We start from the raw sequence: 72,089 nt of genomic DNA on the forward strand, positions 1-72,089 counted from the left end.
CCAAGGCGAGCGCCGGCTCTCCCAACGCGCGCCCAGGTCACTCTCCTGGGCACGCGATCCAGTATGCAAATGAGGGCCCGCGTCCCTAGTGGCTCCTTTTTGACAGGAGTGGTGGCTGTCAGCAGGTTTGACAGCTGACGCTCAATTTTACTGGAGTCAGTTCTCAAACCCGCTAACAGCCACGGGTTCAGAAAACAGACGCCGGCATAATTGAGCGTCTGTCTTTCAACCCGTGGGCCGCCGGCCAATTTACATTTTTTTTTTAAATTTTTTAATTTTGGGGCCTCCGACTTAATATCGCTATGATATTAAGTCGGAGGGTGTACAGAAAAGCATTTTTTTCTGCTTTTCTGTACACTTTCCCGGTGCCGGCAGAAATTAACACCAGCCTTTGGGCAGGTGCTACTTTCTGTATCGCGCGGGAATAATTAATAGGGCCATCAACATGCATTTGCATGTTGCGGGCGCTATTAGTTTCGGGGAGGGGGTTGGCCGTGCGTTTTCGAAGCGCTATTACCCCTTACTGTGTAAGGGGTAAAAATATTTCCCTGCTCTCCCAACTCCTACCTCCACCCCCTAGACCCACCCCCTAAAGTCACCGCAAAGGAGCTAGCAGGACTCGCTCATCTCTCCTGCCATCTGGACTTTCCTTGTTGCTCTGACAACAGTGCTACTTATTAGACATACACACACATACACATATTTATGTCTAGTAAGTAGCAGTATATTTTATATATATATAGTAAAGCAAAAGTGGCAAAAAACCAATATTTCCCAAAAGTAATATATACTAAACAAAAACGAAGGAACAGTATTAAGAAATATTTTTTGACAGTAATTCTAAGTGTTTATAAACATGTAACCCATAAATATTTATTATATAAATATTTGTTATTTTTATAGACAAAAAATATTACCCTAAAACATTCAATAAAACTATTTGTGACAATAACAAAGTCAACACGTGCCTATTTTCCTAAGAGATTGTGGCATTTACAAAACAAACTTGCTTCTGATGTCCTCTAATCAATGAATGAAAAATGTCTATGAATGAATCAATAAATGTCCCAGAGATTTTCTGTTAGCAGCTAGTCCTGTTATGAGAGTTCTTAGATATGTCCCAAGAGTTTTATCATTTTAAGCTCAGGTATTGCAAATGAGCTATTTGAGCTAAAAAATAATAATGTTTTCATAGAACTTGTACTGGGAATTTTACTAAGCACCACTCAAGCCAATGCTTGACCAAAGGAGATGATGATTTACTGGTGTGCTTAGGGATGTGAATCGTTTTTGAACAATTAAAATTATTGTCAGATAATTTTAGAATCGTTCTAAATCGTTAGAGTGCACGATACAATACAAATGCCCCCGATTTATCATCAGGGGCATTTGTATTGTATCGTTAAATAGGGCACGGGAATTATTTGGGGGAGGGCGGGAAAACCGGCACACCAAAACAACCCCTAAACCCACCCCGACCCTTTAAAACCAATTCCTTACCCTCCCCCACCCTCCCGAACCCCCCAAAATGTTGTTACCTGGTGGACCAGTGGGGGGGGGGGGGGGGTGTCCCGGCACGATCTCCCGCTATCGGGCCATCTGCGCCATTTTGGCTACCACTGATAAAAATGGCGCCGATGGCCCGATATAAAAAAACCCACCCCAACCCTTTACAAATTACCCCTTTGCTTCTCCCACCCTCCCGACCCCCCCAAAAACCTTTTACATGTACCCGGTGGTCTAGTGGGGGGTTCGGGAGCCATCCCTTCAATCATACCCTCGGTGCCGGTGCCGGTGCTGGAGGTTTCAAAATGGCGCCGATCGCCTTTGCCCTCACTTTGTCACAGGGAGCGGTCCCCTGTGACAAAGTGAGGGCAAAGGCTGCTAGCTTAACTATGAAATTGCTGAATCCTTCAGAAAGACCTTGAGATGTTAAAATGTCATAGACATTAGACAGTGAACAGACCTGAGGTATATTTGTATATAGTGATGCAATATCAGCTGTAGCCAAAAAACAAGGTTCCCTTCCAAAGTCTATAGTTTGTATACGTTGTATAGAATGAGCTGAATTCCAAATATATGATTTTGCTTTAGGTACTGCTGGGCATAAAAAGTGTCAATGTACTGGGATAGGGTTTCTAAGAGACCCTATTCCTGAAACTATAGGTCACCCTGTGGTACTGTAAAGGACTTGTGTAACTTAGGGACAACATAAAAATCCAGAGTACAGGGATGAGGCTCAAAAAGATAGTTATAGTCACTGGTAGTGATATATTTTTTTGTGAGCCCTTCCTGAAGGATATATTGTATTTGTCTTTGAAGGTCATGAGTAGGATCTTTGTCCAACTGGATATAAAAATTGGTGTTGGATAGTTGTAAAACGTTGTTGTTGTAAGCTTCTGAATGTAAGATCACTATTCCGCCACCTTTATCAGCTGGCCGAATAGTGATTGTAGTATCCAAATTAAATAGTCTCCCTTCTATGGATGCGGTGACTACTTCTTTCAAAGATTGTGGATGCTTTCTGAGACCTGTGTTGGGACTCCAATATAACCTTAAAACCAAAAAGGGGCGGATTTTAAAAAGGGATTTTAAAAGGGTTACGTGCGTAAATTCTCAGGATTTACGTGCATAACTGCTCCTGTGTGCGCCAAGCCTATTTTGTATAGGCCCGGCAATATGCGCAAAGCCCCGGGACGTGTGTATGTCCCAGGGCTTTGTGAAAGGGGTGGGGCATGGGCAGGTCGCCGGTCTGGGAGCGGGACCGAGGCCTCCGGCACAGCGGTAATTTGCTGCTGTGCTGGGGGATCGCACGCCGGCATCTGGCCGGTGCATGTAACTTACAAAATAAAGGTGGGAGGGGGATTTAGGTAGGGCTGGGAGGTGGGTTAGATAGGGGAAGAGAGGGGAAGGTGGGGGGGGGGGGCGAAGGAAAGTTCATGATTACTCGGTGGCAATATCCCAGAAATGAAAAATCTTTTCACCAATTTGTGTCGAGCTGTTTAATCGCAAATTGAGATTCACGCTACAGTACCCCACCTGACTACATATAGAACATCAAGGGAGTTGGAAAATCTTTGAAACCGCGGGGGACGCGAAACAATTCCTAACAGATTTGTCGGGGTCATGACTATCGCTGAGGGATTGGGAGAGGGACGGGGATTTTCAAAATATGTAATTTATTTATTTATTTTATTTATTTATTTATTTTTATTTAAAAACTTTTCTATACCGTCGCTAAGTTATGTACCATCGCAACGGTTTACAAATAGGCACAAAATAAGGTATATATAGGTAGTTATCATACATTCGAACAGGTGCCAGATAAGAACGGTTACAATATCATTAATAAAATTAAATTTTGGGTAGTGATGGATTAATCCAGTAAAGTTATTGAGATACTATGAGTTGGACTACTTCTTAAATGCATTTATGTATTTATAATATTGTGATGTCATTTCAACCATTTCCTTGTTTGGTATGTGTTGTGTATCAGTTACATATGATGGTCATTCGAGGAGTACTGAAGGTGGATAACGGGGTTGGTATCGCAGCTCCTCTAGGCTGGGGGAGGGGCGGTGAATATGTGGTGTCCAATATGTATGCAGTGTTAAATGTTTGCTACTTTTGGCAAAAATATGGCTGAAACAATATGTGTTGTATCGTGGAGCATCGCAGGCCTAGACTCTCCGGTCAAGCGAGCTAAGATGTTGCAATCACTATGCCAGTAGAAGGCCAAAATAGCCTTTCTGCAAGAGACACACCTATCTGCCTCAGAGACAGAGAAATTTGCTAAGGACTGGGTAGGACAAATTTTTTACTCACAAGCAGTAAATTAGAAAGCGGGGGTGGCAATTCTCTTAGGGAAGCAAGTAGCATTTGCAATGGAGCAGACCTTGGCAGATATAGAGGGTAGATATATCATTGTGTGCGGGAAACTATTTGATGTCCCTGTAACTCTATGTAATGTCTATGCCCCTAACATATATATTCACAATTTTTTTGAGAATTTAGTGCAGGCTATACTTCTATATGCTCAGGGACTGATAATATTGGCAGGAGATTTGAATTGTGTGGCAGACCCAAGGGTGGATAGAACATCCCAAGGAGCAAATCCTGGATTGAGAAAGTGCAAAGGAATTCCTTACTTGTGCAAACAACTTCAGCTTGTGGACCCGTGGCGGATCCTACACCCGGAATTACGTGACTATACTCACATTGCCAGGACTCATTTATCGATGTCACGCATTGATTATATTCTTACCTCCAGTGATTGCATCCCCAAGATAGAAGCAGCAGAAATAGGGCCCTCGGAGTTTTCAGACCACTCTATGGTAGGGGTAGAGATAAAATTGGGGGGCCCCAAAATGGTACCCTTCTCACTTGCCCCAAGATATCGATTTTCAAATGTTTTTAAAAACTAAGTGGAAAGAATATGCAAAACATAATAGCCAGCATAAAGAGAACCCTAGGTTGTTTTGGGAGGCAGGGAAGGCTACTATGTGGGGCAATATTACTTCCTATCTGATTCGCCAACGAAAACTGACTAACCAACAGATCCTGGAGCTTGAGAAAGCTTTGCAAAGAGCACGGACCCAGTTAATAGCCCATCCCTCTGTGACCACACAAAAAAATTACAGGGATATTCTCTTCTCCTTAAATAGCCATATTCACCGGAAAACGCAACAAAGTTTGCTGTCATCAACACACAAACTATACCAATTCGGTAACAAAAAGGGCAAACTATTGGCCAACTTAGCTAGAATTAGCCGGGGAAACACCTTTATAGAAGCGCTAAAGGATCATACAGGGAAAAGACAAACAGCAACTATAGAAATCTGTAAAATATTACAAGATTTTTATGCCAAGTTTATGCCAAGGAAGAGCTGGACAGAGACCTGGTTGAAGACATCCATAAGATAGGTAAGAAGGGAGAAGTGGTGATCGTGGGTGACTTTAATATGCCAGATGTAGACTGGAAAATCCCATCTGCAGAATCTAAAAATAGTAGAGCAATAGTGGATGCCATGCAAGTAGCTTTGTTCAAACAAATGGTATTAGAACCCACGAGAGAAGGAAATATACTCGACTTAGTGCTCACTAATGCAGATAATGTCTCTGATGTCGAGGTGGGCACCCACCTCAGCACCAGTGATCATCAAACAATATGGTTTAATATCACTAAAAGAATAGGGAAAAGAACCACAAAGACCCGAGTTTTACAATTCAAAAACACAGACTTTGAGGAAATGGGGAAGTACCTAGAGGAAGAACTAAATGGATGGGAGAATGAGAGAGATGTGGATCAGCAGTGGATCAATCTAAAAGGAGCAATCACCAAGGCAACTACTCTTTATGTTAGAAATGTAAAGAAAAGCAAAAGGAAAATGAAACCTATCTGGTTCTCAAACGAGGTGGCTGACAAAATTAAAGCTAAAAGAACAGCATTCAAAAAATATAAAAGATCCCAAAGGGAGGAGCACAAAGAAGAATATTTGATTCAACTGAGGGAGACGAAGAAATTAATCAAGTTGGCAAAAAGTCAAGCGGAAGAGAGGATTGCCAAGGAGATAAAAAATGGTGACAAAACATTTTTCAGATACATCAGCGAAAAGAGAAAAGTCCATAGTGGTATAGTGAAATTGAAAGGTGGAAATGATCAATGTGTGGAGAGAGACGAAGAAATGGCAGAAATATTAAATGAATACTTCAGCTCTGTATTCACTAAAGAAGACCCTGGAGAAGGACCATTTCTACACAAGAAGCTGGAGGGTAGTGGAATAGATGAAAATCATTTTACAGTAGAAAATGTATGGGAAGAGCTAAAGAATCTGAAAGTGGACAAAGCCATGGGGCCTGATGGGATTCATCCAAGGATTCTGAGGGAGCTCAGAGATGTGCTGGCGGGTCCGCTGTGTGACCTGTTCAATAGATCCCTAGAAACGGGAGTGGTGCCGAGTGATTGGAGAAGAGCGGTGGTGGTCCCGCTTCACAAGAGTGGGAACAGAGAAGAGGCTGGTAACTACAGACCGGTTAGCCTCACTTCGGTGGTGGGAAAAGTAATGGAGTCACTGTTGAAAGAGAGAATAGTGAAATATCTACAGTCCGGAGAATTGATGGACCAGAGGCAGCATGGATTCACCAGGGGAAGATCCTGTCAGACAAATCTGATTGACTTTTTCGACTGGGTAACCAAGGAATTGGATCAAGGAAGAGCGCTAGATGTCATCTACTTGGATTTCAGCAAAGCTTTTGATACGGTTCCGCACAGGAGACTGGTGAATAAAACAAAAAGCTTGGGAGTGAGTGCCGAAGTGGTGACCTGGATTGCAAACTGGTTGACGGACAGAAGACAATGCGTGATGGTAAATGGAACTTTCTCTGAAGAGAGAGCGGTTTTAAGTGGTGTACCGCAAGGATCGGTGTTGGGACCGGTCCTGTTCAATATCTTTGTGAGCGACATTGCGGACGGGATAGAAGGTAAGGTTTGTCTTTTTGCGGACGACACTAAGATCTGCAACAGGGTGGACACGCCGGAAGGAGTGGAGAGAATGAGACGGGATTTAAGGAAGCTGGAAGAGTGGTCGAAGATATGGCAGCTGAAATTCAATGCCAAGAAGTGCAAAGTCATGCATTTGGGGAGTGGAAATCCGAATGAACTGTATTCGATGGGGGGGGAAAGGCTGATGTGCACGGAGCAGGAGAGAGACCTTGGGGTGATAGTGTCTAATGATATGAAGTCGGCGAAACAATGCGACAAGGCGATTGCAAAAGCCAGAAGAATGCTGGGATGCATAGAGAGAGGAATATCGAGTAAGAAAAGGGAAGTGATAATCCCCTTGTACAGGTCCTTGGTGAGGCCTCACCTGGAGTACTGTGTTCAGTTCTGGAGACCGTATCTACAAAGAGACAAGGACAAGTTGGAGGCGGTACAGAGAAGGGCGACCAGGAAGGTGGAGGGTCTTCATCGGTTGACATACGAGGAGAGATTGAAGAATCTAAATATGTACACCCTGGAGGAAAGGAGGAGCAGGGGTGATATGATTCAAACTTTCAGATACTTGAAAAACTTTAACGATCCAAAGACAATGACAAACCTTTTCCAACAGAAAAAAATCAGCAGAACCAGAGGTCACGAGCTGAGGCTCCAAGGAGGAAGACTAAGAACCAATGTCAGGAAGAATTTCTTCACGGAGAGAGTGGTGGATGCCTGGAATGCCCTTCCGGAGGAAGTGGTGAAGTCCAAAACTGTGAAGCACTTCAAAGGGGCATGGGATAAATATTGTGGATCCATCAGGTCCAGAGGACGCATATAAAGAGCAGGTAGTAAAATACTGCACGGAGCGGCAGTAGCCACAGAGGCATTCACGGAGCGGGATGCCAGTGGCCAGTGGTAGGTGTCCACCTTCATGGAGCGGAAGGATGTAGGGCTGTCATCTCCCAATTAAATAAAAAACAAAAACAAAAAACAAAACAGGGATGGGATCCATCAGGTCTAGAGGACACATATAAAGAGCAGGTAGTAAAATACTGCACGGAGCGGCAGTAGCCACAGAGGCATTCACGGAGCGGGATGCCAGTGGCCAGTGGTAGGTGTCCATATAAAGAGCAGGTAGTAAAATACTGCACAGAGCGGCAGTAGCCACAGAGGCATTCACGGAGCGGGATGCCAGTGGCCAGTGGTAGGTGTCCACCTTCACGGAGCGGAAGGATGGAGGGCTGTCATCTCCCAATTAAATAAATAATAAAAAAACCCAGGGATGGGATCCATCAGTTCTAGAGGACGCATATAAAGAGCAGGTAGTAAAACACTGCATGGAGCGGCAGTAGCCACAGAGGCATTAACGGAGCGGGATGCCAGTGGCCGGTGGTAGGTGTCCACCTTCACAGAGTAGAAGGATGAAGGGCATCCATCTCCCAATTAAAAAAAGAAAAGAAAAAAAGAAAAAAAAACAGGGATGGGTTCATGGGCTTATAGGTATTACCAATTATTAGGCTTTTCAATATTTGATGATAGTTAATGTGACTTTCAAGGCATTCTTCACTTTCGGTGCATGTCCGGCATGACTCCTTGCTTCAATGACAGGGGAAAAGAAAAACTGATACTTCACACATTTCCAGCATTGCCCTCTGCTTCATGGCAGAGAGCTATGCTGCCGCTTACCCAACTAATCAAACTTAATATTTCACTTGGAAGCAGCTCCAGCACTGCTCTCTACATTAATGGTGGGGGTGAAAAGGGAATTAGAACATAAGGTTACTAAGAGCCAAGAGAAACAGTTAAGTATGAGAACAAATGTGTGAAGCTTGCTGGGCAGACTGGATGGACCGGTTGGTCTTCTTCTGCCGTCATTTCTATGTTTCTATGTTTCTATGTTTATGTGCCAAAGAAGGCTCGGCCTCGGCTGTGGCATTTTTTAAAAATCTTAAAATCCCCAGACTAACTTCAGCCCAACTTCAGTGGCTGAATGCACCATTGCAGATGCGGGAGGTCAGAGAGTATTGACTTAAGTCCACTACATAAGACGCCCGGGCCTGACTGGCTAAATGCTGACTTCTACGAGATCCTAAAGACTGACCTGGGGGATACACTAGTGGCCTATTTTAAGAGGGCATCTCAAGAAGGATTCTCAAAGGAGGCTAAGACAGTGTATATCATTGTTCTCCCAAAGGGTGGCAAAGATCCGCTATCACCAGCATCATACAGATCAATTTCTTTATTAAATTTTGATTTGAAGCTGTTTGCAAAAGTCTTAGCTAATAGAATAAGTACTATTCTCCCCTCCTTGATTTCAGAGTCAAGTAGGCTTTGTAAAACACAGAACTGCCAGCAAACACATAGTTCGCCTGTGGCTTGCAATGTTCTACTGCAGGACTTTTGAGATACCTGCAATAGCAGTGGGGTTTGATGCGGAGAAGGTGTTCGATTGTGTGTCGTGGGAGTATCTCTTTTCTGTATTGACCAGATTTGGGTTTGGGGGAGCGATTCTGGAGAACATTGCATTGCTATATCAGCAGTCAAGTTCCATCATTTTAGCCAATGGATTTATGTCAGAGAGGTTAGAGCTCCAGAGGGGTGTGCGGCAGGGATGCCCGCTCTCCCCACTTTTATACATTTTATCTCTAGATCCCCTGCCTATGAAAGCCACCCAACTACTACTGGGATTCGGTTTGACCATACACAGTTCCTGTCGGCGGCCTTTGCCGATGATGTGCTCATTTTTCTCTCAGACCTGGTTCGATCATTGCCCCATGTATTAAACTTGCAAGCGCAATTTGGAACTTTCTCAGGGCTCAAAATAAATAGAGATAAATCAGAAGCGTTAGATGTCACAGGGACTCTGAGAATGATTTGGCCGGACACTTTCCCTCTACAGTGGGTACAAACAGAAATGAAATACCTCGGTATTAAGATCCCGGTTGACATATATAATATTTATAATTCCAATATCCTTCCCCAGCTGGCCAAAACGAAACAAAAGCTACAGGAGTGGAATGCTTTACCTCTCACTCTCTCAGGCAGAGTACAGTTATTTAAGATGATGGAATTGCCTTGATGGTTGTATATATTGCAAATGCTACCAATATGGATTCAAAAGAAGCATGTTACTGAGTTGAATAGGGCCTTGGGAAATTCCTTTGGGGACATAAAAGAGCGAGATTAAGTTTGCGTAAATTGATTTTGCCACTGCTTAAAGGAGGCCTGGCCTGCCCGAATGTACTAGAATATAATATTGCTTGTCTCCTTCGACATGTATATGACTGGATAACGGGGGCTGCAATGTACTCGCCAGTGGACATCTTGCAAGACTGTGCAAGCCTTATATCTTAGTGAATTTGCTGCACGCCCGAATGACAGGCCTACCCAACCACTTGCGGACTTTCCCATTTCTCGAAGCATGTTGCAAGGCTTGGAGGCATGTGTGAGGAAAACTGCAAATGCCATAGGATCTTTCACCCTTTATGTCCATCATTGGCCACACTAATTTTCAGCCAGGACGGGACAACCCAATTTTCTTTTCATGGAATCAAAAAGGGCTGACTACCTTCCGGCAGTTCCTTTCCCCTGACAGTGGCCTCATAAGATCTTATACAGAACTGCAAGAGGAATATATGCTATCCCACAAACAGTTCTATGCCTACCTCCAAGTACGACACTTCATCCCTCAGGATCTACCAAAGGACCCACAGCTCACTGAGACTTCCAGAGTTTTCCAATTCTTTACGGGCTATAAACAGCGAGTGACCTATGCTAGCATGAGGAAGAAGCTGATGCTATTGGATGACACTGAAAATGTGGCTGGCTTAGTGGACAGCTGGAATAAGGATCTGGATTTTCAATTGACTGCATCTCCCCTGCTAGCCTGCTTCAAGACCCGGGCCAAAGTTTCAGAGACCGTTCAACTTCGTTAAATTCAATTTAAATTCTTGCATCGTCTCTATATTCCTCAAGCCATGGCCTTCAGATACAAACTGGCACCAATGGACATATGTCAGAAAAGTATGACAAGTAAGGCCTCATATATCCACTGCTTCTGATCTTGTGCAATCATACAGTGGTTTTGGACAATTATCTTAAACAGCTTGCAGAAGCTAATGGGTAACCCTGTTCCCTTAACATCATCACTGTGTCTATTTGACTTCCACAGGGACAAAATATCATGGGCAGCTTGGCCCCAATGCTTGTTCCTGATGAAAGCGTTCCTACTTGCCAAACAAGCAATTCTGGCCCAATGGACAACACCCAGAAAACCTTTTTTCACTCTCTGGCAGCTAAATCTCCACAAACTAGCGGTTTTCGAACACATGTCCGCCAAACAGTCCTCGTCAGCCCAGAGGTATGAACTGTTTCTCACTATCTGGAATCCTTACATTATGTCCTTAAATGCTAAAGCACGCAGCATCCTACTGGCGGCAGGATGAGTAGTCCACTGAGACTACTCCACCAATCTGACTATCCTAAGGTGACCCCGAAACAACATCCAGATTCTCCTCACAGAGCTTGAACCAAGAAGAACGAGGAAGACACCAGTAACAAATTCATGGAAGGAAAGAGCATAATGGAAATGGACAAGTTGAGTAAGAAGGGTATTGAGGGAGGGGGGAATGGGGGGAGGGGAAAGGGAAACCACCAGTCTTATGTACTTGCTGTGAATGTGCAGTGTTGATAACTGTATTATCAGGTTGGTTTTCCTGTATAATAATAATGTTATAAATAAAGGTTTTAAAAAAAAAAGGGGTAGAAAGTTGTTGATGAAAGTCTCTGGATCAATTTGTTTGTGTTTGTTTTTTTAAGATAGTTGGTGAACCGTTAATGTTTGTCGACTGGTTGATTTTTCTAGAAGTGTTTATAATGTGATGATCAGACCATGGTATTGGAGAAATAGTTGTTAACAGGGAGTTAAAGGTAAAGGTTGATGGATTTAGAAATAACAAATCTAAAGTGTGACCGGCTTTATGGTTGGGGCAGAAATGAACTGTTTCCATTCTAGAGCATGCACAGTATTCAGAAAGTAATCTGTCGTAGCAGATAGTGGAACTGAGTCAACATGAATGATGTGAATCGTGTCCTCGATCGTCTTAACGATCGATTTCGGCTGGGAGGGGGAGGGAATCGTATTGTTGCCGTTTGGGGGGGTAAAATATCGTGAAAAATCGTTAAAAATCGAAAAATCGGCACATTAAAACCCCCTAAAACCCACCCCCGACCCTTTAAATTAAATCCCCCACCCTCCCGAACCCCCCCCCAAATAACTTAAATAACCTGCGGGTCCAGCGGCGGTCCGGAACGGCAGCGGTCCGGAACGGGCTCCTGCTCCTGAATCTTGTCGTCTTCAGCCGGCGCCATTTTCCAAAATGGCGCCGAAAAATGGCGGCGGCCATAGACGAAAAAGATTGGACGGCAGGAGGTCCTTCCGGACCCCCGCTGGACTTTTGGCAAGTCTCGTGGGGGTCAGGAGGCCCCCCACAAGCTGGCCAAAAGTTCCTGGAGGTCCAGCGGGGGTCAGGGAGCGATTTCCCGCCGCGAATCGTTTTCGTACGGAAAATGGCGCCGGCAGGAGATCGACTGCAGGAGGTCGTTCAGCGAGGCGCCGGAACCCTCGCTGAACGACCTCCTGCAGTCGATCTCCTGCCGGCGCCATTTTCCGTACGAAAACGATTCGCGGCGGGAAATCGCTCCCTGACCCCCGCTGGACCTCCAGGAACTTTTGGCCAGCTTGTGGGGGGCCTCCTGACCCCCACGAGACTTGCCAAAAGTCCAGCGGGGGTCCGGAAGGACCTCCTGCCGTCCAATCTTTTTCGTCTATGGCCGCCGCCATTTTTCGGCGCCATTTTGGAAAATGGCGCCGGCCGAAGACGACAAGATTCAGGAGCAGGAGCCCGTTCCGGACCGCTGCCGTTCCGGACCGCCGCTGGACCCGCAGGTTATTTAAGTTATTGGGGGGGGGGGTTCGGGAGGGTGGGGGATTTAATTTAAAGGGTCGGGGGTGGGTTTTAGGGGGTTTTAGTGTGCCGGCTCACGATTCTAACGATTTATAACGATAAATCGTTAGAATCTGTATTGTATTGTGTTCCATAACGGTTTAAGACGATATTAAAATTATCGGACGATAATTTTAACCGTCCTAAAACGATTCACATCCCTACCTTAATATTATGGTTTTATCAGGATGAGGTAGGAGAGTGGCAAAGTATTCCGGTAAAATGGATGACTTGTGATTGAGAAGTCCTGGAGGGCAAAAAGTAAGGCAGAGATCGAAATGTAGGGGGGTAAGTAACATTAATTCGAATTTATTTATTTAGTACTTTTTAATATACCGACGTTCAGGACAAAACGTCTTATCACGCAGGTTTACATCAAACATAACCTGGGAAAGTTACAAATAACAAGGCAAGTAAACAAGAGAAATTAATAAATAGATGTATACATATATAAATAAATAGATTACAAATAACAGAAAAATTCCAGAATCTAGACAGAAGTTAGTTAGAACTTGGCTCCTAACTTAAGGGAGGGGGAGGGGAAAATAAGGGGGGAATGCCTGGGAGAAATGGGGTGCTAGAATTCTGAATACAGGGAACATTAAATCGTAAAAGTAGCTTAATGAAAGGCTGATCACAGCATGTTGGTGAACTGATGAAGATGATGATGGTCAGTGTTAGTGCCGCCTCCAATTAAGGAAAGGCTTGTCTGAAAAGCCAAGTCTTCAGATTCTTTCTAAATGTACTCGGGCATTGTTCCTGTCGTAATTCTGATGGTAATGAGTTCCAAAGAGATGGACCAGCTGTTTCATTATGGCAGGTGGGGCTTGGAGGGTACTTTTATAAGCCTCTCTTGATGGTCTCATGGAGGAGTGAAAGTGGAGCGGGATTTTTAACTGGAGTGAGGACTGATTGTGGATGGTCTTATGGATGATGGTTAGAGATTTGTAGAGTATTCTGAAGTTAATGGGCAGCCAATGTAGATTCTTGAGAATGGGCGTGATGTGTTCTCTTCGACTGGAATTTGTTAGTATCCTTGCGGCAGCATTCTGGAGCATTTGCAAAGGTTTGATAGAAGTTGCAGGGAGGCCAAGGAGTAGTGAGTTGCAGTAGTCTATTTTTGAGAATATGGTGGCTTGTAGAACTGTGTGGAAATCATAAACGTGCAGAGAGGTCTTAGCCTTTTCAGGATGTGTAATTTATAGAAGCATTCCTTGGTGGTATCGTTAATGAATTTCTTAAAATTCAGTCGGTTGTCTAGTATAGCGCCAAGATCTTTTACATGGGATGTAGAGGCTGATGCAGTAATGAGGTTGTTGTGAGGGTTGTGATCGTTGGGGGAGATGAGGAGGAGTTCCGTTTTTTTTGGTGTTTAAGACTAGGTTGAGGCTAGAGAGGAGTAGGTTGATAGAGTGTAGGCAGCTGTTCCAGAATTTAATAGCAATGGCAAGTCCATAGAGAGGAGGGAAAAAGAGAAAGAAAGTTTGTGGAAGATGATTAATCCCCTGCCACGACCAGTGGCATGGGGAAGGTGTTGAAAAGAGTAGTTGTTGGGACAGCAAAGCTTTAGGAGGGACTTGTCTCCTGTAGTGGTCCATGACTCAGTTATACAGAGACAATCGATAGAGGAGTTAGATAAAATATCATAGATGAGAGGAGATTAATATGTTAATACTTAGGGCTAACTTACTTACCCTGGGGCTAGGCTTCAGGCAATACCTCTGAAGCAGGCTCTGTCTGGAGAGCTGAAGAATGTGGGCAGGGGAGAGGCTTGCTTCCTGGGCGGCTTGGTACTGGCGGAGCAGGCAGGTGAGCCCAGAAGGAGATTTGTTTCTGGCTCTGGTACTTGCTGGCTGTCTGGGCTTGCTCTTGCCCCTCACCGTTTCAGACTCCGTCCTACTCTCCGCATTCAAGCAGGCACCTCATCTCTCCGGTCTTCGGGCCACACCCAGACTTCTCCCTTCGATAGCAGGGAGTGCTGGTCTGCTTCTGGCCCTCCATCTGCTTGCAGGGATGCTCAGGATTCACTCTCCGGGTTTTCTCCCAGGGTTTGCGTTCAGGGTTTGCGTCTTCCTCTCCGGCTTCAGGGTCACTCTCTCCAGGGGGGTCCATTGCTTCAGCTTCTTTTTCTCTTCCTTGCCCCCCGTCTTTCCAGCTGATAAATATGCATTAGCTCATGCATAACCTCGTGGTGGGTGGAGGGTCTTTTGCTGCATTACATGTCTTCTCTCCCTCCTCCCCATTACTTCAGAGGCGGGGTCCTGCCATGTTGCAAGTCTTCTTCCCCCTCTCCATTTCTTTGGGGGGAGAAGTGCCACGTCTGCATGCCAAGCTGTCTGCCAGTGTCCGTGTTTTTCTCCATCTCTGACTGCCCCCCCCCCTCCCAAGGGTGAGGGTCTTTCTGAACTTTGCTTGCCTGGCCATCCCTGACACTTCCTTAGGAGCATAAGTTGTTGCCTCTCTGCTTTGCTCCTATTGTCACAGGAACATGTAAACAGGCAACATATGATAAGGTATCCTTCAGTGTAACAGGACAAAAGTTTTTCATTTTCCACTGAGACAGTGTAGTTTAAAGTTCACCTGGATAAAAGTCTTTCTCTTGCTTGTTGTGACAGTGTCTGGGGCCTGTCACAACACTGGCCTGCAAGTTTATTGGCTATTATGATTCATAATTGGTGAATCGGGGTAAAACATGAGATATCTCCCTATATGAGAATGGTATGCTCCCCCTTCACTCCCTAACCTAAAACCTGCACTAGGGACATCTAATAGAGATCTAGAGTGTGTGTGTGTGTGTGTGTGGGGGGGGGGGGGGGGGGGTGTCTACAAAGGTATCTGCTTCCATGCTATCCTATTTTTTTTTCCAGGAATGTGAGGCCTAGCCATCCAGGCATAGGCAAACCAAAGTCCTTCTCCTTCAACAAAAAATGTCACAAACTAATCTACCACTCTGCACCTAAGCAGGCAGGAACCTACCACTGGAGCCACTACACAGAGAAGCTATAGTAAGTGATTTGCTACAGGTCTTTGATGGCCAACTAGTAGAGATCCCAAAGCGTTTTCTATAGTTACAATTAGATACTGGCATTTGTCAGTTTGCTGATTGGATATGCTCTCTGGGAATGAGGAGGAAGAAAGGCAGGATGGTTGGGACATAGGAAAAAAATACAATATAATAATGTATGTACTACAATTCACATCTTTCTTTATAATCCTCCTTGTGTCTTTCCTAGGAAAAGGCAGAACATCAAATAAATAAAATGGAATAAAAAACGTTAGTATAAAGCTAAGCTGTTATTCTTCTCCCACAGCTTTATACTAATAGTGCTTAAACGTCTCTGCCTGATTGATATAACCTCTGTTATCTATATAATAGCTTTACTTTTTGATGTTTTAAAGTTGGACCGTATATTTTTTATATTTTTGAAAATGTAAGGCTGCAGCTTTATTAATTTATCAGATATCCATGTATTTACTTTATACATATGATTTTGTCTGTCTTTGACTGATATACATTTTTATTTAAACGTTTTATTTATTATTTATTTAAAAATGTAATATACTGCCATCTACAAAGGCAAACGAAGCAGTTTACAAACATAATTAAAAATAAAGGTACATTAAAACATTCAATTTTAAACAAAAGTTTTAATGTATGTATTTTATCCTATTGTGTATGTCTTTATCTGAGTTACTTTGAACTTTGATATAGGCGGCATATAAGTGCTAAAAATAAATAAAAGAGGTTTCTAAAAGGCACCAATTTGTCTTACTTTTATTCAAGCTCCATCTCAAGACTGACTTTCTCCTTCATCTACCTAAACTGCACGTTTGGGAATTTCAGATGGTAGAGAGGAACGACCGAACTCTGGATTCAACGTTAAGCTGTTCTATATAGCCCACCTAAGTACCTACGCCATACGTAAAATTAACAAAATAAACTTCTATTCCCGACATGCACTGCTCTTGTCGCATTACATTAACGTCATCGGACCAGGTTGTCCTGCGTAATTGTGCGCATGTGTATTGAGCGGCGAGCGCTTCTTGCTGATGCAACCTGCGCCTGGGTTCTTTTCGAGCGACTGAAGCGGCGGCGAAGAGTACGAGCCGGGTGGGGACGCGGCGAACGTTTCACTACAGAGCGAACGGCGAGGTAGCGGCATCATGTCGGGGGACGAGGTAAGAGTCCTGGCAGCTGGAGAGAAACAGATAGAGTAGGTTAGGGCTGGTGCTGAGAGACCGGAGAGTGCGCGGCAGCACCGAGTCTCCATGTGTGTGTGTGTGTGAGGCTTTTGGCCTGCAACTACCCGGCACTCCCATCACGGGCCTGCACTGTCAGCCCAGGCCAGTAACATCTCTGCAAACTATTCTAGGAGGGAATCGCCTTATCTCTTTCCCCTTAGAAATGTGCTATTCTTTCTTGGAAATACACCTTTCTTGAACCCCACACTGTACTCATTTCACTTCTCCCACCTGAAGAGTCTCTTCTATCCTTTTCCAAATGCACGATAATAGAAGAGCGAACACCTTTTATTTGAAACGCGTTTCAGTTTTACATTATGGAAGTAACACAATTCTATATAGCAACAATTGGAACTATATATATATATATTTTTAATCAAAATAAGCACCCACGTTTGAAAGTCAGTTGCTTCAACATTTGCTGTGGCTGAGTTTTAATATCATTTTGGCAATAAAATGCTTAGGAACCCATTCGTTTTTCATTTTAAAATTCCAAGTAAACTTTTGCTTAAAATGTGAGAGAATCTTAAGTGTCTTTTAGCTTCTATCTATCTTTTGTAGTTGGGAGGCATACTTTAATAAATGCATAAATCTTTCCTAAGTCTATTCGCATTTTGTTTCTAAGGCCTAAACAAATCTGATTTAAATGCACGATTTTAAAATGTTTTGCTGTGTTGAATGTAGTTTGATAATTCAGGATTTTGCTATGGTAGCGTCATAGTATGCAGCTCTGTTTGAAATAACTTATACAGATGCTGCAGTGTCAGCATAGTTAGGTGGCATGCTAAAGGTTATTGTTTGCTGAGGAGACTACATATAATGTTGGGTAATATGATCCATTGTGTTAAAAGACAACAAAACTAAAATGTACACACATCTTTTGGTTTTCCTGTTTTTCATTTTTTTTTTATATCAGAATTGTTGTTAAACTTTACTGTTTAAAAATCAGTTTTATGCACATGAAAAATGTTTTCGCCTAAAGTAATGAAATAAAACAAATACATAAGAACATAAGAACATCCTTATTATCAAACTTATATTCTGTTGATTCTAGCCAAAGATTGTTTTAAGATATTATGCAAAGGATTTTATAGAGAGAAAAAAATAAAACCCAGGCACTGAAGTCTCAATCAGCTCTTTTATAATATAAAAGCAAATTAATTATATTAGGAAGCTTATTCTGTATGTAATGTAGTTACCAAACATATCTCCTTCCAAGCATGTGGGAAAATGTGAATCATTCTATTTTGCCATAGTTTTTGAGATGTAATTTTGGGGGTGATTCATAAGGCTCTGAACTTGGCTTATAGTGCTTGGTTGTGGGGTTTTATCTCTTAGATACATTTCCTTGTATGTGAGTTTACAAGGAATAGTTTACAAAGTATTACATCACAAAAAAGCAGGTATTTATGATGTAATAGCAAACTTATCATTGCAGCCACATGATATTATTTGATAGTTTGGTACACTGAGTGCCAGTTGCTGTTATAGAATTGAGAAGAGCTGTGCATCTCTCCCCCTCAACTGCCCCCCTCCCCCTCCCCCAAGTGGGGCAGCTAGTTGCTGATGGCTGAGGTAAAAGGAGGCACAGAGCCCACTGGAGAGCCTGTTGGTGGCAGAGGAAGTGAAAGGCATGCTCTCCGCACTGGTATTGACTTCTTGCAGGGAAAGAACAGATCCCAATTTGCAACAGGGGAACTTGTAAGTACTGTGTGACTGGCTTGTGAGAATGAAGGGAATCCGCTAAGTGGATTTTAAAAGCCAGTCAGATATGCGTGTACTTGCTGCTACGTGCATAAATAAATTTCAAAAAAGGAGCGGGGCATGGGCGTTTCTGGATTTAAACTTTAAATTTGTGTGTAAATACTTAAGCGCACTGGTGCGTGCCAGAGTCCCCTGCCACGTAACTTTATTTCTGCTATGGATGTTATATAAGTTGTAAAACAAATTCTAGGCAAATCAGCCAGGTTTTAAAAGTTGGGGCTAACGGGAGAAGGGGAGGCTCTTAAAGTAGTGAGGTTTGGAAGTTCTATCCCTTACCTGGGCAAACAAGGAACGAACTGGGAAACTGGTAATGGCGTTGGTGCACGTATTTTTTAAAATTCCCCCACTTATGCAGTAGAAGTGGCATTTACGCGCATTGACTTAAAATTGCACACACGTGTATGCGGTTGGGCTATTTCATACCATGTGTGTAAGTTATAAAATGGCCCGGTCCCTGGGTGCAGGCCAATGAATGCATGCACATGTGCCCATGCATGCCGGTTTAAAAGTTACTGTCTTAGTAGGCAACGTTTGAGAGAGCATTCTCAAAAGTGTGCAGAACCAGGGTTTTAGAGCACGAAGATGGAGACTCATGAACAAGAAAAGACTGTTACTACTATCTTACTAACTTTAAGTAGGTAGAAGTAGTTACTGAGACTTGAAACAGGTAAGATGAAGTATACTTTCACAGTGAGGTTTGAGATGTGTTAAAAGTATTGTAGTGCATATTTCTCATTCATTGCTTCATAGTATTTGCCCTGTATAACCATATTTAGCAGTGCTACATAGACACTAGAGAAAGCTCTCTTGTGCTGTCTTTATTTGAATGTAGCTCATGTTTCTACTAGTAGTTCAAGGTGAGCTACATCACAGGTACTTGTAGCTATTTCCCTGCCCTGTGGCAGGGAAATCATTTGTACTTGAGGCAATAAGGGGATGAAGTGACTTGCACAAGGGGAATATCAGTGGGAGAATGGGATTTGAACCCTGGTTCTCAGCCACTAGCTCTAACCACTTAGACCACATTAAGGAGGGCAATTTTCAAAGCTTTTTGTACACAAGCATTAGGTAAACATGATGTACTTCCTGCACACAAGGTGCACAGTAGACAGATTTTCAAATGAGCTTGCAAGTCTGCCAGCCGCCTCAGTGGGAACATTGCCCTCTGTTGCTCCTTAGAAATTGCTGTCATAGAAATCCCCGGACTGTTATATCGGGTTGCTATTCTACAGAAACTTATTGCCATTTTCAATATTATAAAACGTGGTAATTTTCAAAATGTTTTGTCAACAACTTATGCCAGTTATTTGGCAGGTCAAAAGGAGTCCAATAAAATAAACTTCTCAATTTGGTGCATTTGACTTATGAATATCTTTTATTTACTTAAAGGAATATAGAAGTATAATTTATTTGCATTACTTGTTGGAATATACATGTTTTATTTTTTTTTCAGGCCTTGTCAGTGGTTTCCTCTGCTTTTCCAACATGTAGGTCCCCACCCAGTTCTACTACAGTATCTCAATGCTATCTCTAAGAAGAGCTGTACTGGTGGCATCTTTTTGTGCCCCTGGCAATTTTGCCCAGCCCCAGAAGCATGTCAGCAGCCAGAGTCACTCATGTCTGTTAATGGGGCAGCTTAGAAGAAAACAATCTCAGTCCTGTTGCTGTTCCAGATATGGAACCTTATGGTCTATCAACATAGCTCAGTCATTTTCTGATTACTCAATGCTTGTTCAGTGTTACTTACTCCTCCCTAGCCCAATTAAACTATGCAAGTCCACTGCATACTTTTTCTGGTATCCATTGTAATCCTGTGCTTAGTCTTTTTGAGCATAGATTGCCAGTGGGGCTAATTTGTGTAGTGCTTTTCCGGTGGGGGCTTAGTTTGACGACATCAAACACATTTCTCTTAGGAGTATTGTAAACTTGTTTTATAGATGAAAAGCTTACTTACCCATTGTATATGGGAGTCTATTAATGATACATTCTAAGCACACCACATTGGATTGGAGTGTGATTGCCACAATAGCCTATGCTGACATTTCCTGATTTCAACAGATGATTTTCGATCCAACCATGACCAAGAAAAAGAAGAAGAAGAAGAAGCCCTTCATGCTGGATGAAGAAGGAGCAGACCAGCAGGCAGAGGAGACACAGGTTTCTGAAACAAAAGAGGTAGAGCCTGAGCCAGCAGAGGACAGGGATGCAGATGTGGATGAAGAGGACTTAAGGCGGAAAGGTACTAGTTCAGTATTTCACATTCTCAAAATCAGTAACTGTAGGTGAGGGGATGAGGAGTTGGCAGTTATACCCCAGACACAAAATGAAGTGCAAGCTTTGAGCAAGTAACTTGGTAGTAAAAAGTATCGTATGTCATCATGATCCCAGTAACAGAAAACCATGGAGATTAGACCTTGTAGCTTTCAATTGTCCATCTCTTAATGACAGGTTGTCTGTATAGCTTGTGCTAGTTTTTGACGTGCGGTAATATTTATCATTGGTTTAATGACTTAAGTGAGGTTTGTGTGCATACCATGAAAGAAATTAACCTTACTCTTAATCTGGAAATGCTGGTTACCATCTCAGCCTCTCGTATCAGCTGTTACTGATCTTCCTAATACCTGCATTATGCCAAAAATTCTCTTTCTGGAGCTTTCAAGGTGTAATGCAGAAAATACTAGGCTCCAGCAGGAAATTTTTTAGGAGACAGGTAGAGATGATACTTAGGGGTAGACTTTAAAAGGTTGCACGTGGGCGTCCATGTACACTCGACTTTAACTTGCGCGCACTAGTTATATAATCCGGGGTCGGCACGCGCAAGGGGGGTGCACAGTTGTGCGCCGAGCAGCGCAACCTTCCCTTCCCTTACCTCCCCCGCCCTTTCCTATCTCCAAACTTACTTCAGCCCGCCGGCCAACTGCCTGCGCGCGATCCCCAGCACAGAGGCAAATATGGCGGCTGTGCCGAGAGCCTGACCCTGTCCCTTTTTGTAAACCCCGGGACTTACACGCGTGTCGCTGGGCCCTTTTAAAATAGGCCCGGTGCATGTAACATTTTGAAAATTTGGCCCTTGGTCTCTTAGGACCCAAGGAAGTCTGACTTTCAGTACATTTCAAGATGCAGGTTTGAACAATTTGAATCAAATATATGACCATATATTTGAAGACCAGAATCTACTATCTGTGAGCCAGGAAAGCACAAACTTGACACCTCTCTCCACCCATATTCCTCTTCGCCTATATTTCTTCTGTCCCATCCCTCCCATGGGGTTCCTCTTCCTTCCCTCTCTCCCCATGCCATCTCTCCTATGCACTTTCCCACATTTGACCTCCTCCTTCCTTTTACCTGTCTCTCCCCTGCCCCAAACTCCTCCATCTGACTCATTAATAAAGAAATCGGCAGGTGAGCAGCATGAGATCAGCTGTTCTGGGCTACTTGGCTCCTCCCCTTTTCCTATGTGCTTTCTGTTTAGGAAGGAAACATGCAGGAGACGAAAGTGGGGGTGTAGGGATCTGAGCTGTGTCTTCTGTGCTGCTGACTTGATTTCTGTGGCAGCCTGGTTGGTGAAGGGATGATCCCATGGCAGTGGTAGAACTTTTTTATGCTGACTGGCAAGAGAAATCTGCTGGCTATGGTCACATAGAAAATGACTGTAGTAAAAGACCAGAGTGGCCCATCTGCTCTGCCCAGTTTAGATTCCTCCATGTCAGGTAAATGAGCATATACATTTCCATATTCAAACCAGCACCAGCTCCCTTCCCTCTCCCATGTCTTTTCACATGAACTTTCAATTCTTTTCCTACCATTTCCTTCCATATCTGCCTCAAGCATGCTTAGAATCCGTTAAGTAATGGCTTCTACCACCTCCACCAGTAGATCGTTTCAGGCCTTGTCATCTTCCTCTATGATTCGTACAAGACCAGAGTGGAAAATGCTGCGTTGGCTGAAGATCTAGAGGAGGAGAGTTGTGGTGGCTGTTGCTTGGGTGGGGAGAAGGGAGAGTTGTGGTGGTTGGCAGGGCCTGCCCAGTAATGGTGACTGACAGCAATGGGAAGGAGGGGAATAAGATGGGGGAGGGGGGAGCAATGAGGTTGGGGAGGAAAGGGAAAGGCATAAAAAAGCAAAAATCTAAAAGAAAAGTAGTAAAATAGGAAAATAAATACACAGCCCCCCCTCAGATTAGACAAAAATGGGTAAAATAGCCCTGTAAATAAGTGGAAAAAATACTGATTCATAACATTTTTTTAGCTCTCATCCTAAAGCGTTTGTTTTTTTGTTTTTATAATTTTCTACCCCCTGGATATCCCTATAACTCATGTTTCCTGTCTCCCCATTACATATAATTCTCTCCCCTTCATTTTCTTCTTCGTGTAAATATAATGCTCCTTAATAAGAAGAGATGGCCCAGATTATGGGCCATATATTTGTCATAGTTCTGCGTTAAAAAACATAATGTTGTAGAGCACAAGAATTATTTATTCAGAAAATTTCCAGGGACCTTATTTCCTTGCTGGGAAAAGTCAGCATATAGCTGACTGTTGTCTTCTCATATGCATCCTTTTGAGTCTGTATCATTTTTTCTCAGATGCGTCAGATGATTTGGATGACTTGAACTTTTTAAATCAGAAGAAAAAGAAGAAGAAATCAAAAAAAATATTTGATGTCGAGGAAGCAGAAGAAGGAGTAAAGGTCAGCTGTGGGAGGGATTGGAGTAAATTCCAGCTGTAGGTTGGAATGTGATCTGTGCATGCATTAAATTACAGCATCAGTTTTAGGGCTGTTGAATATTTGTGTGTTGCTGACAAATTGTTAGATTTTATTTAGAAATGCTGCAGAAAATCTATGCCTAATATTTTGTTTTGTAAAATAAAAAATTATTTAAAAATGTAAATGTGAGAGATTGCACCAGTTGGGCTGCGCTGTTGAGAAGAAGCCTTCTTGCTACTCTTTTTATATAGCTGAAGAGTGTGCGCAAACTTGTTGCCAGATTTATTACCTTCCTCAAGTTTGCATAAGCCTTTTCTGATTTAGAGCAATACTGTTATTGCCCAGTAGTTAATCTCTGCTCCTTGTAGCCTCTGACCCTCTTCCTTGATACAATGATTATTTACGAGTCAGCTAATATTGCTCAAGTATGTGCTTTTTTTGGTTTTAATCTGTTGAATAATAAGCAAGCTGCAGAATATTAGGGTTTATCTGTGTCTGTACAGGGCTGAGTACATCTAATAGTGCTTTACAAATTAGTAGTAATGGTTTATATTGGAAACATAACCTTGCTTATTCTGTGTTAATACTTAGTATTCAATATTTTGTTAAGCATTTTATTCTCACCTATAAAAGTTTATCTAAAGCAGTAGTACCTAGTGAAAAAAATTTCTTTAGGCACTTTAATGATTTTAAGTTCCCCTTTCATTATGATTTTTTTTTTTCTGTGATGAGATTCTAGTCCAGGGGTGGCCAACTCCAGTCCTCAAGTGGTCCAAACATGTCGGGATTTCAGGATAGCCACAATGAATATGCATGAGATAGATTTGCATTCACTGCCTCCATCGCATGCAGTCCATCTCTTGCATATTCATTGAGGCTATCCTGAAAACCTGGCCTGTTTGTGGCTCTCGAGGACCAGAGTTGACCACCCCTGTTCTGGGAGCCTTACTGGAGCTTAGTACAATGGTTCTCAACCCAGTCCTTGGGACACACCTAGCCAGTGCATGCAAATCTACCTCATGCATATTCATTATGGATATTCTGAAAACCTGACTGGCTAGATGTGTTTTGAGGATTGGGTTGAGAACCCCTGCTCTAGTAGATTGCAATACCTTTTGAAAAGAGCCCCAAAAAGAGATGATTTAGTACAGGAGCTTCTGAGACCCCACAAATTCCTTTTTCAGATGTGACTATAGGGCTGCAAGAGGAAAGCTTTTATTTCTAGAGCGGACGTTGGCAACATATTTTGGCCAATTGCCAAAAAATCCACATTTATGAGGGGAGAGGGTGTCTCCAGTGAAATGATTTTGCCTCTGAAGAGAGGGAACTTTTTTTTTTGCGTTTTCTGTTTGGGTTTATATGCTACCTTATTGAACCTAGTGAGAGCACTTAAAGCAGCTTACAAACATGTTAATTTACTGTATATAATTTATATTTTTATTAATTCATAAAACAAGACAATTCATAATAAAGATATTAAATTCAAATTAAAGGGAAAGTGAGTACAGTTCATAAAAAAAACAAACAAAAAAACCCCCCTCTAACTCAGCTAGATCCTACTCCTGTTCTCACTAGGGAAAGGATTAATTTAAAATATATAAAACATGAACATTAAAAATAAGTTAATTTGATAAACCACCCAATACCCTAAACCAGTGGTTCTCAACCTTTTTCTCATCGTGACACTCCTGACAGACCATGCTCACATGTGACACACTGCTCATTACAATTCACGGTGGAAATAAAAAAATAAAGGTCCAGTATTATTTTTATGGTTAAGAATGACACAAGGGAAAGATACGTATTCTGTCTGAACAGAAATTGCAAAAATTAGTAAACATCCCACACCAAAACAGCACCAATTTTTAGTACTCAAAACAGTAAACACCTTACCTAAGAAAAGGCAACACTGAAAATATTACACCAGGCCTTAAGACACCAATACATCTCCTATTAGGAAAATGGACCAAGTCAGGCTGCTATAGAGCCCTACACAGAAACTACAGGCCAGCAGAAAACCTTACCTGAGTCACATGTGCTGACCCTCACCTAACAAAGAATAAAGAGACCAAAACACATAACTAGAAGCATGCAGACAAAAACTGAATTGGAAACCGCAACAAGCCAGAGTCTCTGTATACAGTGTAACAAAGGAAAAAAAGAAACATCACCAGTTCTTCTAAAACAAATCAAGAAATATAAAATCAGTAGCAGTAAAATCATACTAACAAAAAGAACAGATATTTCAAAACAGCTGATGAAGGGACTATCCAATAATTAAAAACTCCTATAAAAAATTTCTAGATACAAATAAAATATTTCAAAATAGCTTCCACAAAGGCCCAATAACGGAAAATGATACAAAAAATGTTTAGCTCTGCATACCTGGGAATGTTTGATATCCAGGTGCCCTGAGATTGTTTTGATTTAGCAGCAGGAGGAGGAATGGTTTGCTTGCAACTTTCTTCTTTCTTTCTCACACTGGCTCTCGGTCACTCACTTATACACATGCCTTTTCTCTCTCTCTTACATAGGCTCTTAATTACACATTTACACACATGCTTTCTCTTTTCACGCTTACACAGGCTTTCAATCACACACATACATGCTGTCTTTTTTTTCTCACACACTCTCATTCACATGCTCTCTTTCTCTCATTTACACACAAGCTCTCAATCACATACGCACATGCTCCTTCTCTTAAACAGGCTCTTAATCATACATACACATGATTTCTCTCACACACAAAGGATCTCAATGGTTTTCAATCACAAACTTACACACACAGGCTCTCAATCACATACTTACGGGCGGATTTTCAAAGCCCTGCTCGCGTAAATCCGGGCGGATTTACGCAAGCAGGGCCTTGCGCGCCGGCGCGCCTATTTTCCATAGGCCTGCTGGCGCGCGCAGAGCCCTGGGACTCGCGTAAGTCCCGGGGTTTTTTGTCGGGGGCGGGGTGCGGCGTTTTGGGGGCGGGCCTGGGGGCGTGGTTTCGGCCCGGGGCGGTCCAGGGGCGTGGCCGCATCCTCCGGAACCGCCCCCGGGTTGCGTCTCTGCGCGCGTGGATTTACTTCTCCCTCCGGGAGGCGTAAATCTGTGGACAAAGGTAGGGGGGGGGGTTTAGATAGGGCTGGGGGGGGTGGGTTAGGGAGGGGAAGGTGAGGGAGCGGCCTCAGAGGGAACGGAGGCAGGCTGCGCGGCTCTGCGCGCGCCAGCTGCCCAAAATTGGCAGCCTTGCTCGCGCGATCCTGGATTTTAGAAGATACGCGCATATCTACTAAAATCCAGCGTACTTTTGTTTGCGACTGGTGCGCCAACAAAAGTACGCGAACGCGCATTTTTTTAAAACCTACCCCTTACTGTCTTTCACAATTACAGGCTCTCAATCATTCACATACATGCTGTCACATGCACAAAATCTCAAACTCGTCTGCTTACTCGTTCACTCACACTCTCGCCCCAAACTAGCAGCAGCAGCCTCCTCCTCCATTTTCAGCCCTTGCGGAGAAAAGTCCCATTGGCCACCGGGGTTGACGACGTTCCTTGTTTTACTCCGAGCCGCGCTGCTCATTCTTCAGGCCGCGCCTCTCCTCTTTGGGCCAATGCTGCCCACACTAGCATGGTCTCTTCTTCCCACGCACGCACCTGCTGCTCACCACTTCCTTTTCCGGGGGGGCGGGAAGAAGAGAGCATGCCGGTGCCGCTGACTCCAGCTGTCCTGCTGCATTCCGCCTGGGCTATCAGCATTTTAAGCCCGGGCAGAGGACATGTTTTGCTCGAATAGGGGGAAGCAGCTGGGTCAGCGGGGGACCGGGAAGTGTGGCGACACACTGGTTGAGAACTGCTCCCCTAAACTACTCTCAAACACCCCATACAAGTAAATCACCCCAACCTCATAGAGCCCCAGAAAGCCTGATGACTGGGCCATGGTTGCCTTCATTGCTCCCTAAAGTACTATGAACTTGCTTCATTAGGGAATTGTCTTGATAGTACTTGACTTGTCTTGAAGATAGCAAAGCCAAGAATAGGCATACCCAGTTGCTGAAAGGAAGAACCTCACTAGTGCCTGTTACAGGAAGGCTGTTGTGCAAAGGAGTCTGGATCAGCTGTCTGTCTCTTGCTTCCAAAGCAAACAGCTTCTGAGAATCCCACTCCCACCAGTGGCTGAGACCAGGCATGTGGGGAGGTTTTGGAATAAGATTCTCCAATAAGACATGCAGGCTGCCCTATTACACACTGTATATCGGGCCAAGGCAAGCTTGGAAAATTTCCTGATTTAATTGGGACACCAACACCAGACTTTTAGGGGAAAACGCTTGAGCAGGCTGAATTAAACCAGGTTGTTCTTCATCATCAATGTCCTGTTTCATTCCCTGCAGGTTGATTTTTAAAAAGTTAGATATGAGCAGTAGTGTCGATTAGAGACTGTCAGAACAACTGTAAAGAAGGTAGGCTACCTTCTTTCATGTGATATTTTCCCTCCTGCCAAAATTCTCCCGGCCCTACCTACTGCTGCTCTATAGTGACACTTTCCACATTTATGGGTTGATTGTGCTCATCTCTGATGCACATGATGATCTGTCTGCACCTGCAAAGTTTTTTAAAGAAGCTGAAAATGCTTAGTCATGGTGCCAGAATGTGCTTGTACACCAATTTGGGGCATGCTTCAGGTTTCAGGATGTTGTGGAGTGGAAGTTCCCACAATAACAGATCATCAAGAGGTGTCCAGTGGAGAATGAATTGGCATCAATTGAAGATAATTAGCAGAAGTGGATGAGACCAAACAGGCCCTGCAAACCAGGATGAGCCACCACTGAAACACTATCTGACCCTAACACATCACAAATGTGGAACAGCCCTTGTAACCAAGATACTCTTCGCCGGCCACCCTGCCTGCCTTCCTGCTTCAATCCCTGCGTCCCCAGACCGCCGACCGCATCCAAGCCGCCAAGCCTCCATCGCTGCCGATCCCAAACCAAGCAGACACAGTCTCGGATGTCCCTCTCCCTGGGCTCCTCCCTGCCTACCTCCACAGCCAACCACAGGTGGAAGCTGCGCTGACATCAGCGCCTGGGAGGGGGGTAGGAAGAAAGGAAGGCCCTTTAAATCTGAGAGACCCTCCGGCGCCGGGTGTTGCGTGCACGAAGGAGCACAACCTAAGGGGCCTGCCCCTTGGTGTGACTCTCATCCTTTAGACCCCCACAGAAGCCTCTACCTCTGGACGTCATCCCAGGTCTCCTCCCACAATATTCAATCTCGGCTGCTCTCCAGCGTCCAATACGCTTTCCTTTCCTTTCCTAGCCCCACTATCAAGAACCGTTACAATAACCGGAGAAAACGTATCGCCCTCCCAACACAACAGGCTGCTACCTATAATGACTTCCCCCATTACTCATTCTTAGGGCTCTCTCTCTTCGCTTTAACACTTCTCAATGCCCAATCCCTCTCAAAAAAAAAAACAAAAACCCCTATACTCAACGACTACCTTCTGGACTCGCAACCGGACATATGTGCAATTACAGAAACCTGGTTGAAACCCACTGACATTCCTTTAATCAACCAACTACCGATTCAGATTTATTACATTTTTTCTATCCCCAGACCTAAAAAAAGAGGGGATGGCCTACTCTTAGCAGCAAAAAAAGAACTAAGATTAGCTCTCCTGACTACCAAACATGTCTCTAGACTTGAAATTGCCTTTTTTAAATCAAAACACCTTCAAATCTGCCTAATTTATGCCCCCCCCCCCCCCCCCCCCCCCCGGTCTACTGGAGTCAGATCCTTCACAACTCATTGAGCTGATTGCTAAACATATGGACTCTGAATCCCCAGCTATCATTCTGGGAGACCTCAACCTACACACAAACTCGTTGCCTCTGTCCTCCAACTGCGATACTCTACTTTCCTCCCTGAAGGCCATGGGTTTCCACCAGAATATCAATAGCCCCACTCACAAAGCTGGTCATACTTTGGATCTCCTATTCACAAACTCAGCCCTCTCCCCTACCTCCCCTCCTCGTTGCTCCCCAATACCATGGTCAGACCATTATCTGATCTCTACTGACCTCTGTCTGTTAACCCAACCCCCCCACCACCCAAAACTACTATCCACTTTAGAAAATCCTGCTCTTCGGAAGACCTCAGTTCCCTCCTCAGCACAGAACTTGGGAACATCGACTTTACAGACGCAGACTCAGCCTTTGCCTCTTGGTTTGGCATTACCAACAAGGTGGCAGAGAATCTATGCCCTCAGATGGAAAAAGTTAAATCTCTCCCTCAAGAACAAGAAACCATGGTTCACTCCAGAACTAAAGATTCTCAAACAAGATCTATGACATAAAAACTCCTATGGCGCAAGAATCCCTCCACAGCCTCCTCATCGGTCTACAAATCAGCTATGCACAACTACAGAAATACAATCCTCCGTACAAAGAGACTTCTACACTCGCAAAATCCATCACTTCTTTTTTTGATGCCAAGGCCTTGTTCTCCTATGTCAAGGATCTTACACAGCCAGCCTCTTCCACCATCCCAGACGACCTAGCCCAGTCCAAATCTTCTGAACTGGCTATCTTCTTTGAGAAAAAAATCTTAAACTTCTTAGCCCCGCTCGCCGCCTCAAAGACACAACCACCTCCTTATTACTCTCCCTTCACCCAGAAAACTAACTTCAATTCATTTGAACCCACTTCTCCCCTCAAAATAGAAAATATACTAAAGATGAAACCCACCTATCCAACAGATTCCATCCCTTCAAAATTACTGTTCAACATCCCTAATAGAAATTATCAATTGCTCTCTATCACAAGGCTCAGTTCCAGATTCTCTCAAAATTGCCTCCATTAAACCATTGCTAAAGAAACCCAACCTGAATCCAACGGACCCGGCAAACTTTCAACCCATCGCCAACCTCCCCTTCATCGCCAAATTCTTGGAGAAAATTGTAAACAAACAGCTTTCTGAATACCTTGAGGATCAAAAAATCCTCACCCCAGCCCAGTTTGGTTTCTGAAAATCACGGAACACTGAATCTCTCCTTATCACTCTCACTGATAACATCCTCTTGGGACTCGATAAAAAAACATTCCTTTTGGCTCTACTCTATTTCTCAGTGGCGTTCGACACAGTGAATCACTCCATCCTAATTAAAACTCTTTCTGATATCGGCATCTCTGGAATTGTACTCAGTTGGTTTAAGTCCTTCCTCTGTAACAGGAAATTCAAGGTCAGAATAAGCAACAAGGAATCCCATCCAATTAGTTCAACACTTGGAGTCCCACAGGGGTCATTGCTCTCCCCTACACTTTTCAACATTTATCTCCTCCCCCTCTGCCAACTTCTCTCAAATCTAAAGGTAATTCACTTTATTTACGTGGACGACGTCCAGATTCTTATTCCAGTTACCGAATCTCCTTCAAAAACCCTTGATGTCTGGAACAGCTGCCTACAGTCTATCAACCAACTATTATCCAGCCTCAACTTAGTTCTCAACACATCTAAAACGGAACTATTGGTCATCTCGCACAACGACAATAATCTGGCCCTCAGCAACCTACCTGCTCCACTTTCGACCTCAATCACCCAGATGAGGGACCTCGGAGACACTCTCGACAACAGGCTGAATCTAAAAACATGTATCAATATAACAAAAGAAGGTTTTTATAAACTGCAAATCCTAAAAAAGCTTAAACCCTCCTGCACCTACATGACTTCCGCTCAGTTCTTCAAGCCATCATATTCTCTAAAATTGATTACTGCAATTCCCTCCTACTCGGTCTTCCTGCTTCCACCACAAAACCCGTACAGATGCTACAGAACGCCACCGCAAGGATCCTGACGAATACCAAAAGAGGAGAACATATTTTTCCTGTTCTTAAAAATTTACACTGGCTCCCCATCAAATTCAGAATCATTCACAAAGCGCTAATGCTGATCCACAATTCCATCCACATGCAAACCTCACCTTCCCTCTTAGACATCACACATCCGCCAGACCTATAAGATCAGCAAGCAAAGGTTCACTCTATGCACCCCCAGCCAAGTCCTCTCTTACAAACGTGCCCTCTCTACAGCAGGGCCCCCACAATGGAATGCTCTACCACCTGATCTGCGCCAGGAAACTTGCCAAAAGACGTTCAAGAAAAAGCTTAAGACATGGCTATTCAACCAAGCGTTTCCTTGAAGAACTGAATGTACACCACCAGACTCTTTACACCTCACAACATCATTTATTACAGTTATTGGTTTTGCTCTTACTTTATTTTGTTGCTATTCATTCTCTTACTTTGCCCCTTGTTCTGACACACTCTACAGTTGTTTTTCCTGGTTAAAATCTCCCTGTTATTTGTAATTCCTACTTTAGTTATATGTAAACTGACGCGATATGATTTTTCATGAGCAGCGGTATATAAAAACTTATAAATAAATAAATACTCCATCTCTGACTTACCTCCGTTAGTCCTTATAGACAACTTTAAGAACTGACATGTATTCATGCAGTAGATTTTAAAAAAAGGTTCATTGAATGAAGATGCTGGGTTCATGACACATGGGAGCCTTTTAACATTTTCTATTATCAATGCTGATGAATTATCATATCATCTTCTTCCTAACAATTCCAGCAGCTTAATTAAGAACATAAGAATATGCCATACTGGATCAGACCAAGGGTCCATCAAGCCCAGCATCCTGTTTCCAACAGTGGCCAATCCAGGCCATAAGAACCTGGCAAGTACCCAAAAACTAAGTCTATTCCATGTTACCGTTGCTAGTAATAGCAGTGGCTATTTTCTAAGTCAACTTAATAGCAGGTAATGAACTTCTCCTCCAAGAACTTATCCAATCCTTTTTTAAACACAGCTATACTAACTGCACTAACCACATCCTCTGGCAACAAATTCCAGAGTTTAATTGTGCGTTGAGTGAAAAAGAACTTTCTCAGATTAGTTTTAAATGTGCCACACGCTAACTTTATGGAGTGCCTCCTAGTCTTTCTATTATTCGAAAGAGTAAATAACCGATTCACATCTACCCGTTCTAGACCTCTCATGATTTTAAACACCTCTATCATATCCCCCCTCAGCTGCCTCTCTTCTCCAAGCTGAAAAGTCCTAACCTCTTTAGTCTTTCCTCATAGGGGAGCTGTTCCATTCCCTTTATCATTTTGGTAGCCCTTCTCTGTACCTTCTCCATCGCAATTATCTTTTTTGAGATGAGGCGACCAGAATTGTACACAATACTCAAGGTGTGATACAGAGGCATTATGACATTTTCCGTTATATTCAGCATTCCCTTTCTAATAATTCCCAACATTGTTTGCTTTTTTTGACTGCCGCAGCACACTGAACCGATTTCAATGTGTTATCCAATATGACGCCTAGATCTCTTTCTTGGGTAGTAGCACCTAATATGGAACCTAACATTGTGTAACTATAGCATGGGTTATTTTTCCCTATATGCATCACCTTGCACTTGTCCACATTAAATTTCATCTGCCATTTAGATGCCCAATTTTCCAGCCTCACAAGGTCTTCCTGCAATTTATCACAATCTGCTTGTGATTTAACTACTCTGAACAATTTTGTTATCTGCAAATTTGATTACCTCACTCGTCGTATTTCTTTCCAGATCATTTATAAATATATTGAAAAGTAAGGATCCCAATACAGATCCCTGAGGCACTCCACTGCCCACTCCCTTCCACTGAGAAAATTATCCATTTAATCCTACTCTCTGTTTCCTGTCTTTTAGCCAGCTTGCAATCCACGAAAGGACATCGCCACCTATCCCATGACTTTTTACTTTTCCTAGAAGCCTCTCATGAGTAACTTTGTCAAAAGCCTTCTGAAAATCCAAGAACACTACATCTACTGGTTCACCTTTATCCACATGTTTAACTCCTTCAAAAAAGTGAAGCAGATTTGTTAGGCAAGACTTGCCTTGGGTAAAGCCATGCTGACTTTGTTCCATTAAACCATGTCTTTCTATATGTTCTGTGATTTTGATGTTTAGAACACTTTCCACTATTTTATCTGGCACTGAAGTCAGGCTAACCGGTCTGTAATTTCCCAGATCTCCCCTGGAGCCCTTTTTAAATATGGGGGTTACATTAGCTATCCTCCAGTCTTCAGGTACAATGGATGGTTTTAATGATAGGTTACAAATTTTTACTAATAGGTCTGAAATTATTTTTTAGTTCCTTCAGAACTCTGAGGTGTATACCATCCGGTCCAGGTGATTTACTACTCTTCAGTTTATCAATCGGGTCTACCACATCTTCTAGGTTTACCGTGATTTGGTTCAGTCCATCTGAATCATTACCCATGAAAACCTTACAGTAAATAGTCTGTAACTGCTGATAATTTCTTACTTGGACAACTGATTATCTCTATAGTGGGGATTCCCACCCTGTATTCCCAAAATACAAGAACATCTTTCTTGCAGCTCTATAGCTATAATTGAAGAAAGGACTCAAAGCTCGTACTGCAACACTCTGATATCTTAAAGGAGCAGAGAAAACAATCTACTTAAACTCCTGCTTTATTCCTGATGAGAGAGTGTAAAGATTTTGAAAACTCCTCGTACCAATCCCATTACTATCATTTTAAGGAGTGATGCACTGACCCTCATCAGGATTTCAAAAGTCCATTTGACTGGGGCAAGTGGATTTTTGTGGCTGGTGAGGAAGTGGCTTTAAAGATTACACAGTTGGTCAGGTTCAAAGAGTGGAGGTGCTTTGTCCGGCTGTCGCTGAGCCTGATATTCTCAGGGGAAGAATTCTTAGTACAACAGACTGTGGGCTAATACTTAGGAAGGTGAAACAATTCTGCTGCACATTGAAAAAGAATTCCTTCCTGTCCCTAAACATGGTGGTCTGTTTAAATCACTGTAGTTTAACTACATCATTGCACCCATCCTTTTTTTTTTTTTATTCCAAAAGCTCATTCAGTTTTGTTTTGATTTTAGTGTCTCTTTGCAGTGTTGTAGCTTTGATCTCCATTTGGCAAAATCTTTTGTAAAGGACTCTTTTTGTTCTTAAAGTGGTGAAGTCCACGTCTCCTGAAGCTGAATGATTACGTGTCTTGTTTATACTCCTCTCGGGAACACAACTCTCCTGCCAGGTCCCTGTAGCAATCAAATCCCGCATCAGACTTATTTAGACATTTTATATACCATCGTTCTATGAAAAGATCACAACAGTTTACAATAACTTATTTTTTTTTCTGTGGGGAAAAACAGCCTCAATTCGGGCAATCTTTCACTTAACTCCTCATTCCCTTTGTATTTTAGTATCCATTTATATATCATTTTCCTAACATTTAGGTAGCCTCCTTCTTTTTCTGAGGAAAACTGAGCATCATTCTTTAAATGTGCTAGATGGACTATATGCAGTGGCAGGATGACATTCCATCTTGATTTAAGAAAGAAAACCAACTTTAATTTTATGGTGTATCTGAACTCACATCAGGCAGCTAACAGTACTTAAAGGACTTTAAGCCGGTCACAGTGTAGGCAGTCTCGCAGCATTGCCAGTCTTGTCTATCATTCACATTATTATGTATTGTTGATTATTTTTCATTTTTTTCTATTCACATAAAACCATCGTCCATAAATTAGATGATTCATATTTTTGCCATCTATTTGGAGACGTACCTTTTTTTTGCTCTTTGCTTGAGTCCATTTTGATGTATCCAGTTTTGACAGCTGCTGCTTGCCTTTATACTTGCTTTGCCACTTTATTAACTGTTTCCTGGATAGTATTAGCAGAGATGACCTGTTATGCTTCTGCCTAGTCTTATGTCCCCAAGTGCAATTTTGTACTTCTCACCGCATGTGATAATGTAAAAAATATACTAGTAAAAACCAGAAACAAAAAGAAAGTCACCCTAATTAATGAACTAACAATTCAATGAAACTAAGTTCTAAACTATGGCCGGAATAAAATCATTAATTACTAAGGAGGATATTGCATGAAAAGTATGTTAGAGGTTTTGGCTTGCAAAAGTAATCTGGGCAGGACGGAGGGACCTGGAGGAAGGCCCGATTTCATCGCCGCGCGTAATCTAGTAAAATTCCCCCCCCCCCCCCCCCCCATGTGCACCGCCCACACGTGCGCGTTTTTTAAAATCCAGCGTATGTGAGCGCAGCCCATGGAACCGCGCATATGTTATGAAATCTACCCCATTGTGTTTGGCGTCTGTAGCAGTAGCTGCATCAGGAAGCATTGGGTTCCATTTGACACCCGCAGAGTGTGAAAAAGGCTTTTGAATTTCTTTAAATGTGAGCTCCTTTACACTCTCCACACATTTGAATTATCATAACCTTGGCTGTGAAGATTAGAGAGCTATAAACCAAGATCAGTTCTCGTAATCTCTGTGAGATCTTCTCCTGTAGTTTTTCAATAGGCAGAAACGTGTTTTCACTTGCCCTTTCTGTAACACACAACATAGTTATCTGCTCTACATATTTTTTATATGTACAGTCCAGAACAGTGTGCCAATGATTCTGTCATTTCAGCCTGGATTGTAAGAGATTAGAGGCTGATTCTGGCATGTTAATTTTATGCCACTGTGAAGTATATTGGCATCGTAAACTTTGCCTGGATTTTCACAACTTATTTTGCTTTCCAGGGTCCCTCAATATGTCCATACACTTGCCTTAAACTTCACTTTCTTTTTTTTAGAAGAAATATCTCTCTGCTTGAGGCTGAACGGTGAACTGGGCAGTTTTTGTAATGATCTTTTTCCTTTTTCAGCACCTACCAAAATACTTCCTTTTTTTATTATTTAATTCTTCGCTCTTTGAATCTGCTATCATTCACATGCTCTTATTCTATGTTAATAATCCTTTTTTCTGTTGAAGCCTACAGTGCACTCCTGCAAATAATGAGGACATTATTTAACAAAGTTACATGTACTAAAAATTAGTTGAAGACACTTTTGCAGGATGAAAAAGTAATTTAACACTAATCACTCTCACATGTCAGTTCATTAATATCTGACATTGGGTTTAGCTTTTTAATATGAAATCAGTCATCATTTTTTGTCACTAATCTTACCTAGTTTCTCAGAAAATATAACCTTTTGTTTTGTTTACTTCATGTCACCTGAAGGTTGAAATCATAAAATTGTTACATCCCAAGCAGAATTTGTGGACATGGCCCCCATCCAGGCACACTAACCTGCATATCAGGTCCCTGCAGTTTTCCCAGCTGTTGCTTGCTGATCAGGGCACTGCGGTGAGCCAAGCAGTGCAGGAACGCTGGGGCTACAGATTGGAAGTCCCGTGAGATTATTCATAGAAATGATGGCAGAAAAGGACCAAATGGGCCATCCAGTCTGTCCAGCAAACCCATGGTAGCATCTGCTGTGCCGTGCAGGCTACCCTATGCTTGGCTGTTTCCCAGACCATAAAAGTTGGGGGCCCTCGGTTGCTTTTTGAATCCAATTCCCTCTTATGCCTTGCTGTTGAAGCAGAGAGCGGTGTTTGAGCTGCATTACAATTTCAGTCTTGTTGGTTAAGCATAGTAACAGCTGCATTAGCAAGTTATCCTCATACTTGTTTCCCCAGACTGTAAACGTCGGGGGTGCTGGGTTGCTGAATCCAATTCTCCTTTTCCCCCTGCTGTTGAAGCAGAGAGCAATGATGAAGTTGCATCAACAGTATGAAGGCTTATTAAGGGTTAAGGGTAGTAACCGTCACACCAGCAAGTTACTCCATGCACTTTTTTTTAATTTTCCTTCACCTCCATTCTTTAGGGGTCCACAATATTTATCTCTTGCCCTTTGGAATTCTTTCACTGTTTTGGTTTTCGCCACCTAAACAACCGGACCTCACTGAGCTCCTGTATGTAGTCTGCAGCCCCAGACTTCTAGGAGCCTTGATCTTCAAAGCAGTTCTGCTGTAGGTTATTAGCTGCTAGCAAAAGATTGTGAATTTCTTTTTTTTTTTTTTTTTTTTTTCTGGAGCATTGGCAGGAGGGATCCCTGATCCTGCTTAGGAGAGTTTCCTCTCCCCTAAATCTGGATCCATAATATTGGTATAAAAAGTTGTTAAACGATGATGATTTATTTTAGATATGTCAATTGCATGTTGACACCTTGGACACTGATCATAATGCTGCATCAGCAGTGTGAACACTTTCCTAGCATAACTGATCATATACTGTCGAATTCAGCAAAATGATTTCTGGTTCACCAGAACAATTTTTGTAGTTTTTTTTTTTTTTTTGTCCATCAAGTTGAGCCTGCATTATTGCAGTGATGCATGTTGGATGTAGCTCCTTATTGCTCAGGATCCTAAGAGAGGTCACCTATTTTACCTACTTCTAAAGCTGCAACTGTATCCAAGGTCTTTTCTTTTTTTTTTAATTTTATAAAGACTAATTTGATTGTTTGGTGATCCAGAAGCTCTAGGGTACTCCTGGTACAAAACCCCCCATAGTATTCAATTATTTGATTGTTTGATTTCATCACTTGGTTTATAACTTAGTTTCTTTCAGTTAATTGCTATTTTACAAAAGGCACTGAGACACACAAGTAGGAGATATAGAAGTGAAACAAACGAGAACAGAGCCATGAAATAGATGCTGCTGTTGTAAATGTCTTAATTTTGTCCTGTCTCACATGCCCTGTCATCTACTTTGCTTTCTTTTTGTGTTGAACTGACTATATGTCTTCTTACCTCTGCTTTTTCCTTGCTTTCCCCAATTCTACTTCATCTTACTAGAGCATCAGGTATGATGGCAGGTGCTCTGGTTGTTTGTGTTACTTACCGTTCTCCTCTGTGCTCGTTACCATAAAATAAATAGAAAAGAAATCCAGCAGCAGCATTACTCAGTGTAACTGGTATCCTACTGTGTCATGAGGAGAGGGGTGGGCAAGATAGACTAAAGGTAATGAATGTAAAAAGCTGAGCTTTACAGATAAATCCAAAATGTCTGAAAGTTAAAAACAAAACACACACAAAAAAGGGAAGGGTGTTCAAAAATAGGAAGTAATCTATAAACTTGCGGGCTTGGTAACTGCAGGAAGTGACACTATGGATGCCTTCTTTATAGATATCGGTAACATGTATTTTAATGCAGGAGCTCAAGATAGATGTTGAGCAGCCCGAACCCCTGGAAGCAGAGGATGACCTGGATTTCATGCTAGGCAAGAAGAAGAAGAAAAAGAATGTGAAGTTCCCAGATGAGGAGGAAGTGCTGGAGAAAGATGAAGGTACTTGAGAAAAAATAGCTCTATGGGCATGGGGAGGCCCAGGGCAGGCCCTTTGTTCTTCTAGAGACCTATAATAGCTGGGTCCATTAGCCACATTTGTTTCCAGATAGAGTCCCATCTTGTGTGGTGACAAATACTATTGAATACTTCCAAATGATGTTTGTTTTCTTCATTGCTTTAGAATGTTCTTAAATCTTCAAAGATGGTCATGTATGATAGTAACTGTGAAACCTGGGATGGTCACCCCCATCATCCTTCCCTGTGAACAGCCTTTCTGGAGGCTTTCTTTAATCTTTCTTCATTTAGGGCATGAACCTTCTGCTGACTGTATAGATTGCTTTTAATGTAGGAGGCAGCTGTAGCTTTTTTGCTAGTAGCCATGATGAGGGTAATTTTGAAACACAGGTTGCTTGCAGCCCATGGGTACTTTTATACCTATGGGCTTGCAAATTTAAATTTTCAAAGGGAAAACCCTGTGGAGTTTCCCTTTAAAAAATTTTGAGGGAGTACCCACGCACTTTGTACCTGCAAAGTACACAGGGTAAATAAAATACGTGCATTGTCATACAGCAGGCATACTTTTAGCCATATACATGATTGGGGGGAGAGGGGCAATTTCTAAATGGCATTTTACCCACACAGAACCTTTGAAAATTGCCCTCATTAGGCTTTTGTATTTCCATGTGAGAGGGAGGTGCAAGAGGGGAGAAAACATTTTGGTTCTTGCCCCAGGTTCCCAGTTCATGCCACAATATATAATTGATTTATTTAAATCCTGGCGTTTAAGGTGAATGAAATGGATATATGAAAATGCATTACTCTGTTTTCCAGTCCTGGATTTCTAGCCCATCAGTGTGTGCGGCTTATTCTCATATACTGAGATTTGTGTGTTTCTGTAGTTTTAAATGTACATACCTGTCTTCTTCAGCTCTGGAGGATGAAGATAACAAAAAGGATGATGGAATATCCTTCAGCTGTCAGATGGGACCTGCATGGGCCGGCTCAGAAAGAGACTATACATATGATGAGGTAGAAATCAGAAATACTTGTTTAGATGCAGACAGAATGAATTAAGATTTCTCTCTGGGTCGGGGAGCCGGATGTTCAGATACCAAAGCTTGTGCCGCCTCTTCGGCTGGACAGGAACTGTGTGTTCAGAAGCACAGGGGTGGGATCCAGCCCTCACCTAGCAGTGATAACTACTGTCTGGATGAAGGGCACCCTTGTCTCCAGAGGGAGCTGTGGTCCCTGTATCTCAGCCAGAGGACGAAGAGGGAGAGGGAATAAAAGTGGGAAGAAACTTGAAATCATTGTTTCAGAAAGCCCATTGCTGGGTAGGACTTGTTGGAGCATGGTGGAAGTCCAGAAAAGGCAGATTCAAGCTTCAGAGCATAAATAAGATTTACTTCCAAGTGCTGCAACCTAAATTTCAGAATTGTACTGCATGTACTCGTATTTTCATTTCTTGTTGTATGGGATTGTTGAGTGCGCCAAGCTCAGGCCATTTGGAAGAAGTTGGACCTTGGGTAACTCTGGCAGCATTATTGCTGTGGTCAGAAACGTGCTTGTATTGACACATTCAGCTGTTGCACAGTGCCACTGAATTAGGATGCGTAGGTTGGGTTTTCCAGAGCTGACATTGGGCAGTGAGCAGTTTTTCTGATGTCATTCTTAAGTGTTGAGTTCCATCCTGATTTTTTGGGTGGAGTCTTACTGGAAGTAGTAATGGCAAGGTGTAAGTTAAAGTGTTTTAATTACATTTTGCAGTGAATAGACACTGCGACTTCTGATACTTTGCTTCCTAGATTGATGCAAACATTTGCTCGTTGCTTGCAGTGATGGATTACATACACTATGGTCTTTCTGTTTGTTACAGTACCCTGGCAGGCAAACTTGAGCTGTTTCACTTGAAGTCACTTGTTTTACTTAAATGTTGAGTTTAGTCTTGCTTAACTCCTTGCAAGTGAATGCAGAGAGATCTCAGAATCATACCTAAGTATTCTATCTCCATCTGCCAAGATGTAGTTCCCCTTGAATATTGTGTGCCGTTCTAGTCTCCCCATCTCAAAAATATATAGGAGAACTAGAAAAGGCACAGAGAGAGGCAACAAACATGATAAAAAGGGGTTGGAAAGGCTCCTCTATGAAAATAGGGTACACAGGTTAGGGCACTTCAGCTTGGAAAAGAGACGGATGAGAGGAGACATGACAGAAGTTTATAAAATCTTTAGTGAACTGGAGTGAGTAAATAAAGGATGGTTTTCAGATACTAAAATGAAGAGATGCTCCATGAAACGAAAAAGTAGCAGATTTAAAACAAGTCATAGGGAGTACTTTTTCACCTCCTGCACAATCAAGCTGTGGAATTTACTGCCCAGAGGACATGGTGAAGGTTTGGACAAGTACCTGAAGGGAGGGGTTCATAAAAATTAGTTGGGTAGACTAGAGAGAGATCCACTGCTATACCTGGGGACGAGTAGCAAGAAATAGATCTACTTTTTGGGATCTGCCAGGTACTTGTGTCCTAGACTTTACTGTCAGGAAGCTGCGCTCAATGGATCTTGGTCTGACCCAGCATTTATTTATACAACTTCTGTTCCACCCATATCAGACCATGTGTGCTGGGTGGATTGCATAAGAGCATGCAACAATTTAAAACAAACAAAAATCACAGACATCACTCTGAGAATCAAATCCCATGTTTGACCATGCTCCCAAAAACTAGTGAAGAGCCCTCATATCAAATCAGGCCCTATGTGTTCTAAGTGTGAAAGCAAGCCCCAGAGTGGGTGGGATTGGTACCCCAGTCTCCCAGCTCTAGGTGAGAGCTTGCTGTGCTCAGGAGTGTGTGGAATGCCCCTGCTAATTGTGTAATTGTGATCCTCGTCCTTTCTGCAGTTGCTGAATCGTGTATTTAACATCATGCGGGAAAAGAATCCAGACATGGTAGCTGGAGAGAAGAGAAAATTTGTCATGAAGCCCCCTCAGGTTGTCCGAGTAGGAACTAAGAAAACATCATTTGTCAACTTCACAGATATCTGTAAACTGTAAGCAATGTATTTTAAAAACTACTTCTCATAGTGCATCCTAAACTGCGATCAGTGTATGAGGGCTGTGCGGCTCTAAGATGTAGGCCATTTTTATAAGAAATTCTACCCATATCCTGCAGCATTTCTCTAGCATAACATTTTGCTTTTGAGTTTGCTTTCTCACAGTTGTTAGCTACCCAAGTGTCTGTCTTGCTTCAGAGAAGAGAGTGAGAGTATCCAAAGAGTATTGCAATAATGAAGTAAAAAAAAAAAAAATCAAGTAAATGCCAGATCAAATGTGAGCATGTAGAAAGAACTGAAAATTGCAGAATTTTCTATTTTATCATGCCATCACTTTACCTGCCGCCCTACTACCCTAACATTGCAACTGATGTACTATAACACAAATTGGATAGTGTGTCCTCTAAAACCACAGAAATATGTTACCTCCCCAGTGAATTGGATTTTTGGAATTGCAGGGAAATGGAGCCCTTAGTTTGTCTATTGAATTTTTTTTTAATAAGTAGAAACTTTTGCTTTGTGTTAGTTAATTTCAAAATGTGCAACTATTTTAGAGGGTTAATTTCATTACTTCCCTGATATTTGCAATACATGTTTTTCAGTAATTAACATTGAAATCCTGGTCAGCTTTGAGGCCTGTTTGGGAGATTTTAATAGGATTCTGTATTTTGGGGCTTTTTAGATTTATTGTGATTCTATTTTTCTGCTATTAATCTATATTATCTATGACAAGCTAAATTTTTTGCTTTTAATGTAACTTTTATTTATTGATTGTGTTGGATTAATTTTGCTGGCTTTTGTTGATGGTAGCTTTTAACCTTTGTGATTTTTGTTTTACCTTGGATCATTGCTAAATGGTTCCATTTTTATCTTTGTGCATTGCTTTAAGCTACCATGGAAAGGCAGTCTATTAAATCAATTTAAATGAGTGCAATTATTTTCCCTTTCATTCTAGATTACATCGTCAGCCAAAGCATCTCCTAGCATTTTTGTTGGCTGAGTTGGGTACCAGGTAAGTTTGTATTCTTTCGCTGTATGTGGTTCTTTTCCTTTACTTCTGATAATCCAAAATGAAGTTCGCATGCAGTGGACAGCACTATAGAAGTAGCAGATAAAAAAGGGAAATTTTTATTTTAGACAAAAAAAAAAAAAGTGGTCCACAGCAGAGGTACTGCATGCATTTCACACAAGAGCATGCTTCCTCAAACTGCATGGCTTTGCAGCGTTTCAGGGCAAGATTTAAGCATTAGAATATGGATCGCCAACTTGATCCTTAAGGGTAACAAATGGGCCTGGTTTTCAGAATATCTACATTGAATATTCATAAGATATAATTGCATGCAGCTGCATATTTGCCTGTTTGCGGAGCTTGGAATCAGATGGCGTTCCCTGCATTACTGCAGGAGAAGCTGAGTATTTGGACTAGATTCATTCCTGGCAAATAATCATGAAATTTACAGTGGACTGTTATGGCTTTCAGTATGCAAGGATACCTGAATACATTATAGCCAAGATTATAATAATTTAACTTTTTGCTTAAGAAGATGTAAAAAGTTACATCTGTTGTCTGGTATTCCCATTCTCCTAGGACAGCAGGATGTTAGTCCTCACAGATGGGTGACATCATCAGATGGAGCCTGGCACAGAAAAACTTTTGTCAAAGTTTCTAGAGCTTTGACTGGTACACTGAGCATACCACTATCCATGTGTCCATGCAAGGTCCCTCTTCAGTCTCTCTTTTTTTTTTTCCCCCCGTGAAGTAGTTGCCTTGCGGTGGTGGAGCTTTGCTCTATGGTGTTTCTTCAAAGTGTTTCCCGGTCGTTTCTCAATTTTATTTTTTTCTGCACCGGGTCCCTCTTCTCTGGTTGGAGCCCTATCCAGCGACATGGTAGGTGTTTTGTTTTTCCATTCGTTGCGGTCGATTCCCGGTGTGTTGCTCCTCAGTGGCTACCAGCCATCAACCACTTGTCTGCTGTATTTTATGGTGCCCCCAGTGCCCACGGACCATATCACTGATCCGCATGAGGACTTTATCCTCCTGGGGGCATCACATGACGTCCATGGGTGCTATCTGTGTGATCAGATGATCCCCAAAGGCCATCGTGCCCGGCTGGACAAAATGGAAAAGCTTTTTGGGTTCAAAAAGTCTGATCCATCTACTCCAACATCGGAGGTGTTGACACCTAGAGGCCGAAGGGAGCCATTCGATATGCCGCCCCTTTCCACTCCCCCAGCGGGCCTCTCTCTCGGCCTCTCTCTGAGCCGGAGATAGGCCGACTCTGTCACGCTCCAAGACATCAGAGTCTTCACCTTCCTCGGCGCTGGGGAAAGACTGGACTGAACATTGCGAAAAGTCCCACAAACATCACTGGTTGCTGTCGGTGCATGGCTCTGGGACTGGTGTGGCATCAGCGACTGCCATGCCGCCACCGAAGTGACCCCCGTGGGGAAGAGGCATAATCCTCTATCAGACCCAGGGGTACCAGGCATTCCCCACCGATGGCAGTTCTGGGCACCGAGCCTCCTCAGGCTTCTCCTCCATCCGTCTGTCCTAACTTCACCAGACTTTCAGGAGGACTTGGATAGCAGGGTTCAGCTGGTGGTGCTCCATGCCCTGCAGGGTATCGAACTGACACCGATCCCTATGCCGGAGCCTGCGCTGTCTCTCTTGGCACCTCTGCTAGAATGTCTGAACGTCCTTTTAGGTGTCCTTCCAAAGCAGCCGGTGCCAGAGGACCATCAGTTCTTCATCGTCCTCAGATGTTTCCCTCTGGAGCGATATCCATCATTGGGGCCTCCGAGGAGGAAGACTTACTGCAGCCGTCTTTGCCTTCGGGGCCACTGGTCCCGCGGCCGGAGTTTCCCAATCCCGTTCCTGGGCTGTCAGGGATCTTGGTGCCATTGGTGCCCAAACGGAGAGGCTTGAGCAGGGACCATACACACTGGCCCCCAGGGGACCTTAGCAAGGAAGAGGCCCCAAATGACATCTGGAGTGGGGGTGATACCTCGGAGTTGTCTTAGGACTGATGTGATATTCTTTAGGAGCCTTCTCTGTCAGATGAGAGGTGTAGATCTTCCCCTGGAGGATCTTTCCTTTGCAGGTTTTATCCGGGCCATGACCATCCCGTTTCAGCTCCTCATGGAGGAGGATGCCCGACATAAAATGCTGGAGATCCTCCAGTTCGTGGATGCTCCAAAGGGAAGTAGTGGCTGTCCCAATCCATGATATTTTTAAGGTACTTCTCCTTAGGTTCTGGGAACATCCTGTGTCCATTCCTCCAGTTAATTGAAAGGCAGATGCCATCTATCTGGTGCAACAAGCGTTGGGTTTTGAGAGGTGCCATCTCCTGCACTAATTGGTTGTGGTAGAGCCCACCCTTAAAAAAGCTAAGTGCTCCCGCACCCATGCCTCTGCCCCTCCATGGCAAGATCACAGGACATTGGATACCCTGGGTAGGAGGGTGTATCAGGGCGTTAAGCTCATCGTCCATATTGCCTCCTGCCAATTAATATATGACCCAAGCTAACTGGAACCTGGTGAAGCAGGTCCAGGACCTGTTGGAGCGTCTGTCCCAACAGCAGCAGGATGTGTTCTCAGTGGTAGTACAGCAAGGCCTGGAGGCAGGAAAATACGAGGTGATGTCCACTTACGATGTTTTCGAAACGGTAGCGAGAGTGGCTGCAGCTGGCATTGGCGTCCATAGGATGGACTGGCTCCGTGCCTCAGACCTTCGGCTGGACGTCCAAGAAAAGCTGGCAAATCTACCTTGCACAGGTGTATCTTTTTGGAGATAAGGTCAGGGACGCGGTGGTCCAGTTTGAATGATCACCATGAGACCCTTCAACACTTGTTGGCTAGTACTTCCGACCTGCCATTCTCGGTCAGAAAATCCTTGCGACAAGGCTCGAGGAAGTCCTATCACTAGAGGAAATATTGTCCCCTTGCCTTGTGGGCCCACACACACTGCACTGGTTTCAGGGGTCATTCCAGGTAGCAGTGGACCCCCAGGCCTCAGCCAGCCCCCCCAGTGGAGCCCCACCACGGGGTTTGACTGGGAGCAAGGGAGCGCGACTCAGATTGCCGTACCAACAGTATCCTGCCTTCCAGCTGGAGGCAGGCTGCATCATTTTGTGTACTGCTGGCCACACGTTACGTCGGACCAGTGGGTTCTCACCATTGTTCGCTGATGGTACTGGCTGAACCTCAGGGATGCCCCTGAGGACTCTCCCCCATGTCCATCGTGGGCTTTGTCCGCTGCTCATGAAATACTTTTGAGAGAGCTCTCTGCCCTTCTAATGGCTGGAGCAATAGAACCTGTTCCCCGCCACCAGCTGGGCAGAGGGTTCTACTCTGAGACCATCTTGAACCTCTCCTTCAAAGAGAGAGGTTCAAGATGTTCTCTCTGGGCATCTTGATCCCACTCCTAAGAGGAGGAGACTGGCTCTGTTCCCTCGACCTGAAAGATGCCTACGCCCACTTTGCAGTCTTCCTGGGTCACAGGAATTATCTTTGCTTTGTGGTGGGAAAGGATCGCTTCCAGTATTGAGTGCTGCCCATTCAGCCTTGTGTCAGTCCCCCGGGTCTTCACCAAGTGCCTGGCAGTGGTGGGGGCGCATCTCCAACATCACAGGTTGCTCCTGTTCTCCTACTTGGAAGACTAGCTGGTCAACAAAAGTGCCACTCAGCAGGGGGTGCTTCGCTCCTTACGTCTGACCATCCAGGTGCTACAACCTTTGGGTTTTGTCATCAATTTTATCAAGTCCCGCCTCAGCCCGTTGCCATACCTGGGCTTCATTGAGGGCCAGACTGGACATGGTTCAGACCAAGGTGATTCTGCCCCGCCATCGAGCGCTTGCCCTGTCATCGCTGGCAGCTTGGTCCGCAGCCGTCAACAGGTTTCTGCTCGTCTGCTGCTTCGTCTCTTTCGGTCACATGGCTGCATCTGTCCATGTCACCCTTTTGGCCTGCCTCTGCATGCGCAGGATGCAATGGACCTTGCAGTCATAGTGGCAGCAGGCATCCCAGGACCTTGGGACACTGGTCTATGTCACACTGCCTCTTCAGGTCTCCCTGTCCTGTTGAGTGCATCTATCTAACCTGGAGCAGGGGTTCCCTTTTCAAGTTTCCCCACCTCAGGTGGTGCTTACTACTGATGCCTTCCCCCTGGGTTGGGGGGCACATGTGGATGACCTCTATGTGCAAGGTCAGTGGATGGTTCAGGAATCTGTCAGATCAATTTCCTGGAGCTTCGAGCGATTCACTATGCCCTTTGAGTGTTTCAAGACAGTTTGTCCCACAAGGTAGTCCTGATTTGGACAGACAATCAGGTAGCAATGTGGTACATCAACAAACAGGGAGGCACTGGGTCATTCCTTCTCTGTCAAGAGGCGGTACAGATTTGGACCTGGGCTCTGACGCAGGACATTCTCCTGAGAGCGATGTACGTAGCAGGAACAGAGCATCTGGTGGCAGACCGTCTGAGTCGAGAGTTCCGGCTATACAAGTGGTCGCTGGATGCAGCAGTAGTGGCCTGGATCTTCCGCCAGTGGGAAACTCCAGATGTTGATCTCTTTGTTTCCCCCTACAACTGCAAGGTGAGCAGATTCAGCTCCCTGTTCAGGTCAGACGGATTTCCAGCCTCTGACACGTTTGCCCGACATTGGGGCATGGGTCTTTTGTACGCATATCCCCCTCTTCTGTTGGTCACGAGAACTCTGAAGCTCCAGCAGGTCCAGGGGACCGTGATTCTTGTGGTCCCTTACTGGCCCAGAGAGGTCTGGTTCCTGATCCTTCTGGGCCTCTCAGAGAACCCATCCATCTGGGGACCTCTCCTGATCTGATCACACAGTATCGGGGCAGACTGTTTCATCCAAACCTCTGAGCATTAGCCTTGACGGCCTAGATGTTGAGTGTCTAGTCCTGCAGCCCCTGGACCTCTCTGACGACGTGTCTCAGGTGTTAGGTAGCTTCCAGGAGGCCTTCCACCATGAAGTTATCGACTGAAATGGAGGAGGTTCTCCATCTGGCGCGAGGGTCATGACTTAGATCCCTTTGCCTATCCCACTCTGAAGTTGTTCGATTTATCTGTGGCACCTCTCAGAGGCTGGGTTAAACAACTATGCACACCTGAGTGCCATCAGCGCTTATCAGGGTGTGGGTGGTACACCCATCTCTGTGCAACCTATTGTGGGGTGGTTTCTGCAGGGCTTGCTTCAGCTGAAGCAGGCCACACGCAGTCCTCTCAACTCTATATATCCTTTGATAGGAACAGGCTAGGTGTTGCGGTGGGCAAGCAAACTCTGTCCTGACCAGGGATCCCGTGTGGACGCGCGGATAGGAGCACGCTGGCCATGCTCAGTGTGCCAGTCAAAGTTCTAGAAACTTTGGCAAACATTTTTCCATGCTGGGCTCCATCTGATGATGTCATCCATCTGTGAGGACTTAACATCCTGCTGTCCTAGGAGAACACCTGTTATAGGTAAGCAAATCCTGCTTAATCCACAAATAGGTCACAGACCTCGGGGCAGGTGAGAGTAAGGCTGGTTTTATAGCAGTTATGGGGTTCAGAAGCAAGAATATTTAAATCTTTTGTTTCATGGGCCTGGTTTTAGCTAAGATTCATGTGTGGAATCTGAGCCATGAACTGAGGATGAGCTTTTTTGTCTTTTTGATGGAGAATGAGAATGTGTATAATATGGGGGTTAATGGCCTGCTGCCTGATCATACTGAGGACCCTGACCAAACTGTGAGGATTAATCCTCCTTTTAAAATAAACACAAATATTCCAAATTATGTAAATTGATATTCTGCATAGTATGAATAATTGATCTGCTTGGTAGGTAACCTTTTTAGTTCCAATTTTCAAAGCCTGAGAGTTTTGGTTTCTTTGCAAACCTACTGGATAAAGGATAATATGTGTTACATGGGCGCAAGTACAAATGCAAATGGATTCCCTCTCTGCTGAAATAGGCAATTAACTGTGCAACCCTTCTGTAAATTAGCAATAGGAATCAGCAGCCTAGGTGTATCGCACTATCACAAGGCTGCTGTTTTTTGTTTGTTTTGTTTTTTTCCCCCACTAGAAATTTCAGCTACGAGATACAAAGCGATATATGAAGTCTGCAGTCCTTTGCAAGTTTAGTTATCTGCTTCCTACACTGGTATCAATGTGGTGTTCTTCTTCTTTCCAATTAAGCGGCTCCATTGATGGAAATAACCAACTTGTTATCAAAGGGCGATTCCAGCAAAAACAAATAGAGAATGTCTTGAGAAGATATATAAGTAAGTAGGGGTTAATAATCTGTATGCTTTTAACTGGGGATGTGTCATTGCTGAAAGCCTCTTTGTGCACACACTCTGTAACAGTCACTGTGGAAGGGGGGGTCAATAGGTATATCCCCCCAGTTTTAAAGAGGGGGAAGTACATTTTTTTTTTCTGTGTTGTGGAGCTGTTCTGATTATTAGACTTCTGTTATACTGGTGTTTTAGAAAACAATGAAGGGGGACACTTCAGGTAACCAAGAGCTGATGACTACCTCCTGTTGGCGTGTAATCACCTAAGCCATTGTTTGCTTGTAGCTTGAGTAACTGGTGATAACAGCAATGTTTTATCTTGCTTTTGCCAGTTATGGAGGGATGCAGGAGTAGTACCATTTGTTCCTGTAACTTGAATCAATATTGAGAGTATGTGGCTTAAGTAAATTGGAATCTCCTCTCTCTCACTCTTCCAAATCTACTTTCCTAGTGTGTAGCAGATGGACTCAGGACCAATGGGTATAGTGTACTCCTGCTAGCAGTTGGAGACGGATCAGATTTCAATCTGACGTCAGCCCCTAGTATATATACCCCTGCAGGAAGTACAGCTCTTCAGTATTTTCCGTCTCCATAGCAGTTAGGGACTATCTGCACGCTCTCGCTGCGTTGGAACCAAATTCAAAGAAGAAAACAAAATTTTAAAGAAGAAACCTACCTGAAGACGAGCCCTGCTCTTCTGCGGTGATACCCTCAGGTCCCTCCTCCAGTTGAGATTCCCGAGGTGATTTCCGTGGTCCCTCGGAGTTAAGCCTCTGTCCGGCAGCCGAATCGCGGCGAGGACCTAGCCCCCGATTCTCAGGCGCGGCTGAGAGGCAGCGGGTGCACCCTCTAGCTCGGCGGTGAAGGTATTTGCCCTCTTCCCCACCGCAGCCGGAGACCGGGACGAAACCGGGAAGCGCCGAAGACAAGGTAAGGTAGAAATCTTCTGCTTGAATCCGGTCTTTGAGGAAGAGCACAGGTCACCGGCTGGGACCAGTGCCACCGGGTTGATCCGCCCTAGCAGGGCCAGGCCCTGGCTATTTCCAAGGGTCTACCCACGTGGAGACCCTCTGAGGGGGTCGCCATATTGCCTGCGTGCTCGCCGTCGCCATCTTGGCCCTATTCGCCTCGCCGTTCGGCCATCTTGAGCGCACCGGAGCGCATAAGAGTTTACGTGCCGACAGCCATGGCACCACCAGAAACGGATAAAGGCTCAAGGCCTCTGCCCAGCATGCCACATCAGAGCAGCACAAAGCGAGGAGGCCGACACCCTGGGCACGCAGTGTGAGGAGGCCCTGGGAGATCCAGTTCAGGGCCAGTCCCACCCAGGGCAGAGTACTAGCTCCTCGGGGAGTACCCTGGACCTAGCAGATCCCAGTGGGACCTCCCCACAGACGGGGACCCCCAGGGAACCAGCACCCCTCAGCTTGGATCCAGAGTCTATCTCATGGGTGGAGTTCTTCAAGGGGATTCACGCCTTTGTTCAAATGCAAACTGAACCTCCAGCTGGTCAGCCACATGCTCCGCCGGAGGACCCTCAGGCCCCAGGTCCTTCAAGACCCAGGCACAGACTTCCACTACCCAGAAGCCCCACCTATGGGGACACGGACATCTCTGAAGAGGAAGCTGAGCCCCTAGAAGAGGGGGAGCTCCCCCCGGGGACAGAGCCTTACCGAACCATGAGACGCTTCTTCACAAAGGACGAGCTCCCGGACCTGGTCACCCAATGTCTGACGGAGCTCGCTATCCCGGGCCCAGGTACTTCGGGGGAACCTAAACCAAACCCCCTGCTAGAGGGTCTTTGTCAGACCTCTCGCCATTTCCCTCTGTTACAAGCGGCACAACAGCTGATTGACCTGGAATGGAATGCCCCGGAGTCCACATTCAAAGGGGGACTAGCTTTGGCAGTCATGTACTCCCTGGACCTGGTGACCAAAGATCTTCTTGCATGCCCAAGAGTTGATGCTATGGTCTGCACGGTCTCTAAGCGCACCACTATCCCAGTAGAGGGAGGAGCAGCGCTCAAGGATGCACATGACCGGCGTCTGGAATCCATCCTCAGTCATTTGACGTAGCCGCTATGTCTCTACAAATTGCGGCCTGCTGCACAGCGGTGATACGTGCCTGCTTATCCGAAACCAGGAACAACACCCCGGGAGAAGACATGGAACCAGCAGTATCGTTCCTCGTGGACGCTGCCTCCGACCTAGTGCGTACAGCGGCCGGAGAAGTGTCATCTGCGGTGGCAGCCAGAAGGCAACTCTGGCTCAGAAGCTGTTCAGCAGACGCATCTTCCAAAGCACGCCTCACAAGGATGCCCTTCAAAGGATCCCTCCTGTTTGGCAGCGAACTAGAGAAATTAGCCGACAAATGGGCGAGTCCCCAGTGCCGTGCCTACCAGAGGATAAAATGAAGAGAAACCAGCGACTCTTCCTCAGGTCCTCCAGGGGCAGAAGTTCACAGCGCTTCAATCCTTACAGGAGCAACTATCAAGCGCCCCGCCCTACGAGCAGGAACCAGTCCTTTTCGGAACAAGCACAACAAGAGGGGTATCAGCTCGGGTACAGGCCCCAGCTGCACCCCACAATGAGATTCAGCCGACCTGTCAAAGGGAAGAAGCCATAGGGGGCAGACTAGCTCTATTCTATCGCAGATGGGTCGAGATAACTTCGGACAAGTGGGTCCTAGCCATCATTCGGGAGGGGTACTACCTGGATTTTCTACGTACCTCTCCGGACAAGTTTGTGGAGTCCCCCCTGCCACGACCTCTTCAAGAGGGCGGCAGTGGAAGCTACACTGTCCAGACTACTGGACCTCAAGGCCATAACCCCAGTGCCTCCACAAGAAATAAATACTGGACATTATTCCATTTATTTTATTGTCCCCAAGAAAGAAGGAACATTCAGGCCCATCCTGGACCTCAAGTTGGTCAACCGCCACCTGAGGATTCCCAGCTTCCGCATGGAAACCCTGCAATCAGTAACAAGGGCGATTACAACCGGGAGAGTTTCTCACATCCCTGGATCTTTAGGAGGCCTACCTACACATTCCAATTCATCAGGAACACCAGCGCTACCTATGCTTCAAAGTCCTGAACCGTCACTACCCGTTCCAGGCGCAGCACCCCGGACGTTCACCAAGGTAATAGTAGTGGTGGCGGCAATACTGAGGAAGGAAGGAATCCTCGTCCACCCTTACCTGGACAACTGGCTGATCAGGGCAGTCACCGGAGGAAAGCAACCAGCAGAGTCATAACTCTACTGGAGAGCCTAGGATGGGTGGTCAACACAAACAAGTTCCCTACAACCCTCACAGTCGCTGGAATACCTAGGAGTCCGATTCGACACCAAAGAAGACAAGGTCAGCCTGACCCCCCACAAGGAGATTAAAACTGTGGAACCGACTGCATACCTTGCTGAACGATCCTCGTCCCACAGCATGGGATTACCTGCAAGTCCTCGGGCTGATGGCATCCACACTGGAAGTTGTGCTATTGGTGAGAGCCCACATGAGGCCCCTACAGCACTCACTTCTATCACGGTGGAGCCCATGGTCCCAGAACTACACCGTACGGCTATCACTCCAGGGCAGAGTCCGGAACCAGCTACGGTGGTGGCTGCAGGCCAACCACATGAGCCGAGGATCAAGACTATCCTCTCCCTCTTGGACCCTGCTCACCACAGATGCCAGTCTACGAGGATGGGGAGCACACTGCAAGGAATTAACCGCCCAAGGGTAGTGGAACACAGAAGAGGCGGGATGGAACATCAATCGCCTAGAAGCGCGGGCACTCAGACTAGCCTGTCTGCGGTTTGCTCACAGACTTCGAGACAAAGCGTTCATAGTAATGTCAGACAACACCACAACAGTGGCCTGCATCAACTGATGGGGGAACCAGTACCCAACAAGTGTCCCTAGAAATAGAACCCCTGATGGTGTGGGCGGAAGCAAATCTCCAGGAGATCTCCGCCATCCACATAGCCAGGAAAGACAACATCACTGCGGACTTCCTCGGCAGGGAAAGTCTAGACCCAGGAGAATGGAGGCTGTCGTCCGCAGCCTTCCAAATGATAGTGAATCGGTGGGGGACACTGGACATGGACCTTCTGGCAAACAGATCCAATGCCCAAGTGTCCAGAATCTTCAGCCGCAGGCAGGAACCGCAGTCCCAAGGGATCGATGCCCTGGTACAGTCCTGGCCACCGGGGACCCTGCTATACGCCTTCCCGCCGTGGCCCCTATTGGGTGCAGTCATTCACAAGATACAACTACACAGGGGGCTAGTTCTTCTGGTGACTCCAGATTGGCCAAGACGACCCTGGTACTCGGACATGAGCTGGCAGGGAACCCCCTACCCCTGCCTCCACACAGGGACCTGCTACAACAAGGTCCAATCCTCCACGAGGACCCAGCTCCATTCTCTCTTACGGTCTGGCCATTGAGAGGGCCCGCCTGAGAGAGAGTGGATACTCGGGGGCTGTTATCGACACCCTCCTCCGAGCACGCAAGTTCTCCATATCGTTAACGTACATAAGGATTTGGAGAGTATTTGAAGCCTGGTGCAAAGACCACAACATCAAGCCACGCTCATTTAAAGTTCCCGTGATCCTGGAATTCTTACAGAACGGACTACAGAAGGGACTGTCCCTCAACTCCATCAAGGTACAGGGGGCTGCATTGTCATGCTACGGCTCCAAGAGCGAGGGCGACAGCCTCTCACCCGGACATGTCATGCTTCCTAAAAGGAGTCAAACACATTCCTAAAAGGAGTCAAACACATTCGTCCACCATTCTGTGGAATCTCAATCTCGTTTTGGATTTCCTAGCAGGAACCGCCTTCAGACCCTTCCGAGGACTGTCCCTCTGCCTGTTAACCTTAAAGACCGTGTTCTTGCTGGCAGTTTGTTCAGCCTACCACATCTCGGAACTACAAGCGCTGTCCTGCCGTGAGCCATTCCTCAGGTTCACCCCGGGAGCCATCCAACCTCGCACGGTTCCCTCCTTCCTCCCCAAAGTGGTCTCACGCTTCCACCTTAACCAGACCATCTCGCTACCAACGATGGATGGCTTGAATTCGGAAGAAACCCGTAGTCTAGGCCACCTCAACATCGGCAGACTCCTATCCAGATACCTGGAAATGTCGGAACCCGTACAAAAAACAGACCACCTTTTCGTCCTTCACAGCGGAAAGAGACAAGGGGAAGCGGTCTCACGGGCAACCATTGCCCGCTGGATCAAGGAAGTCATCAAGGCGGCCTACGTAGAAGCTGGCAAGCCACTACCTCTACAGGTCAAGGCCCATTCTACCAGAGCCCAGGCAGTATCCTGGGCAGAAACTAGAATGTTGTCGCCTGCCGAGATCTGCAGGGTGGAGACATGGTCCTCCATCCATACCTTCTCCAGATTCTACCGTCTGGACGTTCAGGCTCGGGAGGACACGGCATTTGCAAGGACAATTCTAAGTGGGTCACGTGCAGCCTCCTTCCCAGTTTGGGAGTAGCTTTTATACATCCCATTGGTCCTGACTCCATCTGCTACACGTTAGGAAATGGAGAAATTACTTACCTGATAATTTCGTTTTCCTTAGTGTAGACAGATGGACTCAGCATCCCACCCTTGTCTGCTGTTACGCATGGTCTTTCAAAATATTCAAGAGTAAACCACGTTTTCATTTGCCTAGGGCATCCACCATGCTGGGTGTCGACGCTTTCCGGTTGAGTACACTGGCGGTCTCCAGCTATAGTCAATCAACCAGTCCAAGTTAATCAAGTTTTAACGTTTAACTAAGTTATGAAGTTATTCAAGTTAATCAAATTAATCAGTCAGTCACACATACATCCACAATGCTTTTCGAGGAGAATACTGAACAGCTGCACTTCCTGCAGGGGTATATGTACTAGGGGCTGATGTCAGATTGAAATCTTATCCGTCTCCAACTGCTAGCAGGAGTACACTATACCCATTGGTCCTGAGTCCATCTGTCTACACTAAGGAAAACAAAATTATCAGGTAAGTACCATATTTTTCGCTCCATAAGATGCACTTTTTTTCCCCCAAAAGTGGGGGGGGGGGAAATGTCTGTGCGTCTTATGGAGCGAATATAAAAAAAAAAAATCTAAACCCCCCCCCCCCCCAAAGACCTGCCAAAAGTCCCTGGTGGTCCAGCGGGGGTCCGGGAGCGATCTCCTGGACGTGGGTCGTCGGCTGCCAGTAATCAAAATGGCGTCGACAGCCCTTTGCCCTTACTGTGTCACAGGGGCTACCGCTGCCATTGGTCGACCCCCAGTGACATAGTAAGGGCAAAGGGCCGTCAGCGCCATTTTGATTATTGGCAGCCAACGGCCCAAATCCAGGAAATTGCTCCCGGACCTCTCCTGGACCCCCGCTGGACCACCAGGGACTTTTGGCAGGTCTTGGGGGGGGGGGGGGGGGGTTCCCACAGAAATAGACAAAAGTTTTCTGATCTGGGGAATGGACCGAAATGGCCCTCCCCAGACCCGAAAACAAAATGGGGAGAAAAAAATGTTATGCACTCCCCTAATTTGCTCCATAAGACGCACAGACGCCCAGGGACAGAGCTGGTTTAGCACAACATTTTTTTTTTTTTTTAATTTTCCCCCTCTGAATCCTAGGTGCGTCTTATGGTCAGGTGCGTCTTATGGAGCGAAAAATACAATTTTTCCATTTGTGACACTAGTGTAGGCTAGGAGGCTTTTTGTGGAACATGCCAATATCCTTTCTTTGAGAGAATCTGTGCTTGCTGTATGTTTTGGTTAGTAACTTGGTTTATTTCTTCTTGTTTCTCACAGAGGAGTATGTGACTTGCCATACTTGTCGGTCTCCAGATACCATTCTTCAGAAGGACACCCGCTTATATTTCTTGCAGTGTGAGACATGTCACTCTCGTTGCTCAGTTGCCAGCATCAAAACCGGTTTCCAGGCTGTCACAGGCAAGAGAGCCCAGCTCCGTGCCAAAGCTAACTAACTGGCTATTCAAGATCTGGATTTTGGAAAGTGTTGTGTGGGATTATATTGGACTGAACAGGTTTACAATCATTTGAATGGATTTACCAATGTATTAAATAAAAAAAACAGCTCATAAAAAAAGCTGCTGAGCTAACATTTTGGCTTTTCATTGGGTTGATCTGTGAAATCCTGGCAAGAAGCAGATCCTTGAGCTATTCACACACTTATTATGTGCAGTGGATATATTTTACCGCCCATCAGAGACACATGATGGGGAGGGTGTAAAGTGCATTTTTAACTGTTCTGAAACTTCTGTAAAATGCAAGATAAATTAAAGTTATTCTAACACAGATGGCATTTTTCTTCTGAAATTATCTTTCAGTTTTTTCTTTATTTTAAAATTGTATTTTCCAGATGTCAATTTTGTATTTTTTATTTTTCTTTTAAGTGGCATCACTTAGTAGTAGTCTAAAAAAAATGCTTGTATTTTGCATAAGCTAGTTGAAAGACTTGGACGGTGCATATCCTTTCTTATAGAGAGCACAGCCCCTGAAAGTGAAGAGTTAAGTGTGGAAGTAATTAATGGCTCATGCAGATGTAACACTTGGTCATGTCTTGCTGGCCCTTTTACAGGAGAGAGAGCTTTTCTTCATTATGGTTTATTGAGATGGGGTCCTGTCCTACTGCCTCTTTATGCCTCCATTATTTACTGTCTCACTCTTGCCAAGCAACATTGCAGGAAGATGAGAAGCAGAGAACAGGGTTTGAACTGCTAACACAAAGTTAAGTTTTACCTACTGCTGTTTCATGGAAACTTACCTGCTAGTGTGTTCACAATGTTTATCTAGCTGTCAAGATCAGGAATGCAAGAATGTTGGCTAAACAATATTATAGAATTTGTATGTACGGTAATCTAAAGAAGGTAAGTTTAGTTCATAAAAGCTGTCAGCCTAAAGCCAGTGCAAAGCCTAAAGCCAGTGGATATGAAAAGAAATGGTTTTACCTTTCAATTTTCTTTCCATTAACTCAAAAGAACAGTCATGATGTTAGGCTGGGTCTGGTTCCAGGAGTGCAATAGACCAGGGCCACCCCTAGAATTTGCTAGAGAGCAGTGCAGAGCACTCCCTTCTCTGTCAGTTTGAGAGCTTCCCCAGTTTACTCCTGGGAGATTCTCCACATGCAATTTTAAAATTCTGCAGATAACGGCAAAGTAGTACAATATAATCTTTGAGTAATTTAAAATGCAGTAGAGAAAACAACTATTCAAATGCAGAATATTAAGTTTTTGCTCAGATTCCCCAGGAATACTGTAAATATTTCATAAAGTCCCTTTGGTTTTTCATATCCCCAGATTCAACGTCCAGTTCAGTATCTTCCTCCTCTCGCCCTTCTAATTCTCTGCCTCCCTCCTCTTGAGCTTTTTCTTGATATCCATCCCCCTCATAGCTCAGCTGACTCTTGTCCTTCCTTGCTCCTTCCTAATGCTTTTTGTGTTGAAGCAATCTCTGCCTTCCAGACCTTGTGACAAGCTTTCTCTTGTGGCCTCTCTGACATTGCCTTGTTCTTTCTCTTCTGGCCTGTGTGGCTGACACTGCTCCAACTCTCCTGGCTCGTATGGGTCAACGCTGCTTCTTCTTTCCTCTTTTGGCCTGCTTGGGCCGATGCTAAAATTGCCACTTCTGAGTCCCAGTGCCAAATTCTATGTGCTGAATCTATAATACTTTGTAGGAGGGGAATTCTGTATCAATTCTACATTGTGCAGAATTCTCCTAAGAGTACTCGGTTATATGAATAAACACACAAAGGAAAGAAAAAAGTAATTGGGGAGAAAGATAATTAGTTAAGCATTGTCTCTCTACTTTCTTATGAATCTAGAAAAATCAGCTATGCCAGCTGAAAGAGCAATTGCAAAGATAGCCATGATGAGCAAAAAAGTAGAATTGCAGGCTGTAAGTCCAATCTGTTACTTCAAGAGACATGAAACTCATTTGCAATTTCAAGGAAAAAAAAAAGTCAGGATGGGATTAGTCCTCACTGTTTGAAGTTAGTATGAAGAAAACTGACAGGTAAGAAACATTTCCTTTATTACATTCCTTGAATAGTCTGTATTATTGGGATGTATCTTAGAAGTGCCAGGCTGGGTTGCCAGTGGCCTGAAGAATGCCTCTGCCAATTAGTTTTGGTAAAGGTATGAATGGACCTTCAACTGGCTGCCCTGAAGCTTGAGCTTTCTCTGGAAATGGCTACTATTGTAGAATGTGCTCTGAGAAAGTTCAGTGGAATTTTATTCCTCTATAAGCATGTAGAATGCATGAATGAATTGCATCTTGCAGTGGAGATCTTGGATGCTGATAAAAGTCCTTTTTACCAGATCTGAATGAAACAGATGCTCTTGTTTTTCTGAGAAACTCATCATTTCCAAATAAAGTTTATAGTGTTCTTTAACTGTAGGTGAACATGTGTTTCCTTTACATTTGCAGGATTGGGACTGAAAGTAGGAAAGAGATTTTCTCTGAGTAACACAAAAATTAGAATTTATCTTGGGAGCAAAATTGGGAACAGTGCATAGCATAACTTTGGCCTCAAAGAACTGAAAAAAGTTTGTTTGCTGACTTTTCTGGCTGAGCAAACTGCCCCTAAGAAAACTAGGAGCGGGATCAGTACATACAAGGAAGACTACCAGCAGTGGTTCAAAAGAAGGCTGCATGAAAGTATCGAGGAAGAAAGTGAGGTCCCAATTTAAAATAGACATCAGAATCCTGAGAAATCTGAATGTATGGTGAGAGATGATGCATTATCCTGGACTACTGTATTGCTGAGATGGCAGTAACTTGCACTTTGAGGATGCTCAAACCCATATGAAGACCTTGAACAAGAAGTTAATTGACTGCAGGGAGACCCTCTACATGATTGTATCTTTATCTGTGCACCACAGCACAGAGCACCTCCAAACAGAGTAATAACACTTAGTGATGGAGGGCTTCCTTGCCTTCAAGTGACCTTGTACCACCCTTTCCAAATATTCTTCAGATCTTAAGACTCTGTGTACACGGTTAGGTCATCTGTTTCATAGATGCTGGATCTGGATACAGAATGAGCCTTTAGTTAAATAGATCTCTGGATACCAAAAGCCATGGTCTCCTGGGCCAGTAAGAAGCCACTAGTGTGACCTGAATTCTGCTTGATTTTCTCTTGAGAGCACTGTACCATCATTGCCCATGGGGGGAAAAAAATACAGAGAAGATGCATCCAGTGTTGAGCCATTGCTTCTACTGTAATGGCTTGGGTCTACTTCTACATCCTTAAGTATTTGTAGAGCCTTTTCTTTTTTGGCTGTGGAATCTATCGGACCTATAAGTGGATAGACCCAATAGGAGCAAATATCTTTGAATATTTTTGTTATGTTCCTATTCATCTGACTTGAGAGAGAATCTAACTAGTCGGCATCAATGTTGAGCTGTTACTGCTGTGTATATGGCCAGGTGGCATTCTACTCTGGAAGTTTTGTCTGTGTCATCTGTACACTTTGTCCCTCCCTGCTACTTCACTTAGGTGGCATTAACTTTCTAACTGACCTTAGTTGCATCTCTCTGCTCTGAAGTGTACCCTGGAAAATCTGTAGGGCAGCAAATACAGCTATTGTCTGTAGACAGTTCAGGTGTAATCTCTATTCTGATTTGGACCACTGTTCTTGGGCTGAGAGATATGCTGCTCCTTATTTGGAGTAGAGTTGTGGCCTTAGTCGCATGCACCCAGTCCATCACTCTTTAGGCTCATTCTGAGAGGCAGCCCACCAGAAGGGAGGGAGTTAACCTCCAGGCTGAGATGGAGTTGGATAGACACAGATGCCCTGAGTGTTAGCATTGTTAGCAGTATGGGGTTTATCTGCTGTTTGGGATTTTGCCAGGTATTTGTGACCTGAATTGGCCACTGTTAGAAACAAGATGCTGGGCTTGATGGTCCCCTAATCTGATCCAGTAGGGCAATTCTTAGGTGTGTTTTTTTTTTTTAAACTATCAGTCATACCTCACCTGCATACATTATAAAAAAAAAAAAAAAAAACCCCCCCAAAAAAACCCTCAGTCTGAACTTCATTCCCATAGCTAAGTCGGCATTTGCTTCTAGCCTTGGGCTTGACCGGGTGCCCCCACCCCCACTCTAGGATTACTGGAAAAGTGCTTGAGAGCCGAAGAACCTGAGTCAAATGCTGGCCGTTCCCTGCAATACTTCAGAAATATATAGAGAGCACTTTCTTCAAATCCTATCCAAACAAGGAGGAAGCCTCAAAGGCAGTCCCTGGCACAAAGGGCAGCAGACCATATTAGCCACAGCAGTGATCAAAGATTTGGCAGAGAAATCATGTCAGAGGCTAGGTCAACCTTTATTTAAAGGTTGGCTAGGGATATTTCTTCCAAAGATGGTGATGGAATATTGATCCTTGTCTGCTTAGGCTTTCCTTTTTTTAAGCAGGGGATTATGGGCCTAGAATCATCGGGTCAAAATGGCCTTGCTTCTGGTGCAATTGATGGTTTAGCCAGCATATCAGAGCAGGGTCAAGACTTTCTACTGGAGCTGGCCTGGAAAAGTCTCAAGCAAGGAAGGAGGATGGTCCTGTAGACTCTGAGCGCAGGGCTGCTACAAGGAACCTGCTTCCATGACACAGCTTGTTGTGATAGTAGCATCCTCTTTTAGGTACCTTTCTGCTTTGAGGAAGAGCTACCTCAGGAGAAAAGTCTTCCACTGTGCCTTGCTGCATTCAGAGATTTTTTTTTTCACTTAATGAAGACTTTAATCTGAGAGCCAGTAGGGGCACTTGCTTTGGTTAACTGCAGCCTCTGTCACTGAATTCTGCTTCTAGGGGCAGTGGTAGGGCATTTGGTGAAAAAAAGGGAGGAGAATCTGAACACTTGGAGTAGCTCTTGATGACCTCCATGCCAACTGGACCTCGAGTTAATGCTCCAGGCGTGCCTAGTGCAGTCAGCCTCTACCTCCTATGGCTCCATTTACCTGCTTATGGCCCTGCTGTTTGCAGCCTCTCAGGACGTCTCCTTGACCCAGGGGACGTACCTCCAAGAATTTGGCGGTGTCCTCATACTACCAGCACTGCCACATCATAGCAGATCAAAAGTGCTTTATGCTTGTCAACCCTGGGTATGGTTGGACCAGAAGAAAAATAAAAAAAAAAAACCAAACACAAAGCTGTAGCTGCAGTATGAGCAGCACATTCCTTCCCTAATATGACCAGAGCAAAAACTAGTTTGAAGGGTTCTGTGCAGCTGCTGCTTTCAGGCCAGGCAGAAGGGAATATGCTGGTCTTTTAGTGAATTATAGGTGTGAACCTGGTGCATTGCACTGCTGGAGCTGCCTTTTCCAGGGATGCAACAGAAATAGCAGTGCCTTGATGTTGAGACTTTAAAAGCACTAGATCAGTCTGCCAAACAATCTTGTTTAGGTATTTTGTGTCTTATTACTACCAGACAAAATGTACTCAATAAGGAAGTGAATTACAAATCAGAGGAGAAAATGAAAAACCCAAGACCATTTAATTTCTCCACAAACTTCAAATGACACCCTATGATTGCTGATAGCTTGGCAGCCCTGACTTTATCAATTGATTCGGGCATGTAATTAGCTGGAAAGAGACAAGTTTCCTGCTTAGAATGAAAGCAGCAAGCAGATGAAATTTGGCTCTGCTTGGTAGGTACTGCAGGATTGTTAGGACAAGTACACTTTTTGTTCTTCCCCTTTTATTGCTCCTAGCTCAGGTGTTTTTTCTTTAAATAAATCACACACTTGTTTTCAACTTTTGTGTTAGCTGAAACTATTTCCATCTAGTATGAAAGGTCTAAAATTACTTTCTTAAAATGAAACCATCTGCTTGTCTGATATTTCCTCTTTGACTTTTTGGTAATATCTGATTAGCTTGGCCATTGCACTAATTCTCTTACATGGAGCCGGTGCTTTTGTGGTGGGAGAGGAACACAGCTCAAGAGTTTTAACTCATTTGAGATAATTAGCTGACTTCATTCTGTAGAGGTTTTCCAGCTATCTCGTGTCAAGACCTTGAAACCACAGCCTGAGCTTCCTGTCCAGTTTTCATTGGGCAGTGACTGGGTCTGAAATACTTTTTTGTTGCTCTTTGCTTGATTGTGCCCTCTTTATGGAGTCTTGTTTTCATATAGTGGAGGGGGTACCTCAGCTTTAAAACCAATTTTTGTTTTTGCCCAGAGATTTCATCTTGCTCCTTTAGGCTTCCAGCTCAATCGGAAGCAGCTTCTGTTTTCCTTTATTTGCAAGTACCGGGGGGGGGGGAGGGATCCTCCTTATACCTCCTTCACATCTCAGCCTGCTCATTAGAGTGACAGCCTTGGCCCAGGGCCCACAGGCAGCAGGTCCCCTTGGAACCTGGCTAATGTGGCCCCTAAATCTGTTGAGCAACGGCCGAGGCACTGCCGCAGGGCTGTGAACTCTGCCTCCATAAGCAGTCCTGGCTGTCCTTGAGAGCAAAAGCAGGGTCTGAGAGCTGAACCCATGTCCATTGCTTACCAGTAGGCAGCACTTGTTACTCGGTTGGCCCCAGATTTGATCTGTTTATGGTGAAACTTTTCTACCATATTAAATCCCACTTTGCTTTTAGGTGAAGAGGCCACATTGTGTGCTCAGACTGACCTATTTAAAACAGAGATTCCTCACTTGTCAGGCAGGTCATCCCCCACAAATGTGTTACGCACCTCTGCCAGTAGATGGAAACTGAGCAAAAGCTGATATCACGGCCGTATAGTCCCACCCCCCAGCTTCAGCCCACTAGTATTCTTTGCCTCCAGCAGATGGTGGACATGCAGTTGGAAAGGAGATATTAGAAAGATGAGATGTCTAGGTAGCATCGCTTGCCTCCTTAGTTGATACCGTGCGGTCCCTCCCTCAGTAGAGTACCTTCAGTCCGGTATCCTTGAGTGGCGTGGACCTGATTTCGAATCGGCATTTGCAGGCCGAGAGAAGCTCGGCGGAGAAGGTTTTAACCCTCTCACCCCCGTAGCTGGGACCTGTTCCTGCTGTCAGCCAGGAAGGACTGAGCTCAGGTTAAAGAAAAAAAACCAAAAAACTTTTAAGTAAAAAAACAGTGAAAAGGAAGAAAGGAGAAGGGTCTCTTTCCAATTGTTTGGCTGGCCCACTCATGTCTCTGGGGAGTTCTGTGAGGTGAGGAGAGAGTGCAGGAATGGCAGATTGAGCAACCATTTGGCTTGGACATGCTCCCAGGCTTCCATTTTGGTGCGTGATAGACCGCAAGGTAGTTTTGCACATTTTTTGCTGCAGGCTGTCTGGGCACGCCTGTGTGTCTGTGTGCATTTGTCCTGTGACTCCAGTTTGGGTGTTCTTTCTTCTGGACGCACATCTTCTGTGTCCAGCTTAGGAGTTGGTACTGGGCATCCAGTTGGACGAGTGACCTAGATGCGTGTGCTTAGACGCATATTTTTTTGTGTGTCCGTTTTTAGCATGGCTTATATGCGTGGGTAATCTAGGCACAAGCCTTTATTATTCTGCATGCTTACAGCCATGACACGGTGAAGAAGCCTTAAGCACGTATCTATTTGTGCTACATGCCACATCAGAGCCATTCAGCTGGAGCTTTCTTTAAGCCTGTAAGTGCTACTTGGATGCTCGAGGGGATTTACTTCCTTTTGATTTTTGCTGGTGATGGTCTATCTCCTTGGTCTGAGGGGAGTGGGACTGAGAGAGAAGGGGGGGGAGGGTGTCCCTCCCTTGATTGATCCCCGGGTCGAGTCCTCAAGGGACACTTGCTCTCAGGATGTCAGGTTTGGGCCTATGGGGCCCAGAATGGACCTGTCCACCTTTTCCTGGTTAGAATTCTTCCAGGGATAGCAGACATTTCTACAGGTGGTCTTCTGAATCTGCAGTACCTACTAAGGTAGTTCCATGTATTCCGAGTGCTCCTGTCTGTCTCCATGGTCAAGCACTGTGGTGTAGTGCAGTCTGATGGAGCTTGAATGAGGGTGGATCATGATGATACTGATGATGGGGGGGGGGGGGGGGGTGGCTCTCCTGGTGAGGAAGTGGACATTTGGAGCTATATAGAACTCTTTTTTTTTTTTTCTATCTCTTTTTTTTTTTTCTATCTCTTTTTTTTTTTTTTTTTTTAAGAGATGACTTGCCAGGTTTGAGATCTGACATTGAAGACCCTTGGAGTGGCTAGGTCTGACTCCTTGGGGCTGCAGAAAAAGGATCCTATTTTGGTCACCCTGTGCAAGGCTTCTTGTTTCTTTCCCCTTCCGGATGCAATCTAGGAGTTGATTGATCAGGAATGGAGTGTGCCAGAGGTCTTTCCCTAGGGTGGATTCCTTGGTATGTTCTGTCACAAAACATACCATCTTCCTGGTAGAGAGAGGTGCAGCACTGAAGGATGCTTGGGATAGGAGGATTGAAGCTATCCTAAAGCAAACCTTTGAGGCTGTGACAATGAACTTGCAAATTGCTTCTTCTTGCACCTTAGTAGCTCAGGCTACTTTGCATCTTTGGCAAGAATCTGGCGCTGGACCTATGGTAGATTTGGGTGCCGCCTTCTTGGCTCATGTGGGCTGTGACTTGATACGTAAAGCCATCGGAGGAGCTGCGGTCAACTGGCAGCTGTGGCTGCGCAACTTGTCCGCAGATTTTGTTTCAAAGTCCAATCTTGCCAAGCTGCCCTTCAAAGGCCTGCTTTTGTTTGGCAGTGAATTTGAAAAATGGCAAGTAAATGCAGAAAGACCCAGGTCCCTCGCTTGCCAGAGGACAAGAAACACATTGCCCATTTTTTTTTGGGCAACTGGCAGCTCTCAAGTCTACCAGTGTTTTTGGCCTTATAGGGGAAGTTCGTCCCAGAGGTTTTGTCCTTTCCGCAGGTCTCAGTCCTTTTGCCCTCAAGAGCCTCGAAAGGATGCAAGCTCTGGAAGTGGATCCCCTCTGTCTTCCCAATAAAAGTTTGCAGCCTATCCCGTTTTTATCACAGGTGAGCTAGATTACTTCGGATCAATGGGTTCTCAAAGTGATTTGGGATGGGTAAGCTCTAGAATTTCTTTGTATTCCTCCAGATGCCTTCATGGTCTGTCCATGCACCACCTCTCCAGAAGAGGGTAGAAATGGAACAATATTACAATGGCTGTTGAATCTGAAAGCGGTGATTCCCATTCCCGAATTACAGTGAAATACAGGTCATTATTCCATTTATTTTGTTGTGCCCAAGAAGGAAGAGCTGTTTCGGTCCATACTAGATCGTAAGGATGTCAACTGAAATCTACGAGTCATGCATTTCAGGATGGAAATGGTGTTCTCTATTATAATGGCTGTTCAAGCAGGGGAGTACCTCACATCTCTGGATCTGAAGAAGGCCTATGTACATAGTACGCATTCACCTACATTAATTTATGTGCCTACATGTAAATCATTGCGATGGTACAGAAAAGATTTTAAATATTCCCATCTGGCAGGAACATTGGCGGTTCCTCCGATTTTGCTAACCTGGATCATTATTACCAGTTTCAGGCCTTGCCTTTTGGACTAGCCAAGGTGCCCAGGACCTTTTCCAAGTTCATGGTGGTGGTAGCAGTGGCCTTTCACAGGGAGGACATTCTAGTTCACTCTATCCCATGCTACAGGAGCTAGGCTGGGTGGTGAATCTGACCAAGAGCAATTTGCAGCAGTCTTAGATCCTGGAGTATCTCGAGGTTTAATTTGATACAAGGCAGGGTAGAGTATTTCTGCCGGAATCTTGGATCCACATGTTGAAGCTGTGAGTTTGATCCCTGCAGAACTCCCTCCGACCATGTAATCTTATCTATAGGTTCTGGGGTTGATGGTTGCTGCATTAGAAGTGGGTTCCTTGGCTGAGGGTACACATGTGCCCTCTTCAGTGCACTTTGCTCTCCTGATGGAGTCTGCCATCTCAGAACTATGGAATGAGGCTGCCTCTTCCATTAGAGGTGAGATCCCAGTTGGACTGGTGGTTACATGCAGATTATCTCAGGGAGGAAATTTCCTGACAATGCCAGATTGGTTGGTACTCATGACAGATGCAATCCTCCAGGGCTGGGGGTTCTTACTGTCCTGTGTTGGTGGTGCAAGGGTGCTGGAATGCAACAGAGCAGCAGCAGAACATCAGCAGACTGGAGGCATGAGCTGTTTGGCTGGCATGCCTGTGATTTTCTGAGTGGCTAGAGGCTCGGGCGGTCTAGATAATGTTGAAAATGCGATGACAGTGGCTTACATCAATCATCAGGGTGGAACCAAGAGTCAACAGGAGTTGGAAGAGATAGATGCACTCATGGTATGGGTGTAACAGCATCTCCTAAGCATATCTGCCTCTCACGTTGCCAGAAAGGACAATATTGATGCCGATTTCCTCAGCAGGAGAAACTTGGACCTAGGAGAATGGGAGCTGGCGGACAAGGCTTTTCAGCTCCTGGTGAACCTCTGGGGCCTACTGGATCAAGACCTGTTGGCAACCTTCCACAACGCAAAGGTTCCACGCTTCTTTAGTCACAGGCAGGACCCAAAAATGATGGGCATCAATGCTCTTGTTCAGGAGTGGCCACGCAGTGCCCTTCTGTATGCGTTTTTGCCCTGGCCTCTGATAGGCAGGCTGTTCTGGAAGATTGCAAGTCAAACCAACACCATCCTTTTAGTGGCTTCAGATTGGGTACGCTGATCTCTAGAGACTTCTGATGGGCAGTCCCCTCAGGCTACCGTCTCAGATGAATCTCTTCTATCAGGGGCCCATTCTGCACGAGGATCCAGGTCTATTCTGTCTTACGGTTTGGCCATTGAAAGAGCTCTGTTGAAGCAGTGTGTTTCACCTGTGGTAATTTCCACTCTTCGGGCCTGGAAATTTTTTTACTTTTCTAGCCTATGTTAGAGTTTGAGACCTGGTGTTCCGAGCGAGGTACTCAATCACTCAAGGTGGATATTCCTTTGATTTTGAAATTTTTATAGGATGGCTTGCTTAAGGTTTGGCCCTTAACACCTTGAAGGTTCAAGCTGCAGGTCTGGCTTGTTTTAGAGGGAGAGTCAATGGAAGGCCTTTGTCTTCCCATCTGGATGTGTCCCATTTCTTGCAGGGAGTTAAGCATCTTTGCCCCTGTTGCAATTTCTGGTGCCTCTGTGGGACCTTAAATTGGACCTTGAGTTTTTGGCATGTCCAACTTTTCGACCATTGTGTACTCTTTCCTTGTGGCTGCTTACCTTGAAGCCAGTTTTTCTGGTAACCATCTGTTCAGCACGTTGGGTCTCCGAACTGCAGGCTCTTTCCTGCTGTGAGCCTTTCTCTGTATGATTCCGGGTGCTTTTCAACTTCAGATTGTGCCCTCCTTTTTGCCGAAGTAGTTTTGGAGTTTCATTTGAATCAGTTCATTTCTCTTCCTGCCTTGGACAGGGTCAGAGATGAAGCTGAGTACTGTCTTTTGCGTTCCTTGGATGTCAAGTGTCATTTACTGTCATAGTTGGAGATGACTAAGACTGTTTGAAAGTCTGTCCGCCTGTTTGTGCTCCATGGTGGAAGTATACAGGGAGCACCAGTGACACAAGCAGTGATTGCCCGCTGGGTTAAGGAAATAATTATGGCAGCCTATGTGGCTGCTGAGGTTGCCTTACCAAAACAGATTCGACCGCATTCCACGAGGGCTCAGGTGGTATTGTGGGAGGAACTTTGTTTATTGTTGGCTGCTGAAATTTGCTGAGTGGCGACGTGGTCATCTTTGCACGCCTTCTCAAAGTATTACTGCTTGGATGTTAGGGCTAAGGAGGACGTCATGTTTGCCTGGGTGGTATGACTGAACCGCTGCAGCCTCCTGACGTTTTCGAGATTGTTTGGTACATCCCACTCGGGGATTGACCTGCCTGAACACTGAGGAAGGAGAAATTACTACTTACCTGATAATTTCCTTTCCTCTAGTAAGAACAGGTCAATCCCCCAACCTGCCCTCGGCTACCGATGTTTGTTTTAATTTGTGGTTTCTTTGCATCCTAATAAATTTTCCTGGCAGTTGTGCCTGAAATCTTTCTTGGTCTACCTAATTGTGGCTTGGTATTAACAGAACCCATAATTTTCCATTTCTTGATCAGAGTTTGAACAGTACTGATCAGCATGTTCAAATCTTTGGATATCTTTTTATATCCTTTTCCTGATTTATAAAGTTGAACTACTTTTGCTTGCGGATTCTTTGACAGTTCTTTTGCTTTTCCCATATTTCAGTAACCACCAAAGTCGGTGCAGCCTGGAAGAAATGCACAAGGGTTTCTCAAGAGCTAAGAAAGTCATTGATTGGGGCAGACCAAGATGGTCCTGCTTTGAGAAGCAGGGTAGGAGCTCTCTTGTATCCCTGGCTCTTATTTCTTCTTTAAAGAATGCTTTACGCTAAGAGGAAAGCTAAATTGAGGGAGATTGCCCAGGCTTCTCCCTCAAATGGCTTATTTCAGCATTGGATCGAGGGTTTCTTTTCCCCTTCACCAACACTTATGTCTGTTATGAGTGCCGTTGTGGATGCTGATGCTGAGTGGATGTCTGCGCTGCAGGCTGACAAAACATGAGTCCTGGCATGACTACCACACCTTCTCTTCCTTTACCACGCCGGTAGAAGTGGAGTCTAGGCAAGTTAGCCCTGCTTTTAATCGAGCAATTCTGGTGCCTGGGGGAGCCGCTACTGCAGCAGTTTCAGCACATACTTCCGAGGTTTCATCGGAGGAGTTAAGTGGAAAAGTCTCCTCTACTCCCGTTCAGGAAATTACATCTGAAATTCCTCTGAGGCAGTCTTCTTTGCTAGCAATTGGAGGAGACTCCCTGGGAAGTAACTTTCTGAGTGAAGGTGATTTGGATTCCAGGATATGCTCAGTTCCTAAGGTAACTTTAAATAAGTCAGCTGTTATGACATTGAATACTGTCTGGAATGCTTTAGTTGCATTAGAAGCCTCTATTTCCTCACTAACTAAAGTTTCCCTGGACACTAATCAGCGTTTACTGGCAATAGATAGATCAGTTGTTTTATATGTTCTGAAATTGAAGCCTTGGATTCTTGAATCTCTACAGTTGAGAAGATTGTCTGACCTGATTCAATCCAAGAGACTAGAGAACATTGAGAATGTTTTGAGAAGTTCAAATTTGAGTTCTTAATTTTCCTGTTAAGCTTATTCCACCGTTCGATCTTTTCAAGAACTATATTTCTCAAGATTCCCACAGAAATTATGCCAGTAATTACTAAAGCATACTATTTGCTACAACAAGTGATGGGAATTGGGGAAGATCATATGCAAGATGCATCCTTAAATCTAACTGATTTTCTTGAATCATCTCAGGAAGTCATTGTTTCAAAAAGGGGCACTCTATTAGTTACCTTTTTCCTTTTTTGAATGATAGAAATTTGGTATTTCTTCCGTAATAGATTACTGCCCTTCTATAGTCAAACGTTATGGATATTTCCTGATATTACTAGAGTAACCCAAGAATGCAGGAAGACATTTCTTGCTATGCAGTCTGAGGTTTTGTCCTTAGGAGCACAGTTTATATTGAGAGACCCATGCAAATGCTTTGTAAAGTACCTTAAGGTTAATTATGTTTACTTCAAACCTTCTTAACTGAGATTATTCCTGGATTCTCAGGCCTAAATTAGCTCTTTAACAGTAGGTTTTAGATAAGATGGTGTTTGGTCTGTTTCTCTTTTCTTTTTTTTTTTATTTTTGTGTTAATTCGCTTTTTTTTTCTTTTTTGGTCTTCCCTTTTTTCCACCATGATTGTGAAAAAGGTATGAATATTCCTTTTTTTCTATTATCTTGATATACTATATCATTGTACGATTAACATCCTTTTTCACATATTTCTGGAACAAGAAATTCTTGTGTTTATATTGTAAAATTAAATTAAAAATAAAATTAAAAAAAGTCATTGACTGTTTAAACACAGATTTTAATTACAATCAAACAAGGCACAGGTGTGGATATTTACCCTTCATTTGTTAAACAATGAAAAAGTGTGGTGAATCAGTGTCTACTTGTTTGAAGTAAATCTATATCTTATCTTCTTAATGCAAATTATCACAGAAGCTCCTTTTGTCAGATGTTAAACAGACTGTAGAGTAGTGCGTCCCCCAGTAAATGCAGTCTTGAATGGGCACTTGAATTTATTGACTTTGGTGCTTCCTGTCCCTGCCAACGCAGCCTTTGGGCAAAACATGGAACGGGTCAGGGGACACCCTACTTTACATTCTGTTTAACATTTGACAAAAGGAGCTTCTGTGATAATTTGCATTAAGAAGATAAGATATAGATTTATTTCAAGCAAGCAGACACTGATTCACCGCACTTCTTCAATGTTTAACAGAACTTCTCTAGTGTGGTGGTTTTTCCCATTTTCTTCTACCTACTCTTCATTGCCATCTTAACCTGTGTGTGTTAACTTGAGTGTATATTATCAGCCTAAACATTCAAGGGGATGCAAACTTCTGAACAGGACTATTTTATTATTTCCTTTATTGTTATAGTTTGTTTAGTGATTGTGATATTCTGTGATGCATAATAGTTTAATTTGAAACACATTAAAAATAACAGATATATTTTGTCTGATCACTCATATTTTCTTAAAAAGCTACACATCTTACAACTTCTACCAGGGGTATGTAAACATGATCACAACTGTACGTGCCCATTAGCCAGCCCCATGAGGCAACTTTCCTGCTGGCTCTGAAGATAAACCACCAGCAGGGAGCTGATGAAATTCTGCTGTTTAAAAACATATCAAAATGCAGGTTTTTCTTCTTAAATATTCCTGTCTGGGTACTGCATGGATCAGGCAGACACTGGAAAATCGATGTGTGGATAATACAACTTTTTTCTAACAGAATAAGATGACCTCATGCCTCTGAAATCTGTAAAAAGTGAACATTGAGTACCTGCATTCAGATAAGAATGCATCTATGCTCCTGCCTGTGTTAGCCTATAATTCACAATCTGACAGCTATGCTTATGACATATCTAAATTGTGAAATAGAAATATTTACTTTTTAAGCCTTTAGAAAAAATGTTCGTTTTTGTATGCATTATCACTAATATTAAATCTAGGTTTTCTAGCAAATACTTTTATTTGAAAATTATTTATTTAAATTCTTTTACTATACCGATACTCAAGACGGGGTCTTATCGTACCGGTTTACAATATAACAGGGGAAACCAATTAACAGCTAAGTAGAAGGTAAAGTTACAAAAAACAGGGAGCGAAAAACATGGGAGATGGAAGACAGGAAAGATTTAAAACGATAACATCTGCAGAGTGATAAAATAATAAACTAAAAACCATAGAGTAGCGAGACTTAAATAGAGATTTATCCTGGGCGATTATTAACATAATATATCCTGTGGGAGGAGGAGAGATGAGCAGGGGGGAGGGGTGGGAGGTGTCAGGTCAGGGACTGGAAAGGGGAGGGAGGGGGGGGGGGGGGGCGTGATTAGGGAAGAAATCGAAGGGTGAGAGTCAATGTTGGTTGATCGAGGTTCCTTCAACAGTAAGTTTGTGTGAACAACCAGGTTTTCAGTTTCTTTCTGAAGGAGAGATGGCATTGTTCTTGGCGCATATCTGAGGGAAGCGAATTCCAATGGAGCGGACCTGCTGTCGAAAGTGCTCGCTTGTGAATAGAGTTGTGGACCGAGGATTTTTTTTTGGGGGGGGCCTTGAGCGAGCCTTTGTAGGTGATTCTAGTTGGCCTTGCGGAAGTATGTAGTTCGAGAGGGATGGAGAGTTGGAGTGTGGACTGTTGGTAGACGGATTTGTGGATGATGGTGAGAGCCTTGAAAAGTATTCTGTATTGGATTTTTAGGATTGGTGTGATGTGGTCCTTACGACGTGTGTTTGTAAGGATCCTGGCCACTGCGTTTTGCAGCATCTGTAGAGGTTTAGTAGTAGAAGCTGGGAGACCGAGTAGTAGAGCGTTACAATAGTCTATCTTTGAAAACAGAATGGCTTGAAGCACTGAACGGAAATCCTGGAAGTGTAAGAGCGGTCTTACATGTATTACATGTATATGAGGGTAAAGAAAAACAAGCTTGTGATTCTGTAGCTTTTTTTTTTTTTTAAACAGTTTAAAATAATTTTGAATTTTCTTAAAAGAAAAAAACAAGTTATCTTTCTTCCAATATAGCAAAATTTTACACACCAAACACAGCAAATCTTCAAGTAACAAAGAAGAAATGATCTTTTCTTTAATTAAACTGGTTCCTTCTCTCTACTCTCCCTCTCAGGAAGAACATTACATTGGAGCAATCTTTAAAAACAGCATATTCCTTGCAGAACCATGGTCACGTACTTATGGATCTGCAAGCAGGGTTTTCCTT

At 44.2% G+C, this 72,089-nt stretch overlaps 1 protein-coding gene across 1 annotated transcript; it reads left to right on the forward strand.

Moving 5' to 3' along the window:
* The first annotated feature begins 16,498 nt into the window (after positions 1 to 16,498).
* On the forward strand, positions 16,499 to 56,080 carry EIF2S2 (eukaryotic translation initiation factor 2 subunit beta). Its single transcript, XM_029612935.1, has 9 exons — positions 16,499 to 16,662; positions 20,548 to 20,728; positions 23,075 to 23,178; positions 38,285 to 38,417; positions 39,346 to 39,446; positions 41,316 to 41,464; positions 42,423 to 42,479; positions 48,664 to 48,749; positions 55,571 to 56,080. Exons 1-9 carry the CDS (start codon positions 16,648 to 16,650, stop codon positions 55,744 to 55,746), a joined length of 1,002 nt encoding a protein of 333 aa, XP_029468795.1. The 5' UTR covers positions 16,499 to 16,647; the 3' UTR covers positions 55,747 to 56,080.
* Positions 56,081 to 72,089: the final 16,009 nt, after the last annotated feature.

The sequence above is a fragment of the Rhinatrema bivittatum genome, chromosome 8, assembly GCF_901001135.1.
Source record: "Rhinatrema bivittatum chromosome 8, aRhiBiv1.1, whole genome shotgun sequence".
NCBI classification, from domain to species: domain Eukaryota; kingdom Metazoa; phylum Chordata; class Amphibia; order Gymnophiona; family Rhinatrematidae; genus Rhinatrema; species Rhinatrema bivittatum.

Coding starts and splice junctions, on each gene's coding strand:
- EIF2S2 (XM_029612935.1), top strand. Junction 23,179..38,284: donor AAGCAGAAGAAGGAGTAAAG/GTCAGCTGTGGG, acceptor ATTTTAATGCAG/GAGCTCAAGATAGATGTTGA. Junction 39,447..41,315: donor GAGACTATACATATGATGAG/GTAGAAATCAGA, acceptor TCCTTTCTGCAG/TTGCTGAATCGTGTATTTAA.